Source organism: Sylvia atricapilla, chromosome Z (genome assembly GCF_009819655.1).
Source record: "Sylvia atricapilla isolate bSylAtr1 chromosome Z, bSylAtr1.pri, whole genome shotgun sequence".
Taxonomy (NCBI): domain Eukaryota; kingdom Metazoa; phylum Chordata; class Aves; order Passeriformes; family Sylviidae; genus Sylvia; species Sylvia atricapilla.
In genome coordinates this window covers 45026033-45086594 of record NC_089174.1, presented here as the reverse complement: position 1 = coordinate 45086594, position 60562 = coordinate 45026033, and the positions used below count along the sequence as shown (strand labels likewise).

General features: G+C 40.4%; 1 protein-coding gene across 1 annotated transcript; it reads left to right on the top strand.

Annotated features, from left to right (window-relative positions):
- Positions 1-3996: 3996 nt before the first annotated feature.
- Positions 3997-60169, top strand: SHB (SH2 domain containing adaptor protein B). Its single transcript, XM_066339868.1, has 6 exons — positions 3997-4844; positions 16131-16248; positions 38204-38419; positions 44599-44770; positions 48991-49110; positions 57440-60169. The coding sequence occupies exons 1-6, from the start codon at positions 4260-4262 to the stop codon at positions 57621-57623; spliced, it is 1395 nt and encodes a 464-aa protein (XP_066195965.1). The 5' UTR covers positions 3997-4259; the 3' UTR covers positions 57624-60169.
- Positions 60170-60562: the final 393 nt, after the last annotated feature.

The following is a 60562-nucleotide window of genomic DNA, read 5'->3' as shown; positions in this document are numbered from 1 at the left end:
CAAATTGATCTCTAATGATTACCTGGGTATGATTTGTGTGATGGAACATACACAAATAGGAGGAATCCAAATGTGCTGTGGATGCTACACACCCTTTCTGAACTATCTGACTAGTCACCAAGAAAGAAATGCCTCAAGAAAGAGAACATTTCTGTTTTGTGGTAGCTGTTCTTAAGACGGTGAATAGCATTTGATTTTTTTTCCTAGCCTAAAGCCATATTAACCAGAAAGATTATCTCCTTTTTATTTTTCTTGTGGATATCTCAGTGGGAAGGGTTGATCAATACAAAAATTTGTGGACTTGTTTTCCTGTAAGATAATTGTAAATTTAGACTTGGCAGAACTGCTTGAGTGTTTATTAATACAGAAAGTACTTTTCTCTGCATGTTGCTTGCTACTTTTTCTCCTTTATCCAATTTGAAATGCACTGCATGTACTGCAACCCTTATTACACATGGAAATCAGAAATATGAGAGGGAACAAGACCTTATAAATTCCAGAATAGATGCTATTAACTTCATTATTTAATTAAACTAATATGATTAGGAGTGTGAACACTTAGTATTCACACAAGCACAAATTAGTGACTTGTGTGCAATTATATGCCTGTATCAAAAGGTAAGAGTCTCTTTTTTACTAATTCCCTAAGCTGAAATAAACTGTAAATTATTTCTACTTCAGGAGATGCAGATCTGAGAAGTAGATGTTCTCTTCAGATCATAACATTTTAGGATTCGTTATTTCACAGAAAAAGTTAACTTTCACCATCACCTCTTTATCTTTTTGTTTGGTAAAAAAATATGCTGGAAGTCTGCCAACCAGAACTCAAAACTGTGGTTAAAATTCTGAAAAATACAAAGTGTGTTTCCTTCAAAAATCTATATGAAAATGACTCAGAGCAGGGACTAGGAGTCCTGTGCAGATGTACCCTGCATGAGCAGACTGAGATTGGAAAGCATCTTGTGCACATGCAAAAGTGTTGTGGGCCTCACAGACTTATATTGGAACAATCTCTGAGATTAGAGAGACAATGGAATTCTTGATTTTACTTCTCTGCTTTGCCTGTTTTACAGATTATTCTGTCCTCATTCGTAGGTATTTATCTAGGTTGGGTTTTCCTAGGGTTATCCAGTACACCCATAGTTCCTATCCTCTCACACTGCCAAGAGGCACCTTAAGAGAAATTCTGATGTATTAGTGAAGCTTCCCTCCATCGATGTGCTTTTGCTCACTGGTCACCTCACAAGTTGCCTGCCAATGCAAGGAAGAGAACGTGGTTCCTCACTGAGCCACAAGGGACAGTATCAGGTTGAGTTTGGAGCTCTCCTAGGGCATTCTTTCCTCTCCCATGACTGGCAGAACAGAAATTAGGGAGCTGCTAGACTTCTGGGTAATGAGATCCTTTGAGTTTTAAAGAAATTGAGACTCATCTTGCTTCAGAGCAAAAAAAATCGCTCTCATAAAAAGGGCCTAGAATATACCATTCCTGAATCAGCAACTACTGGGAGTCTTGCAACCCCCTGAGAGACCCAGGTACTAGCCAGTCAAGAAACAGAGCACTGCTCAGACTCAGGCTGAGAAATTGCTCTGAGAAAAAACCAAAAAAAACTATAGTTGGACAGGATGAATATGCTGAGCAGAGACAGGAGACCAGCACTAAGGACATAAAAAGAAAAGTTTGCTGATGACAGTAAAGGGAGTATGCGACCCTCCTTTCCGCATAAACTGATGAAAATGGAAGGAATTACAACTGAAGCCTACGCTCACAAGGGAGGAAGTTTGTTCTCAGGAGCTCACTATAACATACAGACATGCTTATGTTGAGCAAACTGCAAGGGTAGTGCCCAAACACAGACAGAATGAGTCTTCTTACAGAGAATGTGTAGCCAAGAGCAAGGTTAAAAGGGTCCATAAAACAAGATAAAAACTCCGTATGTAAATCCAGTCCATCTTTATTTCATGAAGGTAATTAACTCATTAATATAACTGAATTCATTTTGCCCTCATAATTCATGGCTGGTGGTTGGTGTGTAAATACACAACAGGTATGTGTCTGATATTGGGCTTCAACAATGCCAACAAGGAGCTACATAGATATTTGTCAAAATGCAACAGGGCAATACACAGATAACTTGTAGTGATAAGTAGATAAGGTTTCCTCTTCCCTCCACTATTCTGATTATAGTTAAAAGAGCTTCAACTCCCAAATTATTAAAAACAATGGTGAAAAACATGACTGTGCCTGATATCTTCACACCCTTCCCCAAACAGTGCATGACATTGCCTTTCTCATCTTCAAAACAGGGTTCCATCTCAAGTCTACTTTTGGGCCACCCTTCTGAGCAGAAAGCATGTTAGGGAAGACAGACATTAGCACTCTGAACATCCCCCATTTCCTTCTTCTCCCCCCAGTTTTATATGCTGAGCATGATGCCATATGATATGGAATATCTGTCTAGTTAGTTGAGGTCAGCTGTGCTGGCTTGTGCCATCCCAAGCTTTTGCGCACCCCCAGTCTGCTCACTGCTGGGGCAGTGTGAGAAGACAAGGCCTTGACTCTGTGAAAGCACAGCTCATCAGTAACAAACCCCCCTGTATTACTAATGCTGTTTTCAGCACAAATAGCCCTGTAATAGCTATTGTGAAGAAAATTAACTGCACCCAAGCCAAAGCCAGCACATCGTATTAGGAACATGGCCACAGCTCCTAGTGAAACTGCAAAGTTCTTGTGCAGATTTTTTTAACTAAATGGAAAGGGTTCCCCTTCTTACTCATCTCTCTGCATTGATGGACTTGATAAAGCAACAATCAAATGATGCTTCACATGAAGGTATTAGCTCTGGAAAACTCTGTAACAGATTTGCATTGGGGGAATAAAAAACTCTTTATTTCTTTTCTTGATAGGTCTGAATTCTGATTAGTGAAGATTTCTGAAAATGCTGTTGTGAGGCATTGCTCTAACTCTTCATTTATACTGTATTCCACTATGCAGTGTAAACAGAACAAAACTGCAATGAATCTCTCCTCGCACTGATCATAATGCACAACTGGAGTGCCACAGGTCAAGCTATCATATGAGTAGTTCTTCTGTTTGCTTAACTTTTTGGTTTTGGCAGAGGCCAGAGATGGGCCTGGAGAGACCAGCCTGCAGGTATTCTTATCCTCACTTGAACATCCATTCAATGCCTCCAGCATTCCCTAAAACCAGACCACTGGGATAAGGATTAAAGATACAGGTGAGACTATCACAGCTGGGCAGAGAGAACCTGGGAAAAGCTGCTGTAGTATATGTTTACCTTTGGGCAGATGGAGGAAGATTAAAAGAGCAGTACTAGGTGTTTGGGACTGTGGTGGCCAGGATGACAAATCCTTCTGGCAACACACAAGCTGAGCAGCATGATTCACACAAGTATCACCTTTGCATTTGATTTACTGTAGCCGTCACCTAGGACCACACACGGGAAAGGTACCTACCAAAAAAATATGCAACATCCTGTTTGTTTAGCATCAGCCCTGGCCAAAAACAGGGCTTGGTTCCTTTTCAGGCGCCAGCTGGAACCCTCCCACCCCACCACGGATGGGAAGGGGGACACACAGGTAGTGGTAGTAGAGCATTCAGAGTTCAAACTGTGCAGGTGGTGGCTGGAGGTATCACGGCCACTCCGGACGAGAGGCGGAGGCATCTAGGAAAGAAACGCGAAGGCACCTCCGTCCTCCTCACGGCGGCAGCTCCGCTCCCCAGGCCGTTCCAGGGCGCAGCGGGGAAGCCCCGACGGATCCCGCGGCGCCGGAACGCGGCTACACCTGCGGCTACACCGGCCCCGGCACCGCCCGGCGCAGGGCCGGCCCTCCGCGCCGCGCCGCCGGCACCTGGCGCGGCCCCGCCCGGCCGCGGCGGTGGGCGGGCCCCGCATGCAGATGCGTCCCCCGCCTCTCCGGTGCGTGCTGAGGTCAGGCTGGGCTGCGCTGCCAGCGCGGAGCAGCGGGGCTGAGGTCGCGGCAGACCCGGAGCCGCGGGGGCGGACGCGGAGCTACGGCGAGCGCCTGGCTCGGGCCGGGAGCGGCTCCCTCCCTCCGGGAAGCCGGGGGGCTCGGCGGGGCCTTTCCAGCCGCTGGCAGCGGGAGAGCGGCGAGTGCACGGAGCGGGGCGCCCGGCCCGCCCCGCCGACCCGCTCCTCCATGCGGGCGGCGAGCGGGGCTGGGGCGCGGGGCGCCTGGGGCAGCACGCAGCGGTGCTGAGGCCGCGACCGGGAGAGACGATGGCCAAATGGCTGAACAAGTACTTCAGCCTGGGCAATAGCAAGACCAAGAGCCCGCCGCAGCCCCCGCGGCCCGACTACCGGGAGAAGCGCAACGGTGCCGGCAGCGCGCCCCGCCCCGAGGGGCCGCCGCACCTCCACCTCCACCACCACACCTCGCCCGGCTTTTCGCGCCGCCGTCTGCGCGACGACACCAGCGACCTTCTCCGCGCCTACCGGGCCCAGAAGGACCGCGACTTCGAGGACCCCTACAGCGGGCCCGGCTCGTCCCTACGCAAGCTGCGAGCCATGTGTCGCCCGGACTACTCGGCGCCCGAGGACCTGGGCGAGGCAGCCCTCAAGGCTTCCTCCTCCTCCTCCTCCTCGTCGTGCTGCGCCACGCCTCCCACCACCGGCTCCCCGCACCTCTTCCGCAGCCACAGCGAGCGCCGCCCGGCGACGCCACCCGACGTGAAGTACGTATCCCCCAAGCACCGGCTGATCAAGGTGGAGAGCGGCGGTGGAGGCAGCGACGGCGCGGGCAAGAAGCTCCGCAAGGGCTCCATGCAGCCGACGGTTAGTGTCCCCTCTGCCGTAAAAGATAAAGTAAGTGTTGTGCTCCTGCTCCCTCCTCTGTAGGTCAGGTAGTAGAGCTGGGGCTACGTCAGCCCCTGGAGGGACTTTTGCCGAGCGGACCAGCTGCGGTACATCTGGAGTTGCCGCTGTTCTCAGCCATCCTTCATTAGGTGGCCTGTCCCTTTTTCATATTGCAGGGCATGTGCAGGAGTAGCACGTAAAGTGATGGTGCGCTGTCTTTTTGGCTTTCAAGCTCACCTTTCTTCTGATGGGGCGGGTTCATAGGTGTGTCTAGCCCTGCTTTGAGGCACAGTTCACTGCCGGCCTCATGATGGGTACCAAGGCTCTTGGTATACCCCTGCAGAGCAGGATTTAAGTCCTTCGGGGGATGCTTGGGGACCGCTAGAGGCCCTTGAAAAGCTTTGTGCCTGTGACCCTAAGCTGAAGCCTCAGCCACACTACATGTGGCATGGTGCGGTCACGTACTAAAAAAAAAAAAAAAAAACAAAACAAAAAAAAAACCAAAAAAACCCACCAAAAACCACCACAAAAAACCCCCACCCAAAACAACAACAACAAAAAAACCCCACCACCTGTTTTTATGCAGACGGTTTGTCATCTGTTTATTCATAAACTTTTTGCCTCCGAGTTCCGTGTGAAAGGTAAGGCGGTTCAAAGTCCTGTATTACAGTGCCATGGCAACTTAGATGATACTGTGTTTCCAGCTGGCATGTTGGAGGCAAACTCCATAGATACTTGCCCAGTTCCAAATGTTTCCCTGTCTTTTACTGGTCATTCTATTCGAATTTTAACAAAATGTTCCAGATGCAAATGCTGGGCTTGGGAACTCAAGCTATAGAGGGAATAGCACAGCACATCCTTCCACCTGTGTTAGTCTTGTGACTATAGTTCAGTTTTTCTCATGTATTGGAAATAAGTGTTTCTCTATTTTGTTAATTGGCATTTTCAACTCCAGGATAACAGCCACAGGAATTTCAAGTATGTGCTGAAAGTTATCAGTGTAAGTGATCTATGTGTACATGTTTAAATAGGTAACATTATTGCATGGCAATGCTTCCATGACAGCTTGATAAATTATATCTGTCCAGGTGGAATTCCAAAGAAATCTGCTAGTGACAGTGATGATGTAGGGTGAAAAGTCTAGGATTTATTGTATTGTTTTAGTAGGTGTCCCTGACTGGAAGCAACTTCTTTTGCGGAAGTGTTTGATTAAAAGTTAGTATCTCCCTATGTTTTACAGTATATGTTACAGTCTATTCAGTGTTCTTAAAATTTCCTACATTGATACTTATTATCTTATTTTAGAAAACATCTCTCAGCATAAACAACTGCTTGGGGCAAAATGTATCTTTCTTTTTCTTTTTTTAAAAAATCATTGTTCAATTTTAGACCCTACTGAAGCAATTTTCAAATCAGAAAATACATATTTGTTGCTAGGTAACCTGCTGCTTTGTAATGGTCATAAATCTGTGTGCTTCTCCCAGGCTCTTGTTGCAGGTTCTGAAACTTGTAGGCAAAAATTCTCAGTCATATTTGGGTTTTTTTCCAGTTATTGAGAGGGAGAACTATATGTGACAAGCAGAAAAGCTGAATATATCTGAGAAATAATATTGTCCCTGTGCCTCAAAAAGCCAACTGTGCCTGCCTCCAACAGCATTTGTGTATGACAGGCAGCATAGCTTGTGTTTTGTTCAGTTCTGTTATTTCATCCAAGCAATGAATGTGAAATTTTTCTTATTTCACATCCCTGTAGATTATTACAGGAGAACGGGGTCAGAGTGGGCTGGCAGGGAACTGCTTATCTTCTATACCTGTGGTTCACTGAGGAAGAAGAATAAGGAATTTAGTTAACCAGGTGTCTGTAGTTCAATAGCAAACAAAGCAAGTGAAAATAAACTTCTCTAAGAAGGATATAATAAGGAAGGCAGTAAAGGTTAAATAAAGCCCCCCAAAGCTAGATGTCTGCTGTTCAGAAGAATTCAGAGACATGCTAAGAACATTTAAAAGTATCTATGTGCAACATAGCATAAGCTAGTAAACACTTCAGGAGGGAAAAAAAAACCCTAAGTGCCATATATTTCTGTCTTGATAGAAGTATGTTAGTGTTTAGTGATCCAATAATGCCTGTTAAATGTTTATGTTTCATTCCAGCATTACTGTTTCAGTGTTTTGATTTTTTCTGATTTTTATTTACAAAGATAGGGTGCTCTTTTCCTTTTTGTGTTGATGGAGAAGAAGTAGGGATTTCAAGAAATCCAGTGAGCAATTTTATATCTTCTGTGTTTTATCATCAATAAAGAGTTGGCTGAAAAGCTCAATTGAGTGTCATACTTCAAAGAGTTACTGGAATGGAGAGATATTCAGGAAGGTGCTTGTTTGGTGTGGTTACTTGTAAAGGGCAAATGGCAAAGTACGCATAGTGGCAGATTGGTCAGCTGAAATTCTCAGAGGAAAAGAAAAATTGTAAACTAGCTGATTCAGGGAATAAAGGGGGTGGAGATTTAGAACAGTGGCAAACATGGTTATATTTTGCAAGATTTTAGACAGAGGCTGTAAAAGTAACTGCAGAGATGTAATGTGTCTGGGATTCAGGAGTTTTCATGTGTAGCTGTAGAAATACCAACGAAAGATGAAGCAGACAACTCCAAATTTCCATGCACCGTTTTTAGTAGTGAGGTGACTAACCTCTACAACAGATGCCCAGTGAGAGTCATCATTTCCAGATATCTTTGAATTCAGATTGTTGGGTGAATCATTTTTATTTAGTTAATACAATTAGGTGGGTTTGGGGACTTTATTGTGATGTTAACCTTCAGATAAGGGAGAGCAGGGAGTAGAGTGTGTTAGAATTCATGGCTGAAGCAGTTCAGGTCCTCCAGTATGGTGGATAAAGAAATTGTCTTCCATCTTTAGTGCTGGCTTGTGAGAGCTTAACTTATTTGCTTGCCACAGAGAAGCTAGGGAGTGTGGGCAAGTTGAAACAACATGTGGTCGCATTCTGGATCAATCTGGCATCTCCTGTGTTTGTGTAAGAATAAACATGAGATTTGGTTTGAGACCAGTTCAGTGGGGATCAAATGAAATAAGCTGAAGTCTTCCTAAGTGTCCTCTGTCTGGCATTGTGGTGTGTGTAAATCCATGAAATAATAAATGAGTGGGAAGTGTTTGTGTGAAAGGATACTTCAGATATGTTATCACTTTTTACATATTTGAACCTAACCCTTTATCTGCCAAGTTTTGCAGCTGAAGAACCTGGGATGCTTCCCAAAACCAAGCTATATGATACTACATCACAGGAAGTTCTTAAGATTCATAGCATATTGTGCTTTAAGTTGTTTAAATTGTCCTAAAGACATTTATTTCATAATGAGCTGCATTTTGCACTGTCTGTGTTCAGCAGAGATGGAACAGTGCAACAGTCCTGTATATCAAATGCAAAGACACTGCAAGTTGCAAGATCCATTTCCACAGGTGTTCAAGAAATTTTTGAAATTAATCTCTTCTTCTCCATTAGATAGGTTTGTTGGCACAGGTCACTTAGGGTATCTGTTAGTGGTTCAAAACAGGGATTCTGAACAAATAAATCACTAGGCAGTTATACACTTACAATCCAAACCCCGTATCCCTCGCATGACAGTCTGGACAAACTGCAACATTGGTGGCATCTTCTTACTTCTGATTCGTTTTGTTACCAATTGCTTGCTGTGTGCTTAGTCTTATATCTCTCTGGTCTACACATCTGCTGTCTGATCTCAAACTGTTGCTACAATAGTCTACAAGTTTATTTAAGTGAATTTCAAGTTTTTTGTTACAAATGTTGAAATTATTTGTAAAGTTCTGAAATCTACATTATATGTGTGTACAAACATGTACATAGACAAAACATAATAAATACATAGTATATAGTTACCTTGGTATACATAAATGTATGTATTGCTGAGAAAGAAGTTGCGGACATTGTCTTTGGAGACTTTCTAAACTGTTGCGGGCAAGATCCTGGACTTGGTCTACCTTTGGTATTACCCCTGTTTTGAGCAGAAGAGTGGTTTAATTCACAAAACCACAGAAAATGCTGAGCTGGGAGGGATCACTGAGCCCATCTCCTACCACTGTACAGCACCATCTCCAAGAGTCACACCATGTGCCTGAGAAAGAACTGTGTGTTTTTGCAAGATTCTTCATCCCTCACTGACAATAGGATAGGAGAGATGTTTGTATCTCTAAACACCTTTGTATGTGTCCTTGCTTTTGCTGACCACTGTCTGGTGGCAAAGAATATGATTTGACTTTTCACTCCTTTGCCCTGTTTCAGTGTGGTTGTGTCCTTAACTAACAGTATCCTAGGCACTGTTTGGAAGTGGAGGAAATGATACGAGACTGAGCAGTTGAAACAGCATAATGGTGGATTCTAAAATAAGATAGGAAAGGACTGTGGTGCAGATCTTCCTGGACAGGGCATAGTTTGTGTGAATGTTACTGTTAAACAGTCTGTTTACAAGGAAACAGACATAAGGTGTGATTTTGGAGTTATGCATTGTACAGGAAATGTGGAAAATTGTTTTACAAAATATATTCTGCTAATGACATTTCATGGGATACAATTTTTTAAGCTTTTTTTTAAACTTTGTTTTCTAAAGGGAACAATACCTGTTAATCATTTTGCCTGTCCTTCCTTCAATAACTCTTAGATCTACTGAAAAATCCTTGAAGGTGTATTTTCAAATTTAAAATACTGGAGCGGATGGGTCAAGGAAGCACCTGTGTCATTCTGAGTGGAAAGCAAGTACAACTGCATTTTTAAACTTTGAGCAGGAGTTGGAAGTTGCATTGCCCGCTGTGTGAAGAGTGAACTGCATTGCCCTGTGTGAGGCAGTGACACATGTGGGACAGGAGGGGACTTGAGTTACTACCTGGGAACAGAGGATAGAAATGGAGGGGCAAGAAAGCCGGAAGTGTTGTTTGTATCAGCTTGTTAGCAGCTCAGTTCTGTCCCTGTGAGTGTGTGGAGTTGTAAAAACTGAAGAGCAATTCACCTTCACTGAGCACTAAACCTTGTGTGGGGGAGCAGCTCCTGAAATCCTGTTATTAAATACTGGCTTTTTTCCCCTCCAGCACCTCACTATCAGTTCACAACTCTCTGAGAAATTTAGGCGCTGAATTTCCCAATTTGTGTTTAAATTACCTTTTAGATGAGATGTGTCAGTCTCTGGAAGTCACTGCTACAAATGAGGTCTGTGATTTCTTCCAGGGGTAGAGCTAGTGCTGATCTTTCCAATACTCAAATTTAGGACTAGGAGAAAAGGCTCTAAACACACTTTATCTGTAGGGTAGACCTCTAGAATCATACCCTAAATTTCTGACTTTTTAACAAGATGGTAAAGGTCCTTGATTTATTTTTCCTGATACTTTCAGGAATTTGACCATATACAAATCATTCTGTTAGCAAGTTTTCCAAGGCTGTGAAATTTATTTTGAATAAAGAGTGGTACTTAGGCTACAGGGAGGATTGATTATCTGACAGGTTTCAGAATTCAGTGCTTGAAGAAAACCTAGGTGGAAGTCTTTATTAATGTGGAAAACAAATCAAGACCAGATTTCAGTCTTGCTCTATGCAGGCTGAGCTTTGTCCAGGCTTCAACATCAGAGATGTTTCTGATGTGTAGTTGCCTGAAGATTACATGAAAATAAAACTTTTTAGGAAATATCTGCTTAAGGCATGTTTGAGTAGTGAGACCTGGAGGTTGCTTAGCGTCAAGGAGAGAAATTTGGCATCAAAAATATCATGTTGTAAAAAAAACCCTAATATACCCACACAAAAAAACCTGACCAATGCAACGCAACAGCAACCAAACAAAATAACAACACAACTCCCTCCATGTAATATTGTTAACTGTTGTTGGCCACGATGATGATTGGATGGATAGAGCACCTCTCTATGAGGAAAGGCTGAGGGAACTGGAATTGTACAGGCTGGAGAAAAGAGAAGGCTTTGCGGGGCACCTAAATGGAACCTTCCACTATCTGAAGGGAGCCAATGAGAAATCTGGAGAGGAGAGGGGCTTTTTACAAGGGCATGTAATGACAGGGCAAGGGAGAATGGCTTTGAAATGAGAGTAGATTTACATTACATTTTAGGAGTATGTCCTTTAACTGTAAAGGTGGTGAGGCATGGGTTGCCTAGAGAAGTAATGCCTCATCCCTGGAAGTTCACAAGGCCAGGCTGGATGGGATACTAAACTACCTGGTCTATCCAAAGGTGTCCCTGTCCATAGCAAAGGGGTTAGGATGAGATGATCTTTAAGGTCCTTTCCAAACCAGGCCTATCTGTGACAATATACAGTAGCTAGGGACTGGTCTATTGTGAATACAAAATCTCAGAGGATGAAGAATTTTCATTACATTGTGTTAAACTGTGAGAACTGTGATGTTCTCAGAGACATATTTGCAGTTTTTAAGTGCCCTTGTCTTCTGGATCTTTGCTGACAGACACATGCTCTCATCTGTGATATTAGTGGACTTAATTGCAGCTCACAAAAGTTGAAAGAGGAATATATGGTCTGCCTTTATACGGTTTAAGTATGTCCCTGCCCATGGCAAGGATGTTGGAACTAGAGGATCTTGAAGGTGTCTTCCAACCCAAACCATTCTATCATATAAATATTGATAATATAATAATATACATTATTTATTAAAAATAAATCTTTAAAATAAATCTCCCCATGTCAATTCCCCAAAGGCCTGTTGAGTAGGAGAAGTCTCTTAGATTTTTGCTACGTGTTGTTGTAATTCCTCTTGTATTCTTCTAGACTAGTGTGTCCTTAATCACAATAGCTACTAAATTAGTGAAGTAGCTAAGAGCTCTGTGCTGATATTGGTGTTTCAGAGACAGCTTGATCTTCTGCATTTCCTTTCAATTAAAAAAAAGGGATCATGTCTATTTTTTCAGTGTGGTGAGTTGTCATTTGTTTCCTTCTTTTTCATTCTGTTTAAAATGTTTAGTCAGATAGAGATGCCTGTGAAATTATGCGTTAGGTGTGTTCTTTGGTTTCTTCCTGTGGCTGCATATGCAAATCATGCTTTTGTATATGCAAATACCCATTTAAACTTGTGTTTAATATGATAATATTTGTCAGACTTTTTTAAAAACTGTAGAAGAACAAAGACCATGCATCAACAGTGAAGCTCGCAAGTTAGTTAATATATAATAGAGGGATAAACCTACCATAATCTCAGCTTGTATTTAATTATCTGGGGGATGGAGTTATTACTGTGTTTTTGATCTTGTATCTGCTGATTAACTTTTTAGTTAGTGCTATGCTTTTTAATTTGTCAACTTGTCTGGTAACTGGGCTGTACTCTTTTTCTGTCTTCTGACTTTTAACTAGCAACCTGCTAGGAAGAGCCACTGAGAGTGTTCTCTAAATGGTTACTGACTTCTTTTGATGACTGCACTTCTATTTATGTGTTAAAGTTCCTTCTGCTTGAAATCATTGATGTCTCAAAGTACTACTACATGTACAAAAATAGAAAATCCTATCATGTGTGTATGGGATGCCATAGAACAGGCTTGAAAAGAGCAGGAAACAGTAGTAGCAGGAGCTCACTCTCCACACTCAGAATGTAGATTTTGCATTCTGTCGAGAGATAAGCTACAGGTCTTTGGCAATAACCCTGACAAATGCAGGTGATTTAGACATTAATTTGGAATCTAAATAACTACCTTCTGGGGATTCCTGATAGCTGTGTTTTCATTTTGACAGATAGGATCTATGAGGAAAGTGGCTGGATTTGGCAGAGCAGGGAGTCAAACTAAATGTGTCCTGCTCCAAAGGTCAACCTCTGTGTATGAAAGCTGTCTTTAGCCATACTTTCAAAATTTCAGCACATTCCTCTTATTGTGCCCAGGGGTAGATGTGGCAAGTACAGCATTAGATCCTGGATAATCTGACTAGCTGAGATGTCTAGGAGGGATGCATTGGTAGATACTGACTGCTGTCCATTATCCGCTACTTCCTGTCCAGTGTTTGTCAGTCAGTAGCATGGCAGATCAGTTTGGAGACCAGTTGAACGAGTTTAGCCATTTGCCTTGAAAGTGCACTAAATCACAGCTGTGGAAGGGGCACTGTGTGCAGGCCCTAACCTGGGATCTCCTGTGCTGCCCTTGGCCTCTGGGCTGTAGAAGACAAATGCCTGACGGAGACCAGTTTGCTGGGCGGTGGTTGAAAGGTTGTTGGGAGCAATATAAGGAAACAAAATGCACAGCAAATACCTCTTTCTGGAAAGACAATGAGCTCAGGTGAACACAGGGGCACATTGGTTATCATTGGAAAGACCTGCTCCTGCATGCCTATGGGGAAGAGGTGACAGCATGGTGTTCTCTCAGTGGGAGTTCTCCGTGTGGTGTGGAGGTGATCAGGATCTGCAGAATTCCCACTGCACATGCAAGGCACGTACCTGTGATATTTGTGAAGAGAACTTGTGTGTAGCTTTGGCAAACTTTTTCTTTCTGAACATAGCATGCAAGGGGTATGAGTGTATTAATACCATCTGTCATGAAGCAAGTATTTTGTTTATTGTGTACATGACTAGGAAATTATGTACTCAGAACCTCCTATTTCATCAAAGTTTTTGTCTGTATTTTGTCTAGCCAAGCACAGGGGCTTGGAAGGTGAGCTCATTAAGGTAAAAGTAGCTTATGTGGAGATGGCAAAAAGACTTGCAGAGTAGAAACTCTTTTTTGGTAGAGATCTCTGAAAGCAGGAAAAATAATCCTCTGAAACAGGATTGTCAAAAGGAGTTCAGAAATTTACAATAAGTATGTTATGATAGAACCAACAATCATATGAGGTTTTCAAGCACTGGGGTTTCTTATTTTTGAAAAAAGTAGAAATACTTAAGACTTCCTAGAAGTGGAGAATTTATAGCTGTTTGCAAATCAGATTTTGGCACTGGCCAGCTGCTCATCCACGCGGAGAATGACTGAATTTTAGTATATATGGAAACAGTAACAGTCAGCTGGGGAGTCCTCCGAGAGCTCAGCATGGTAAATCTACTTGCAATAAGATACACAGTTCCAGGAAAGGTGAAGCAGGCTGCTCTTTCTGCCTGACTGAGTGCTGACAAGTGGGTTTAGGATTTGCTGTGGGAGTGTTGTTTAGGTTGGAGTTTTTTGTGTGGCTTTTTTTGGTGGAGATCTTGTTTGACAGCATCTTTTATGTATAATTTTCATCCTTGTATATTTTGGGCAAATGGAGAAGAAGAAATGTCAAAGAGCTGTGCTAAGTCCACTTTCTGTTTCACGTTCTAGTGCAGTTATGCAAATGATTGGTGAGTGTTACGCATCAACATTTGCAAAGGAGAGCAGCACAGAGCTCAGGCCACCACCTGAGCAGCCGTTGACAGGGTCAGAGCAGAAGACAGCACGGATGGCATTTCAACTGCATCACTTTTGGAAATAAAACTGCCCTTGTGACTAGGAGGAATTGCTACTGCCTGATACACATTGTTGTCTTTGTCTCAAGTGTGTGCAGCTGCTGTCACTTGATTTGCTGCTTGGGCATATGTTGCCAGATGGGGGGAGGGGACTTTTTCCCTTTCTGTTAACTGTTTTTCAAAATAATGATGGAGTAATTTTGGACACTAAGTGAAAGAAAGAACTGTATTCCCCTCTCTTTATGATCTGTGTCAGTCTGGTGGTTTCTGGTAAAAAAAAAAAAATCTTCCAGTCATTTAAATTCTGAGTGGAGGAAAACACACACAAAAAATATAATTAAAACGTCAGTCTTGGTAGTAAAATAAGCAAAATAAGTAGTATAAAATTGCAGTGTGCCAGTGTTACAGGGCTTGAGTAGTGACTCTGAAGTGTGTTAGATGTCTCGTTTCCTAATCTGAAAGGAGATCTCTGAATTTCCTAATAGAGTGTTCATTTATTCCATGGCACTTGTGCAGGTGTTTGATCTGTGAATACTTGTGTGTCCTGTTTTTCTTCTCTGACTGCTGGGGTATGCTGGCAGCAGGAGACAGAAGCAGATGCAGCTTCAGTCTCTTAGCTGGCAGTATACTCCTGGTTCTTTGTTGAAAAGATTGAAACTGTTGGAATGGCACTGTGCTGTAAGTCTTACTAGTGCTGATCTTAAAAATATAAAGTAACTCAGTTTAAAAATCTCTTGTAAATAAAGTAAGCCTTCAGGGCAGAACGCTTTAGGCTTGCCCTGCTTTAAGTGATGAGTTGAACAGGGTGATCTCTTGAGGTTCTTTACCACCTGAATAATCTTAAAATTTCATAGGATTCTGGTGTTGAAGCCTGCCTCTGCCTGCTTTGTTTGCTTCACTCTTTTGCCTGCTGTAGATTACATCTCTGTGCTCTGCAGTAATTCTCATATGAGGATTTCTGCCTTTGCCCCAGTCCCCTTGTCACATCTCAGAAACAAAGATTAGCTTTACCATCTCAATTATAGGGCGGGATGATTCCTATGACTTTAATTGGCTGATGAAAAAACCTATATGTGGGACCTACACAACATACAATGATTTTGCAGCAGTCTGGAAAGCATAGTAATGTAAGGTCAATTGTGAGATTTTCTAACTTCAGATTTTTTTAGTCTCCTGGTGGAGGAAGAAAACATGTTCTGACAGATAATTTCTTTTTGCTGTCTTTTGTCTCAGTTCACAAAATATAAGTGAAAATAGTGTTCCTTTGAGAGAAAAAATGGCATAGATGGGTTTGAGGATTTAAGATTAGCCAAGAAGTTTGCTTTCTTTATACTTTTTTTAGGTGAGATTAAAATTAAAAGGCTTCTTATTAGTGCAGCAAAAAGAGTAGCCCTAGAATATTTATTTTAAAAGTTTCTGGCAATATTTTCAGTTGTAGCTCATAAAACTTAAAAACAGAGGAGTTGAAGTATGTGCAAGATAAACAGTTGGGGTTTTTTTTGCCTGAATATTAGCAGACTTCTCTGATAAGATTTGCACTGGGTTGAATTTGCTGACTGATTGGCTCTTTCTGATTTGTCCGTCCCAATTATTCCATTGCTTGTGCTAGTCAGAAATGTTTTTGCTATGGAGTCTGCCTTTTTGAGGTTTCCGATATGAATAGGAGCACACTTCTATTTCAGTACCATTAGTAACTGATCTATGGCAATTGTGTTATTTATCCTCTGAACCAAGACTCTATTTTGAAGATGGCTTAGGATGCAGCCATGTGAAGCTGTTTTTATTTGTTGATGGGATGTCATTGCCTTCTGCTTTGCACATCTAACTGGAGACTTCAGTAACATTTACCTTCCTGTCTTTCAGGTATTGATAGCTGATGACTACTCAGACCCGTTTGATGCCAAAAGTGAGTTGAACAGAATGGGGAAAGGGGAGAACACTGGCTATATGGAGCCATATGAAGCCCAGAGAATAATGGCTGGTAAGAAAAGACAGTTGCACCTGTGAGCTCCAGTTGCATGGCAGTTCACACATATATTATAGCTGCTATGAAACAGAAATGTCCTTGGCATGGAAAACTATGTTTTTGAAGATGCTTAGGTAGGCAGCAGCAAATGCCATGGAAGCATTGAGTTTTCCTGCATGTGCCTTTATACCTAAAAATACTGCTCTGTACCTCGCTTTTAAACACAGAAGTTTTGTACTGTCATGGGATAAGATGAAAAAATAAGAGCAGTGGGAGTTGAAGTGTCTATTGCTCCTCTTGGCAATGTGAAGGCTGTCATCTCTCAATGTGGTTGAGATGGCCAAAGCATGACATTGTGTTATTCCACTGAAAAACAGTTAATAAGTTTGTTTATGGACTTTTTTCATCAATCAGATTCAAACTTCTTGGTGTCAGAGGAGGGCTGCAGAGATACATCTTTCTGTAGCTTCCTTCTTTCCCTCCTTGCTTCTCTGATTTTTTTTACCAGTGGTCAAAATGAGACACTATAGGATGCCTGTGAGCCTTTAACTGCTCTTCTTGGTGATGTCCTTCCTTTTCTGTCACGTAGGGAAGTGGTTAGTGGTGATGTTGTTGTTCGCCGTTGGACTGTTTGAACCCCTTGTTACTAGCATTATGCAACTCTATTTTCTATGTATTTTCTTTATTAGGATCAATATCCTACTTGTTGTCTGTGCAGTCTGTAAAATGTTCTGAGGTATGGGGCCATATGTTTTTAATTTGTGACGACTTAACCAGTCAACACATATCTTTGTGCAGATCAAATGCACATTTCTTGGATTTGTGCAGCAGGTCCTTTTTTTCTCATTTTGTGGTGAAAGTCACTCTTGTGCCCGGTTAAGTTGATTGTATGCTTTCCTTTTCTATTGGCAGCTCCTGTTTTGGGCCCTCAGGAAAGATTAATCAGTGGGGGAAGATGAGGCTGTTGGATGCAAACATCCTTTTTTCATGCAAGTGTTCTTATTTTTCTTTTCTTAAAGCATTTCTGAACAGAGACACAGGAAGTGACATGGAAAGAGTTCTTTGGAAGTTTTCAGTACCTTATAGAAGGGACTGGAGCTGTTATTTCTCATTAGTGTAAATATATTCGTTATAAGTTGAGAGATTTCTCAGAAAATCAAATTAGTCCAAATAATTTCTTGCTCTTTGTACAGCAGTGATGATCATTTGTAATTTAAACTATTAAGTTTACAGTGCTCTGGCTTGTTTCTTCCTGCATTTAGGACTGGAGTTTGTTCTCTCTTCTTTTCCAGATTAGCCGTAACAAGTGAGATATTTAGTGGACAATACTGGATGGCTTAGCTGCAGTAAGAGACAGTAGGTTTGTGAGCCATTGGAATTAGAAGACATCTTTTCACCTAGTTGGTGCTTGGTGCAACTGGTTAGCTGTTGTATCAGCTCCATGTTATTATAAAGGAAGCATGAGGAGCTCTCAAAGATGCTAAAGGCACTTTTGAAAATAGGATTTAATTGATTGTAATGATAGAGCAAGTGTTGTGAATATTCATGTGACTGAGCTAGTAGAAGATGACTGATATACCTGTGAAGATGTTTAGTGTTTTGAGATCTGGGTGTTTAGTTTCCAGTCATCTTGTCCTAATGTGGGTAGAGAAGGTCCCCCCATAAACCTCCATGGCATTAAGTTGTGTTGACTGTATTCAAGCACATAGTTTTATGTGTAGGGATTTTTATTTATTGCTCAGGTGTTGCCTTTGCACTTTACTTGATAAATAAAAATGCAAAGACATCTTGTTGGAGAGTTTTTAAAGATTCTGTTTATATTTACTGAGTGAGCTCTATTATGTATCTGCTGTTTCTGATGTTTGGCTTGCCTCAAAATATTTACTGCTTTATTATGTTTGTTAGTTTTGTTGTCTCATGAATAGAAGAACATCAGATGGCTATCTGTTTAGCCTTCTGATTTTATTTAACGTGGCTTAATCCTAGAGAGAAGGAATTTACATAACCCAGTGGAATGCATTGTGAGAGAGACAGAAAATAAAACAGCTTCTTATCAGCTATTCCATGTTTACTGGTGTGCCCTAACTCTTGAACTCTGGGAACCCAGTGTAAGGGTAGTTGAAATACGTCCCTAAAACTTTTGTGCATGCTATGTGCTCCAAAAGTTAGCAGAGGATTAGGCAAAAGCAGATGTCCATATGAAGTAAGACCCTATGATTTCAATATGAGAAAATAAGCTTACATCTGAATAGAAATGCATGAACTCTGAAGTAACTAATATTTTTATTCAGAGCTTATCCTTTCTTCCTAAAAGTTCTGTCATCTCACAGTTGTCAGGCAGTTTGTTCTGAGATGATGTTTAATTTAAAAGAAAAGGCAGTCTCTGAGTTGATTTATTTCAATTAATTATTGAATGGTCTATCTGATCTCATGCTGTCTGTGGTTAGAATTGGATTCAACCGGGCTTGAAGTTTCTTCTGCTAATAGTGCCCCCCAAAAATACTATCTCCTCAGATTTGTGGTTGTGATGACTGGAAAAAAATCTTTATGGCAAGGTTTGGAAAGACTTCTTAAAGAAAGATTTGACCTGAGGCTAAGGCAGAGTGTGTTGATGATGAATAGTGCGTGTTGATAAGAAGCCATCATCTCTTGTCAGCCAAACACATCTGCTGTGGTATTGATGTTCATAAGTGTCTGTCCTGTCTTCAGGAAATCCATGCCAAAGCTTCAGAGAGAATCTCCGGCAATTCAGTTTCTGAAGTGCTGTGTGGTGGGAGTCTGAGCTTGGCTGGGTGTGCACCCAGAGACACAGCTACGGTTGCTGCATCTTTGCCTTGCCCACAACCTGTTTGGAGATTTGATGTCCCAGAGGAACTACATGAGCATAAGTTCTCTGTGGTATATGATGTGAAGTATCTTGGACTATGCATGGAGTGAGATTCTGGACTGGCTGCTGTCAAGCATGCATGGCAGCAATAGAGAGAGCTACGAGGCTGATTTCTAAGGATCCTGACTACTAGGTCGACCTTACTTCTCCCCTGTTGTCAGTCTGTAGCTGCTGCAGTGACATGTGGCCTGTCACAGAAATAAGCCTGTGCTGCTTTACCTACACTATAACCAAGCATCACTGCTTGTATCAGATGTAAGATGTGCTTTGTGCTTGAAAGAGTGGTCTGCAAAAAAGCAGTGGCTACAGATGCTGCATTTGAACAGAAGTCAATAGCTGAGACACTGTCCGGTCGGAGTGCTGTTGAGCATAACATCCAGGCTTCTCTGTCATCCATTCCTCTCAGGGAGTGCTAGGGGAAGGCAAGTTAGGTTCCACTTGAGTATGTACTCCCACCAGCCTGCACTGAATGTCACATCCTGGAGAGGAGTCTGTTTGTTTTCTGTGGTAATCCCTTACCTGAGAGGAGAAAAGGTTTCCTCAGTTCATGGATATGACTGTGGCTACAGTTGGGGAAAATGTGTACATTCTTTTGCCTTTAAAAATCCCCTGAAAATCATAAGGTCCTATTCTAGCTATAGCCTTACAGGCATGCCTTTCCTCTCTCTCCTGTACATGTTGACATAGCTCTTCCAGGCATCCCTGCCTTTCATAAGGAGTTAACACCAGTCCTCAGATTGCATGAAATATTTGCAATCAAATGCCAGATCAGGGCTGTCTATATCACAGCCTTCTATGTGCTGCATCACAGAGTGCATCTAAAACTTGCCTTAGGAGAAGGATCCAATTTTGGATCATCATTCTGATGGAGATATGCTGATAGGCAAGTTGTTGCACAAAGAGCTGTGTCATTTTAAGGTATGATAAGGAGTACTGGCTACAAGAATGAGTTAATGAACTGCATCTGTTTTCCTACTTGGTGCTTGGATTTGAAGAGGGCATCTTGCTTCCAAAAGGAGATGTTTTATGTCTTGAGTAACCTCTAAAAGTTACCCTGATCAGAACAGCTTATGATGTCTTGAGTATGAAGCACCTAGCATGATACATGCTATATTATAAAATTCAGCGTACTTAAACAGCAGCAAAATTAAGGTCATTTTATGTTTCAAAATAATTTGGGACCACATAATGAAAAATGCCGAGTAAAGGGTGGGGCTGTTTGGTGAGAGAGGAAGTAGAAAGCATTATCAGGATGTGATGCCTACATTGAAAAATGCCTTTTAGCAAAATCACTTCTGTTTTTTCTGAATCAGGTATTGTATCTTCTGGTCTGTGGAATGGTCAGGGAAAGAGAGATAGGCGAGGCTAAGCTCTTGAGTTAGGACAACGATTTGAAAGGTGAGTTAAACATGTGCTACGTCAGTGCCTTGATTTCTTAGAGATCCAGGAATGCCTCAGGTCGGTGCCCTGAGAGTCTTGGTGTACATCATGTTTTTTCTTTGCTTTTATAGGTATGACCTAGGACTGTGCCAGAGACATTAGCCTCTTTGTGGGATTCTGGAGTCTAGTTCATGCATTTGCCTCAGAGAGAAAACCCTCTTCTTATGTCTCAGGATTCTGAAAACCGAAATGGGTAGCATTTCTGCAAACAGTTGCTTTCCCTGAGATGTAACATACTGTGTGGTAGTTCTCCATGGAGCAAATGCTGTGTTGTGTGCAGACCTAAGAAGGCTGTCATAGCACTATTTATAAAATATACACTGTGCCTCTGTTCTGATCAGGGTAACTGTAGAGGTTCCTTAGGGCATAAAATAATCTTGTTTTGGACAGCCTAAGTAGGTTTTACAGGAGAAAGGAATTCAGTTTGTTATTGATGCATTCCTCACAAGAGTCTAGTCAACACATTTGTCCTGGGGACTCTGCATGTTAGATCTTGTAGGTGGGGTGTGCTAACCCATGAGATCAGGGAAAGTGCTCAGTGTGCATTTGGCAAGTCCCAAATCCACACAAAACCATGCTGCCACTACTCCCTGAACACTGGAAAATCTAACTAAGCCACAAAAAGGCTTCTGGCGATAAATGGAAAGCTGAATTCAAGTTTCAAACTGAATAGATGAGCTTGTGTACGTGCTCGAGGGCTAGGTGAGTAATATGGCAGAAGGATCTGTGTACTGGATCTGAAGAGCTGGGATCTGTTCCTAGGGATGCTCTAGAGCATTAGGATAATGGTACAGAGATATCTGTTTTCTTGCCTATGTTGTTCAATGCATTCATCCACCTGAGTAATTATGTATTTGTACTACTAGCAAAAGTGAGCCTAAACTAAGGGAAGTGTGTGACGAGGAAGGGCAGGGGTTTAATCTGGAGGAGTTTTAATGAATGTGAGCATTTTGTCAACAGGAGCTGTTTTAAAATTAAATGGGATATTAGAGAAAATTCCAAAAGAAAAATCACAGCTTTCTTCATAGGCTCCCGACATTGCAATCCTCTTATTTTCTTCTTTTTGTATGTATTTTTCATCCTGTTTCTATATGCATCATCCTAGGCTGTGCAGTAGAACACCAGTGAGCAAGTCTAATTAGCTCATACTTAGAGATTTTGTGCTTGGCCTTCTTTCCATGAGGATGCAGAAAGCTGAGACCACTCTCTAGGTGCGGACAGGGCTAGAAGGGTAAATGCCTTCCTGCACTTTACTGCTTCTTTATAGGGACTGAGGTAAAAGTCCTTGGCTGCATCACAATGGAATCTCTAATGCATGACAGGCAGCCTAGCAAAAGCAGTACACCTGTTTTAACTGGGAGCTTCCCATGGACATGCTGGGAGAAGCAGTTCAGTCTTCATGCAAGCTATCACAGAAATGCTGGGAGTATGGAGAAAACAGCATTCCCATGAACCTGCACCTACTTTAAAAGGTCTTGAGTGTCATTTCCCTTGTAACTAGAAAGGCTGTTTTTTTGTTCAGACATGTAACTTCATCTGAATAGTCACTACAGCACATTGGTGGTGAGTCAGGTCTTGTAAAATTCTTTACCACGTGGCCTCTGGCATGTTGCTTGTTGGCACTGAGTTTACAACTGCAAATAATATAAGAAGAGCAATGATAACTACTTTGATAAATGCTTTGATTAGGATGCCTAGATTAGCACATACAGCATGGAAAGTTTAGGAATAATGTTGGCCTATTGAAAAATCCCTGAGCCTAGCAATCTAACCAGATCTTTTAAGCAGTGTAGTTGCTCTGTGTGCTGTCTGTCTGTACTTGAGCATGGTGGACAGCTGTAGCCAACATAGAAGAGTCAGTGTGTTTGTCCACTAAACTCAACAGCTGGCATAATTTCAAAAAACTTTAAGCTCCTTCTCTTGTTCCTACATTTGTGTGTTTCAATTCTAATTCTCTTTGAGAGTCTAGCAATAGGCTAACCATGACTGGAAATCCACCCCAAATGGGAATCGATCCATTGTCAATGCGCCTCATTTGGTCCTATGAATTCCTCACTAGCACTATTATTGTCCTGTTTTCCAGGTGATGTGAATAGACCACATGCTGGTCATTCTAGTAGAAAAGCTTTAAGATTTTTTTTCCTTTTAAAGTGTGGAAAAGTGCAAGGTAACTCTTCACTCTTGAAATTTGATCTGTATGTGCTCTTATCTCAACATTTGCAATGTGGAGAGCCACTGGGTAGGATTCTAAGAAGATCTGCACACAGAGGAAAGTTTGTGACTGGTAAGAAGATGGTTTTATTTACTTGCTGGGATTTTCCTATAGAGCAGCACTGGAAATCTTGGGGAGCTCTTCCTTGAAGTGACAAAGGAGGGATGCCTGATGTGTTCTGAGCATTCCTATCATTTGGTGCATAGTGCTAGTGTTACTGTCACCTGCTGCTATCCTGTAGAGCAAAATTCCTTGCAGCTCATGAGAAGTGAAGGCATATGCTCTGAACAGCTGTGCTTCTTCTTTAAAGTATGCTAGATGTAATGTTAATTAGAAACCTCCTGGGCTTCAGCATCTATTTCAAGTTGTTTCTTAATTTGGAATTTGGACAGGCATTACATTGGGCAATGATTTAAAGAAAAGAAATTGTCTAGGAACAATTGCAGAAGAGAACTTCTTCCTTGGCATTAGGTCTAATGTGCATGAAATTGAGAGATTCAGTTTGAAATAGTGCTGGACCTGCTTCAATACAAGTACTTACGTTTTCTGAGCAAAGCAATAGATCTCACATGTGCTATGAAACCTACCCGTTTAGAAGCATGTCCAGTTGCCAGGATCATCAATACTTCTCTTCCTGTCTTCATGTGCGCTTTGTACCCCATCAGTGACTGTGAGAAGATAAAGCCAGAAAGGATAGAGCATAGTTTCTCATGTCATGAGAGACTGCAATGTGTTGTGGTTGCTGTAACTAAGTGCATTACTGGGCTGGAAACCAGCTGTGTGTAAAATTAATACAATTTCTTTTGGTTTAAAGGTGTCTCCTCCCCTAGAAAGATTTAAGGTGTTCTCTCTAATGTTTAATACTACATGTTTAATTTAATGTTGGTTTTGCTTGTGGGTTTTTTTCCCTGTTTCAACACCTTCATTTTGGTCTTTTGATTTGATACAGTCTGGAAATGGACTAAATGTGAAACTTGAATAACAAGCCCGAATAAAAATTGACTTTATCACTGTTTCTTGACTTGTTCTCATGAAGACAAAGTTTATGCTCCAAAGAATGGAAACAAGATGTCCAGAACTTTGGAAAAGTACATCGGAATTATAGTAGACTACTTGAGAGTGCATGTTGAAGGATAACAACTTCATTCATTCACTTTACTTGCTCACTGTCTGATAAATCTGGCCTATGTACTTGCATAAAAAGCTGAGTGAAGGAATGGATACTTGGCTGTTTGGGAAAAAGAAACCAGTGAGCTCAAAATGCTGTTTAACCCTTGCCTGCAGTCTGGATGACTTGTGTTGGAAAAGAAGCAGTAGGTTCAAGCCACTTTTGATCAGGATGGTTAATTTGACAAAATCTACTTTCCTAATACAAGGAACATGTGTAATGTATGCAGGCGCTTTTTCCTTGGTGCCTACATGTGCTTTGTATGCAGCATTGCCTGTGACCTAGGGAGTTAATTTGTGTTTCTTACTATGCTGCTTTGATTCTATGTCTGTTTTCACCTGCCAGTTACCACAGGTCTTCCCTCTACTCTGTCCTTTTCATCCCCAGATAAGTTGAAGATTTTGGACTGCTTTTCTTAAGAACAATGGTGCTCTTCATATAGGATGTGAATTGCCTGTCCCTTCAAGACAGCGATGCTTCTGGCAGCAGTTTGAGTAGCACTGAGGTCTGTGTGGTCCAGGAGGATCTGTAATTTTAGAACTCCAGCAGCTGTCTCTTGAGAAATATGAAAAAGAGAGCTATGACCCTAGAGTGAAAAGAAAAAGTATTCATTGGAATATTGGTATTATTTTGGTTACAAAGGTAAAAAAAGCTACTGTGTTCTCATTTTGTGTCCTACTGACTGGTTCAAGTCCTTTTAATCTCCCTCCCATCACACTTCTACCTTCCTCCCCCCAGTCCCTACCCTCTAGTATGTTGAATTTGAAGGTGTCTCACTTCTCTGGTAAACTAGAGGGATAGAAAAGATGTACTTCATCTTGGGGCAAAGGATTCTCTTAGGTAGAACATACGTGAATGTAAATGGCTGGGGATCCTCTGCCTGTCCTGTAGAGATTGGTGTGAGTTGTATAAACTCTAAATTGGATAAACTAAATAAAAAATGAAACTTTTTTGCATTTTCGCTTGTTATCAGACCTCTGTAGACTGTGATTAATTCTGATTTAATCAGTGTTCCATCTGTTCTTTCCATGCCTGAAAAGGCTTAGAGGCCGTGAACACAAACTGAAATAAGAGGTTCATTGAATACAGGGCAGGGAGGGGGGGAATCTCACTATGAAGACAGTCAAATTGTGGAGAAGGTGGCCTAGTGAGATTACATAGTCTCCATCTTTGGGAATTTTCAAGACTGGACTGAGAAATCTTGTCTGACTCTGTAGCTAAAACCTGCTTTGAGTAAGACATTGAACAAGATGACTTCCACTTCCTGAGATCTTGTTTAAGCTGGCTTGTTTTATGATCCTGCAACTGATTTGTGAAAGTGAGAAGTGTCTGTGAGAGTCAGCATATCCTAGACTAGATTGCTGGAAGCCATATTTGTTTAGTCTCAGTTGATTTCCAGCGTCACCACCATGACATATGTTCCCAATACTGAACCTTTTCAGCTTTGTCCCTGGGAAGACCAAACAGGTGACTATGAGGCATAAGGAAACAGTCTGCTGAAATGCATCTTGAGCAGAGGCTTATCCACAAATATTCCAGTTTTGTGGAGGTAACCCTAGATGGACAGAATCCATGCTGAAAGCATGCTGTTGCAGCAAGGGAGTATGATTCTTGACAGCTGTTCACTATCACTTTGTGGGAGGAAGGAGCAGAGGCTGAACAGATGGGCTTCCAGACTGCACTCAGCCTATATGTGCACTTCTGGGCTCTCTTGGCAGGAATTCTGGGTGCTTTCCAGGTGGAGGTATGATGAAAGCATAGGTGACTGATATTATTGTGGTCTGCCACAGCAGAGGAAACAAACACTGTAAACTCATACTTGGGTCTGACTGGAAGGAGTGTAATTGTATTAGGCAGGGGACATCTTGCTAGCTTACCAGTTCAGCTCTCAGTTTTCTCAAACCGGTGCCAGCTCTATTTCTTCTTGCAACATTGCTCAAAAGCAAAATGTGGAGAATTTGTTATATGAAGAATCAGCAGTGTATGGGAGATGTAGACTGTCACCGATGAGTTTTACATGGAATTGTTATATGGAGCTGTAATAGTGATACTAAAAGAAAAAATGAGATATGCACCTAGGACAAAAAGTGGTACAAAAATTTCTTGTCATACTTGTATGTATCTTCAATTATGCTTTGTTTTCCTTTTCTCTTTCCTCTTATTCTTTTGCAAAGAGGCTTTTAGCTAAAGGAAATGTTTAAGAACAGTGTGTTAATAAACAAGCTAGTGTCAGGATGATGGCCCTGGGAATTGGTATTTCTAGCCTAACTAGGATTTATTGTTTTTTAATGTAAACTAGTGGACATTACATATGCTGTCAAGTCAGAAGGAATTTCTATCATTTCCACAGCTAGCTGTGCTCAACTCAAAGGTCCTGATTGGGGGTCTTTTTTTCCCCCTCCTAAACTAGTGAGAATTTTTTCTCAGAAGGATTTTCTCAAGCATTCTTTCATATTATATTCTCACTCACTCAAATCACTTTGAATTTTTTTTTTATCTGCACCGTACAGAAGAGTTAAGTAAGCTCAAAAGAGCTGGTTAAAAATGAGGTAAACAGAATAGTTCTTTGAATGACCAAAATACCCTTTCAACTCTGGTATTTTGTCATCTTTGTTGTGCTTAGCTTGCTAGTAAATGAATAAAATTTTTGCCTGCTGGTTTTGCATCCAGACTCTGGAAATCCCTAGTGGCAAAATATGAGTGAAACCTTCGGTAAATGAAGCCTGTTTCTGACATCAGCTGTAGTGTAGTAGCTAACAGTTAGGGACCCCAAGCCAGATGAGTGCTTTCATGTCCTTAAAAGTAAATGAGAGTTGAAGATTCTGCCAGTTAGTTCTGTGTCTACTTTTGCCACAGAGACTGTACATCAGGTTACCAACAGTTTAATGTGGCTTCACAGCACTGTCATAGAATGAACTTAAAACTTCAGGGAAAAGTAGTGAGAAACACAATTTTTGTGCTCTTTGCATTTTATGTAGAGTGGCAAAAACATACAGCTTCTCTCCTTCTCTGATTTCTGGCTACGAGGAACTCTGCTGGAAAATGCTCTTTTGGGGGAGCTCAAACATCTATGCAAACACAGCTGTTCATTACCATTCTGGATACTAAATTAGAGGCAATTGTCTGCAGGCGTTCTTTCTGGCTGAGGTTAGGTAAGACTCATCTGGTTTTGGTGTGTTGGTGTGCTGATACGTGCATTAATCTTTATTATCCCTACTCAAGTAAAGACCTAGGAAGCCTTCAGTGTGTTTCTGCTTGCTGATGGACTGTGTTGTCCTCTTGTGACTAAATTTGTTGAATAATACCAATATGCAGATAGAAGATGGAAATATTCAGTCTTCATCTGAACAAGGCTGTGCATTGTTCAGTTTCATGTGTTGGTGCCTTGAAATGGGAGAGTCCACATACATTGTGGTTTTATGAAGCAAGGTGTAGGCATGCAAAACTGATGCTATTGCAGGTTACGCTGACAATTGAAGAGCAACACAGGTAAACCTGGTGGAAATTAGGTTTGCCTGAAGGAACTTGGCTCGCTTTCAGTTCTGCATTCGTTTTTTGTGGAGTGGATAATTAGAAAATGGCTATGATGAAGCAGTGCTGTTCTGGCTCTTGTCTCTGTACAGTCAAACGACAGTTGCACTTGTCTGGGTTGGGCTGCAAGACAGAAGAGTGTGAGCTTTTTCTAAGCAAGTCCTGCAGCAGCAGTTATAGCTCTAATGCAGCCTGAGATTATCTGTGCTGCTGCTTCAGTTGAAATAGAAAGAGAAGAGTGAGATGAAGTTAAAAAAAAAAGGTGATATCTTTCATATATATCCCCCTGATTTTGTATTTTATTTTTGCTGAGTAGCACATACTATTGTCCTTTCCTTTGGCTGTGATATGCACCATCACTAAGATCCTGGCATCATGGTAGGATACAGAGCGTAACAAAAGACAGCCTCTCCAGAATATTTTTTAAATTGTTTTCTTATCTGTCTCTTAAAACAAATAACAAAAAAAAACGCAGCAAAAAACACAGCTTTCCACAATTGTCTCTGTGGGGGTGGTGTTGTGCATTGCAACCGTTTGCATGTACACTGGTTGATGGTTTAGAGATACATATTGGAAAGTAAAAGCATAACTGGAAAATTTACCAGAAAGTGTTGACTCAGTTTTGTGCATCAGGATCATGATTACAGTGAATTTTTATAACATGACTTTTTCTGACTTGACCTAATTGGAAAATATTAAATATTGCACTTCTGAATTTTTGATACTTCCATTGCAAGAAGTGAAGAAAAGTACTGATTTATGATGTTTGCTCATAACTGTCATTTGCTTTCTTAAAGCACTTGTTCTTAATGATCCTGTGCTGACTGCTAACCAGATTTGTTTGCATTTATGTATCAGTGTAAGCACAAATGCTCTTGAGTGATGATGTGATACACTGTATATTGCATACATTTAAACACTGCTGCATGTTCTGTACTGTTGTAAAAGTCTTGTCCAAGGGGAAAACTCAACACCGTGTAACTGACAGATTACTCTGCAAGTTGGCTTTTCACTAGGAATGGACATCCAGTCAGGGTTTACCTGAGTCATATGATAACTAAAGAGAAATCTGCAAGCAAGGGCAAGGTACTGAATATTAGTAGCTGCACAGCTCAGTGCTGAGTACTTGAAATCCTACAAATGCTAGATACAAGTTTCTCCTTCCTTCAATCCCTTGCTGACTTACTTGACACAATGAGTAAAGAGATCATAAGTCAAAGAGGATGAGTTGAAACATTTTCCCGGTAATTTCAGTGTTCATATCCCTGTCACTTTTTCTGTGCTGTCAGCTCTCATTTAATGCATGCAAGGTGTTGGATTGTGAAAAGTAAAATCTATGGTTGCGTATAATGACAACTGAGCAGCTTTCTTCATCTAATCATGAGAAGGTAGAATTCTAAATTAAGCCATTTTTTTCTTCAGGGCTGAACAGCAGATGCAGACCATTTTTTATGTCTGCATTAATGATCCTTATGGTATGCATGTCCAGGACAGTGCTGGACTTTAAATTTACATTGGAAATGTATCTGAAAGCTTGTATGTTCAAGAGGTGGTGATTCATGTCGATTACGTGTTTAGTTGCTGATTAGAATTCCTAGATTATCCCTGTAACTCAGCTTGAATGACAGAACAGAAAGATTGCAACTAGGACAATACTTTCCTTGGGGAAAGCATGTAAAAGTGGGGAAAATTGCAAATAACCACGGTGGCTGATCTCTGCTGCTTGCAATTTGCCATTTGGAAAATTGCAAATTATCACTGTGGCAAATAATCACTATGGCTGTTCCTTGCAGTGAACAGGAGAAAAACCAGATGGTTTAGCATGTGTGGCTTTTAAGTCCTGCCAAAGGAGGAAACGGTACTAATAGTTCCTGCTCTTCCTGGAATGCTGGTTGGGGGAAAAGAGAAGGAAAGAGCTCTTGCAAATGCATCAGATATTGCTTCCAAAGCTTTGACTTTGTTTTCTTAGCATTTTTCTTTAAAAAAGTTACTAATAAAGATAAAATAATGGGTATTAATCAGTGAAGTTTCAGGCTGTTTTGAGCTGGGAGTTGGGGGGTTTTGATGGTTTTTTTGGTTGATTTGTTTTTGGTTTTTTAAATCATGGTGACACAATCATTCACAGGCTGGATGAAAGCAATGCACAAATATCATTTCTGTGTTCTCTTAATGATGTAGCCACCAGGTCTATGCAATAAATCTATTCTAGGAATTACTAAGTAGCAGTTCTTCTCCCTGCCTTCTACTCTCCATGGCAAATGCTAGCAGGTGGCTAAAAGAAGATAACATGTCTCATCTGGCTGAGAATATGTCTCATCTGAGTATGTTAAATCAGATACGGCATTTCTTCTGGCTACGAAAGTCTACTGCCTTACTGTGCCATGTAAGCTGTACCTGTGGGGAACTTCTTCCCACTTGTTGTATGACAGAGCATACTGGGCATGAAGTCTGGAGGGGTGCTTCTGTCTAATTATCCTTCTCTGCCCTCTCCCACATCCCTAGGAGGCTGTGGTGAAAGTCAGTTACATGCAGAAAAAATAACTCCCTTCTGCATAATTCTCATAGAATTAAAGCTCCAGCTCTCAGAAAACAGTTGCCTATTTTGTCTTGGTCATATAAACTCCCTTTTGCTCACATCTGGTTATTGCTTGCTAGTGCAAGCATTCATATCTGACTATATAAATATATATATTTATATTCTTTTTTTTTTTTTTTTATCGGCGCTTATCTCATTTGATTCTTTTGAGTAGGCCTTCAGCAAACAGAGACTTTCACAGGCAGACATGATGCAAGTATCTTCCTTCTCTGTGAGTGTTGAAAAGCATTTAAATGATGACTGGTTTCTTCTTCCACTCCTCTCCTCTCTCAAGGTGATTCCTGTGAAGGTGAAAAACTGTGTTCATGAAGAGCACTGGCAAGGAAATGGGGGCCATCAGTAGGAGTCATGAGCAGCAGGACTGATCTCACTGCAGGAAACAGTCATATTCACTACAAACTTCTCTGTTCTGACCATGGGACAGTTTTAGCTTGTTTGAAATTGGCATTTTAGACCTTGATGTTAGGATGGCTTTCAAGGAAAATTTATTCTGTTTGTGCTAATCTTGAAGCAAATCTTTTGGGACACTGTAGTTTGTGTCTTGGGCTTGTATTAGCTGGTGTACTTGGAAATCCGAGCATAGCACTGTTTCCTAGAGGGCTTCTGTTTCCTCTTACCACAAGAAATGAATGTTCTTTTACACAGCTTAGCAGTTTTGAAGTATGGAATGAGGATCTTGAATTTTTTGGTTTGCATTGTTGCCACTTGGATTGCTCTGTTTAGGCCATGAAACGGTGATCCTTGAATCCCAAAGGTCAGTACTCCAGACAAGTCAAGAAAACCTACAGACAAACCAGGAATATAGTGCTGTGATGTAACTGGCTGCAGCAGCATCTGGAGTTGGCTCTTAGTCAAGCAGCAGTAAACATACAGACTTGCAGAGTTTTTTGGGCTCTTGTCCCCTCATCTAAATAAAAAGGGCATCCCTACTCCTCTTCTGTGTCTTACTGAAAAATGTGCAAGAGTTAATAGGTCAGCAGCATCAAAGCACCTCCAAAGAGGCAAAATCTGCAGAAATCAAGAATTTTAAACTGACAGTTAGGGAGTTGAATCGCTGCTTACTTATCAGAAAATATGGTGTTGAGGGGGAAGGCTTTATAGAATAAATTTCTGCTTCTAGGGAACTGAAGAAATTTATTTTTTTACATCTTTACTTCTGCCAAAAGAGTAATACATCTCTAAGGATAATTTTCATGTCCTTTAGAAACAGTACTGCTGTCCTTCCAGGCCACCAGGATTTACATTTTCTTCCCGTGTATTTTATTTTTTAATCAGCATCCTTTGACTCCACCAACAGCCACCCTCGTCTTCCTCACCCATTCCACCCTCAAAGACTAACATGTGCTTACTATCTTCTTGGCCAGGGTAGTGCTTTAATTCAATACATACCTTCCATGGAAAATGTTAATGGGTTTTTTTGCCATTTTATTGATGCTTATCATAAACGGCCTTCTCCCTGCCTGCCTCTGCTCTCACTGGCCTAACAGCTTTCCTTTTTATCAGGACTGTTGGATTGTAAGGTTGCTCTGAATGCTTCTTCCTGGGATAATGAGTCATACTTGGACTTTAGTAGTATTTCCGGCATGATGCAGGCAATGTGAAAATGTTGATTTTCACATCATGCAGTTATGCCAAGCCCTCATAGGGGAACAAATGCCTGTTCATTCTTGGAAAGTGGCTCACTTCTGAGTCACTTGGCTTCTGTTCAGAAGAAAAGATGAGGGAAGGAAGATCTTCTCATATCCAGCTTTTCCCGCAGGAAAATCTGCAATAATTACCATTGGGCGGCAGTTGCTGCAGTCTCAAAGGAAAACAGCCTTCCCTGCCACTGGAATATAATTGCTGTTCCCTTGTGTCCCAGCAGTCAGAGGCATCCAGCTGGATCTGGAAGCAGAGGAAAAAGCAGTTTGATTTCTGGTGACCTGAGGCGAAATTTGAACAGAAGTAAAACTTAGCTTCACTAGTGAATAGGCTTTGCAGTAACAAAATGAGACTGCTGCTTCACGAGTCCTGAAATACTTTCAGACTGTCTTTCCGAAATGGATGTGAAAAGAAACATTAATGGTGGAGCTTGGATAAGTAAACAATTGGTTGAGTATTTTGACCTGTTTATCTGGGAATTAATTCAATAGAAGCAAATGTTCATATCAGGGTGATCTTTGCATTAATCTGTCTTATGCCTCTGGCAAACTAGCAAGTTACTGGTTGATGTATTGCCTACCCATACACCTGGAGCAAACAGCTCAGTGCCCTTCAAGGTGATTACTTGCCAGTTCAGTGATTTTCCATTAGAAGCCTCAAGAGCAGAACTTGTGTAAAGCAGAGGTTTGGGCCATTTCAGAAAAACTTATGCCTTGAACTCTGAGCAGGAACTCTGCAGATGGCTCTTTGTTGTATGTGATCAGATCTGGCCCTGCTATGACTTTTACCTTTAGAGATTGCCAGGCTGTCAGGGTAATGTTGAGGGAAGTGCATCAGATACTCACCAGTACCTCTCAGTGTGAACCCGAGCATTTTCAAATTTCTTTCTCCTTCCACTGATAACTTCCAATTTTCAGTGACAGGTCAGAATACAAGGAATGCAATTGGCTGTTGTCCACAAACAGGCCTTGTTCCTGGTTATGTTCTCATGTACTTCTTGTCTTTTTTTAATACGGTATTTTGTTTTTCCCAGATTTAGTCACAGAAAGCCAGTGTGCTTATAGCAAGTCCTCCAAGCACTTTGTGGACTGCCCTTTTAGGGCTTTTGAATATAAAATGTTTGAATCCACATTCCAGAAGTTCTGCTGTTCATAAGTCTGCTCTGACTATCGTAGTTGAGGACAGGTTAGCATGTTCTTTTGTTGCAGAAGCACTCTCTCTCCGCATGGGGAATTCTGTGTATCAAGGAGGAAAAAATGAAGGAAGTGGACTCTGTTCAGGGTATAGTTGTTTGCTTGCTTGTTTTAATCAAATACCTGTATCTTTCTGATGATAAATATTTGGTCTGTGTGTCTTGAAAAGTCTTGTGCTGATTTTCAGATAAAGTCGCTTCAGTGTTGAGATCCTTGTAACTGGAATTATCTGGTAGATTTGAGTGACACAAATGCACTCAGCGAGAATAGCAGCACAGTATTTGGTGTTCACTGAAGGCTGGTTAGTTTTGTGTGTAATTAATAGCAGGTAGTGTTTTTTGTTTGGTTAGTGGGAAACTAAATTCAGGTCAGTAGGATTAAAGTTGTTTAAAAGCTGACTTCTGGAAAGAGAGCAGAAAAGCAGCAACCACCTGGAGGAGACTTGGAGTCTGAATTCAGAGGTAGGAGGACAGAAATTCTTCTAGCTGACAGCTTGACAGCTGTCCTCTGTACAACCTTATTCCTGCATTGTGTTTACATGTTAATGTGTGTTAAATGAATGAATGAAAAAAATCTACTGGGCTTCCAGCAAATAACTATGTATTTGAACAAATGTAACTGCATGCAAAAATGACCTTGAAAATCATTGCACTTACATTCAGGGCTTCTAGCAACAGCTGCTTGTTGGAGTTAGGAGTATTTTCAAGTATTTTGTTTCATGCTTTCTGAAATAGAATGTAGCTTTATTAGGCAATGTGACCAGATACACTCTGTGAATTCTGTACTAAGAACTACATTCTGTTGAATGGAGCTGAGTGCAGCTAAATGTCCCGTGTAAAATCCCTTCAAGTTGAATTCTGTTCTCTGAGTATTGCTCTTAGGCTTGTCAGATACAAAGAGTGTTGATTATCCTTGTACTTTGCTTAAAAGTCAGTTTTGGTGCTAGCTTTTCAAAAGCTGACCTTGCATCTCAGTACTGTTTCCAGCATGAGACCTTCATAGTCAGATTTTGGCTAGAGAAAGCAGCTGAGGAACTGTAGGACTATCATTTTAATTTGGCACCAGTTTTGAAAGCTGTAACTGAGATGGAGAGGCATCTGGTTTATCACTTTCATACCTGATATATGTGGGCCAGTGCATTTTGAAATCTGACGTACTAGCAGCTTTATTGTGCTGCTGTTGATCAATCTGTAAGTTAATGTGACTGTATCCAATTGCACTGTGCTTCAGTGGAGCATGCATAAATTACAGATTGCTGTCAAACTGATAAAGAAACACCTATGTCTGTCTTACCACTGATGCTGTGATTTCTTGCATGTAATTTGTTTAAAAGGTTTCTCAGTAGAATGGTGGAGGTTGAAAAAATCTGGGAATTGATATAACTTAGTGATTTTGTCTCTTGCAGGTTAAGATTCTTCCTGTATATTAGATGTACATGAGCAAGATATGCTGTTACTGTGATGCAGGAACCTGTTTTTGCATCCCAGCCTACCCAGTCATTGTTCATTGTCTTTCACCACAACAGAACAAAAACTCTTGCAGTCCCTTAACTCAGGGAATCTCTCTATGACTGACATTGTCTGCATGATTGTGGCAGTGAGACTCCTGCATTTTGCTTGTCTAATGTCTCATCAAAAGAAATGTTAAAAAAAGGGGCTATAAAATGGCATTGAGTTTATTACTGCCTGGTGACGTTTACAGATGTGCCTGATTTGGGAAAATGGGCTTTTATATTATCAGAACTTTTTAAAATAGTGCAGCTACATTGTCTGACCTCTTGTTAGTGCGTGCTTGAGTTTGAGATGACGGAAGTATCTATTGATATCTGGCCGTTATAGAATGATCTGGTTGTTTTTCAGTCTGTTGCATCCTTTTGGAAGGCAAGCTGTAGAAGTTCACCTGTTGGGTTCTGTAAGCAAGTAGTAATGTTTTCAACCTTCTGTTGGCTTTGTAGCTGTTCTACTTCTCTGATTATATATCCCCTAATTCTCTCCAAACTATTTTCAGGAATACAGTGCATCTGTGTGTAGTCCTGTAGAATTATTTAGGGCTGTTAAGGTGTTTGGTGTGGCTGCTTGTCCAGAGTTCCAGCTCTGTTCTGTATGTGAGCATCAGAATTGTTCATCGAGTGAGAAGAGCGAGGTCAAGTCGAGTCTTCTATCTCATAGTGTTGCCTCAGTTTCTCTACCTCTCTTGGCTGGGTTCTTGGTTTTACACAGGAGCCCAGACTTCGAGAGCCTGATTCTGTAATAAACGCTGATCCGTGAGAACAAGAATTATTTGTAGGACTCTTCCAGGCTGCTAGAAAAATTAGTGCTTTTAAAACTTCAATTGTTACTACTTCTGTTGGCTATTAACTTAATGCTGAATTGTATACAAATGTACTTTTAATCAGCAATAAGAATTCAAATTATATAGTCAATAAAAGTGAATTTCTAAAGAAAAAGTTAAATTAACATAGTTTCTGACTTTGTAATCATTCTAAAGATTACTTTAGCCCTTAGAGCTGTTACTGTTAGAGGCTGTAAAATTACCATGAGAAGTGCTTCATCACAAATATTCTCTTGTCTTCTACTATCTGATTCTTGAATATCAAGTTTGCAGTGAGCTATCAGTGTGTATAGTACTAATAGTGCTTTATGGTACGGATTCAGCTGTGCTGTTGTTTATTGAAGGGAACTTTTTCTGATATAGCTTTTAGTAAAATTGCTTTTATTTACAAATATTGTCAAAGCTGAATTTTCAAGCGTATTTATACAAAGCTTTACAAAAGAGATTTATGTGTGTATAAGTGTATGTACATGCATATGTTTTTATATATCACAGAATGTGCTGAGTTGGAAGGGATCCACAAGAATCGTTAAGTCCAACTCCTGGCCCTGCACATCCCTCCCTCTAGGTTGTATCTTTTCCTAGGAAAACTTTTCTGCTTTAGAGTCAAATATTCTTGGTTTTTCTCATTATGCTTCCTGAACATGAACAGCCTTCTATTTACTGGTAAACTCTTCTGTATGGTCTGATGCTTTGGTCTTCTGGGTAAAAGAAAAATGTCAGACAAGAGTTCGTGTATTGAAATATGCTCACACACAAAGAGTCAATTGCATAGCTGTATTTGGCACACAAATTTGTGTTTGGCACTTAAAACTGATTTGGGTGAATCCTAGCTTCTGTTCCTCAGAAATGCACATTTCGTTCCTCAGAAATGCACATTTCTTGGTATAGCATTGACTGGATCCACAGTACTGAAAGGCAAAAAGATACATACCACTTTTCTGACTTCAGAAGAAACAAAATGTTTATCTTTTTGATCCAGAGTACTCAAGAGAGCTGTGTATTCTTTCTATTACATTTTTTCTCAGCATTTTTTCTTGATGTGGTTGTTCATAACTAGAAATTAACAGGATGTATCTTGCTTGCATTTACACGTTCATTAATTTTGGTATATATTTCTTCAAATTTACCATATTTTAATGTATAAATTAAGAATTTTTTTCAAGGAGTAAGGGCACTGTCATTTTGCAGACTTTTCACTGTGCTTTGTAGTCATTTGGAGAAATTACATGATTATAATATTCTTGTTGATATATTAATTGATTGATAACGTCTGTTATAGTGACAGAGAGAACTGCTCTAGATCTTTGCTTCATTTGTAGCTTAAAAAGTTCTCTCACTGAGTCTTTTTGTGCTTTGCAATTTGCAACATTATTGGTGTTCTTATTTTGTCATTGCAGTGGTCAGTATAATCACACAACATCTGAAGTTGGAAGGTGCCTCTCGATATCATTTAATAAAAAATCCTTTTCAAGAAGGATCAGCAAGAATAGGTTGCCCATAACTGTGTCCAGTCAGATCTTGAATATTTTCAAGGATGGATACTTCAGAGCCTCTCCAGGCAGCCTATTTTGTGTTTGATCACTATCATGGTCAAAACGCGTTTTCATGTGTTCGGATGGAATTGCATATATTTTAACTTGTGCCTGTTAAATCTTGTCCTGTCACTGGGCACTGTCAATAAAAGTCTGTCTCCATGTTCTCTCTCTTCCATCAGGTATTTATATACATTGATAATGTCCCCACTAAACCTTATTTTCTCCTGGCTAGCAAGTCTCAAACTCTTTCAGCCTCTCCTCATGTGAAGAGTGCTTCAGTCCCATTATTGAATTTCACAGCCTTTTGCCGAAACTTCCAGCAGTATTCTATGTCTTTCTTCTGCTGGGCAGGTGGTAACTGGACCCAGCAGTCCAGATGTGGCCTCACCAGTGCTGAGTAGAGGAGAAGAATCACATCTGTGTTCAGCACTCCTGATGCACCCCAGGTTGGGTTGTCTCTCATTACTGTGAGGGTGCATTGCTGGCTCATGTTTAACTTGCTGAAATACAGGACTCCAAAGTCCTTCCCTGCTGAGCAGCTTTCTAGCCTGTTGGCCTGCCATTTTCCAACATCTCTGGGTCCCTTTGAATGGTAGCACAGCCACCTGGTCTATCACTCACTCCACCCAGTTTTGTATCAGTAGATGGAGGGGCCTGTGGCTTTACCTAACCAAGGCTCTGTAAACTCCAAAGAATAGAGACACCTACCATGGCCTGCCTTGTAACCTGTCCCAGGGCTGCACCACACACCAGGAGAGGAAGGTACCCACAATGTACCACTTGAATCTCCTGAGCTGCCTCTTATGTCTGTTACTTCTTAGTGCTGCTTCTTATTCTGCTCAAGAAGGTTTGGTTCTGACTGCTTTTCAGGCAGCTGAAAGCTGCTGTTACAACCCCCTTCATGTGAGACAAGCTCTAATGCATTTGTTCAGTTTTCTTACTTTAGTCCTAGCTCATTTTTGGCTGATATTTTGTAGGTGTAAATGTAAACAATTTTTTTATCAGTTTATACAGTTGTACTGTGGGATTTGGTTTTTTATGTTCTTTGTATCTTTAAGTTTCGCTTCAGAACCATCTCCTACTGAAGAGCTAACTATAGCAAATTTCAGTGTTATTGGGAATTTATGTACAGTTACTTGTGAGTGTGCTTTATGCCAGCAGACAGGGATTCTGTGCTTCCTGCAGTCTGGCTCTCTACAAGCTGGGAAATGTTGGTGGAAGCATGAAGCTGTGGTTGTTAACTGGAGCAAACATTTGCTTCCAGCCAGTTACCAGTGTAGAGGTAGAATTTAGAAGTCTTGTACAAGCTTGTCATCTCTATAATTATGTGGCTATTAAGAAATGGGTGGAAGTTGAATGCTCTAAAATTATAGACTGTAATGATAAGACATGGTTAGTAGTGATTCTGATGCAATTTTCCTCCTTGCCAACAGAGTTTCAACAGCAGGAAGGCGTAAAGTCCCATCAGAAAAACATGCAGCTCTATGACACACCCTATGAACCAGAAGGCAGTGGTGTGGAATCCGATTCTGAAAGTGTGGTGAGTCGCCGTTTACGAGAAAGCAAATTGCCACAGGATGATGACAGGCCTGCAGATGAGTATGATCAGCCGTGGGAGTGGAACAAAGTCACCATCCCAGCTTTGGCAGGTATGATTCCTAGATCCCAGCCTCAAAATTCTCTCTGACAGTTATAGCATATATACTTGCCTTTGGGGTAAATCAAATGCTTATGCTCTTTTGATGTGTGTGTGTGAAGAAATGTCTGAAAAGTGAATGTGGGCCATCTCAAATCCTTCTATATTCTTATATTTACAGAATATAGACTATTTTATAGAATATATTCTAGTATTTCTGTATTCTATATTCTAATATTTCTGCTGCAGAAATATAGAACACTCCCCTTTTTGTTTGGTACTTCAGCCAACCTGTTGTGCCTCATCTTAGCACGTGTTTCATATAACTAAAACTTCTCATTCTCCCAATCCTTGGCCTTACCGTCATTTTAATAGATAGGATGTAGATAGTGTTTATTGTTGAGTGTCTCTGTGATGAGGAAGTTGCTTTGAAGGGTCCTGAAATTGTGGAGCAATTCTCAAAGGGGCAGTGTGATGAAGTGTTGGAGGTGGGAAGAAAAGACCTGTGGTTCTGGGAGTGAGCATGGAAGAAGCCTGAGAGCTGTGATTACTGAGTAGTTAGTGTGCATTTACCCTACGTAAATCCTGCTTGACAAACCTGTTTGCTTTCTGTGTTAAAACTACTAGATCTCTTAATGGAAAAAGAGCAGTATGTGTCATCTGTGTTGACTTTAGCTTTCAGCACGTTGTGCTGTGGCATCAGCTGTGTTTGGAATGTTGTAGCCTGGATGGGTGGACTAGTAAATCTGCAAAAACCTATCATTGACCTCAAAGGGTAGTGCTAGTGGTTCATACCCTTCCTGGAATCTGGTTATAAATGTGATTTCTCCAAGGATATGTTCTGGAACCCTTCCTGTTTAGCGTGCCTACTAGTAACTGAGAGCAGAAGGAGAGGGAATGCCCCTTATCAAGCTTGGAATAACAGCCAAAGGAGCGGAGGGTGTGTGCAAAGCTGCCACTCTGAGGAACCTGAACAGACTGGAGAAATGGACTGACAACAAGGTTACAAAACCTAATGAGAACAGACCCAAAGACTTGCATCTGGAGCAAACTAACCCCCTGCAATGATATGGACCTAGATCTGGTTGACTTGCTGGGATACAGCTTTGCTAGAAGGGGCTGAAAGAGTCCTGGGGGAAAGTGGACTAAACGCAACTAGCAGTGCTCCTCACAATGATGAAGACTAGCAGCATGCTAGCCTGTGTGAATAGGAGCAAGCCAGTGGATGAAGCAAAGTGACTGTTCCTCTTCATACTTCTTGAACTATGCAAAATGCTGTGGCAGGGTTCCTTTAAAAGAGGGACGTTGATAAACATTTTTGTTAGCACAGAGCCAACAAAATACAAGGAACTGCAGCACATGTGAAGAGATGCTGAGAGAACTGGGCTTGCTTAGCCTGGAGAAGAGAACTTGGGGTGGGACATAAGAACAATCTAATGCCTATGAGGAGATCCTCAATAAGATGGAGCCAGTTTCTTCACAAATGAGCAGGTGTGTGATGGGAAGATGAGATATAAGATGAATCAGAATATGTTCTGACTCAAGTTGGTTTCTTCTTTGCAAGAACAGTTAAGCATTGGAAGCAAGTATTCAAGGAGCTCTTGCAGTCTCCATTTTCAGGATTTTTTTCAACCTGTGGGAAGAAATGGCTGGATAAACAACCTGATCTGATCACATAACTTCCCACACAAGGTCGGTGATTGTGTGCTACTCAGAAGTAATTTTTTGTTCAAAACACAGCAGCTTCATTGCTTAATGATGGTGAGATACAAGCTGTGAGGCTAGTATACGTCTGTTTCCAGTGAGATCATATTTCACAAATTTTTCAAATACTAATGCAGCAGCTACAGAGACTGGATTATTAGTTTCAGAAGTTAAATCTTAAGAGTGATACGTGTGCATATGTAAATCATAGGCATTATTTTTCATGTGGTGGTCGTATTATATGAAATTGATGAGTTTTAATTCATTTGAATCTTGTCTTAAGCTCTGTTCATCTTTATGTCCACTTTTTTGGTCTTTATCAAGTAGATTCTGAAATAGGGTTTTTCTGAGGTTTTTAAAGAATGTTAGTTTTGTGATTTTTTTTCTTTATATCTCTTCATTTTTTACATGTAACTGTAAATTAACAGGCTCAGTCCAATACAAGATTTTATGATTGGCTTATGTGTAAATATTCTTTCAAGTACTATGCAGTTATGAAAGCACACAGAGCAAAATATTGCTTTATAGAATTAATAGATGGAAGAGAGGTTTAATTAAATGGCATTATGATATGTTTGGATTACTTGCAGGTTCAACATGGAGAATACTTACTTAGAATAAGAAGAATAAACACTCTCTGAGATTAATTAGATTTCTCTCATTACATCTGCCATTCATTATAGATTACTTTGTTTTAGGTACAAGGTTATTTGTTACAAAGAAATATCTAAGGATTGTCTGCAAGCACGGTTGCAAACTGCTATTTCATCAAGTGTCTCTAGAATTCATCTTCATCCTAGGAGGAAATGCTTAAAGTAAGGAAAGATAAGGTCCAGCTTTGAAATTTGAAATGGTAGAAAGTTTTCAATGGGGAAGTGTTAATCCTCTGCTGAGCTGTATGAAGTGCTTTTCTGACTTATGTGGTGGCTCCATAGTGTAGCCCAGGAAGGGTTCTTTTAAGTTCTTGGCTGAGGTGGATTTTTCTGAAAAGTGCAGTATTGATCTATTAAAAATTCTAGCAGTGGGCAAGTCCAACTTTACAGGCCCACAATTACCATCTCCCAATTACTGGAACTGTGGAGATCCTGGAGAGACCCTCTGCTGAAACTTAAGTATTTTAAGAAGTTCATTTGGAGGGAACAACAGACATTGGTGATGAGAATTGCAGACACAGAGACTTATGCAGCAAATGGTTTTGGTTTGTCAGGTGATAGACCATAGAAACAAACCAAAATGGCAAGCAACACTAGAATTATCATGAACCTAATTACTTATGCAAGTCTTTGAAGGCAAAAAATGTTCTTCTGCCATGATTTCAAGATTTGTTACTGAACCATAGCTGAAACTTGTTTATCTCCAACCTGGACTTTGAGATTTGTCAGAATGAAAGTGTGCACAAGCTATGAAATGTGCTGAGGCTCAGGGGAGTTTGTCTGTGCTCTGACTCCTGAGGATGGGGCTGGTGTCATACTGGCATTGTGGATGGGGCAAGCTGTACATAGGCTATGGATTTTGCTGTGCTAAAAGATAATTTGCTAAAATTTTGTGCCTCTGTGGAGCAGAACTGGAATGCAGTATTTTGACTGTCTGCAGCTGGAGTTCTTTCACAAACCAGTTTGGTGTTGTTATCCTGGAGGCTATACAGCTGAAGCTAAAATGTATTTTTGATGGCTTTTGTGGTAAGCAAGCAGGTCTTGTTAGAACTCCTGCTCAGCTGGGCAGACTGGTTTGCCCAGAAGAGTCGAGGTTGGCAAAGTAACAGGAGCAAAGTAGCTTCCAGGTACACAAGTCTGGCTAGAAAAGGAGATAACACCTGGGAGAGGCCACTGGTTGCATGAGCATAGGAGAGCCTGTTCAAGAGTGTCATGCTGACATGGCCATCGACTTAGTTTGAGAAATCTGTCCTCTTCAAACTGTCATGTGGGCACAGAAAACCTTTGGGTCAAGGAAATGTCTGTGAAGTCTGTAAAGCAGTCTTAGTATTGCTTTATGAAATACGGGGCCTTCTGTTATAAAGAGGTTCTCAGTGGTCAAGAAGGCCATTTGGTAGTAGTTTCTAGCACTAATCAAGGGCTCCTGGAAGGAGGACTTGTAAGTGCCAGACTTTTTCTGGCTGCTGTTGCATGGAACGATGTTGCCTAGGATGCTGAGGGATGTCTGGAAGAGGGAAGAGCAAGGGAGTTCTGGTATGCCACTGTCACAGGAATTACAGGGCAGTGGAAGAGAGGTCACATTGCAGTCAGTTCCATAACAGCAGTAGCTGAATATACTTAATTTTGTTAAAGAGACGATTCATAGCAGCCAAAACTCAGACCTGATTACAACATGGGGTGGGCAGGTACCTGACTGGGTATCACACTTGTCAGTATAATCTGCATGGATGTCGCTTCAAGGCTGCTTCTTCCTGACAAATTAATTCACATGTGGGGGAGCAAAAAAAAAAAAAAAGTCCAGAGACATGTCTGAACCTTTCAAACAGAGGAAAAAGCCCCAACATTCAAAAGCATGTGAAATTTAACTTTGTCCTGTTTTTGGAGAATAGTTCCTACCTCTTATCATCATGTTAGTGACTTTTTTGCACAGGCATATAGAGATAAAAAAAGAGGCAATGTTTTTAAACTAAAAGAGGGGAGATTTAAATTAGATGTTAGGAAGAAATTGTGTAGTCAAAGCTGGTGAAGCCCTGGAAGAGGTTGCCCTGTGTGACATTGTGGATGGCCCTTCCCTGGAAGTGTTCAAAGCCAGGTTGGATGGGGCTCTGAATAATGTGGTTTAGTGGATAAAATCAGTGCCTGTGGTGGCATCTCACTGCTCTTAGAGGGTTGCAAGTGGATAATCATTAATGTCACTTCCAACTCAAGCAATTCTGTGTGACACTGTGTTGTGAAGATAATAGCTGTTAACAGTCAGAACTGAGTCTGCTTTGTGCACTGAATTTTTTGGTGTCTGAAAGATGTTCCTTGTTCAGAAGGTGACAATAAGCTCACTGGTTTTCAGAGAGTACCCACGTTACATCTGTGTGTTCTTCTTGGAGTTAAAATAATAATACTGCTCATTGTATGTCATGGGCAAGTATCCGCATGCAATGTTTCTCCTTGTTATACTAATCAGCTTTCATTATCCAGTAATGAGGTTAAATCTGAGTTTATGTTAATAAAGAATCAGCATATTTAGGAATGTGATTGAATACGTTTGCCCAAATTCTGCAATAATAAAAAAAATTGCCTACTTTCTCTGTGTTGAGGGGGGATTTGGAAGTGTCCTAAGCTTCATGATGAAAGCATAAATAAATTTTTGAAAAACAGCTCCAGAACATTTTTCTCATCCAGCATGTCTCTGTGCATTATCTTTTTGAACTTCAACATTGCATCTTTCTGCTTTAAAAGACTGCTTTAAAATACCTAATACTATCACCCACAAGCCTACTTGGCTGTGTGTTACAGTAAGTTCACTTTTAAGTGCATAAGGCCAGTTAGTTTTGTGGGGAGTCCCTTCAGTTTTCCTTGGAACATTTTTTCCCCAGTATTGCTGTTGAAACTCACATAGGGGCTGATTGAGCTGTTGTGCCTGTAAGCACTGTGATTTTTACCTCCTGACAGAGTGAAGGTTCTCTGCCTGGTCTAGATGATCTTAAATTACAATCATTTGCAGCTGGGAGTGCTAGTTTTTGGTGAAGCAGCAAATTATAGAAGGCAATGAGAGTCAAGAATATGGTGTGGGTAGGTTCTTTCACTGTTCCTGTCAACATTCTGTCCTTTAATTTATTTTTTTTCAAATTGTAGCTATGTGGAATCTCTAAGTGTAGAATGGAGATGCTGACGTCATTAGTATGTGCTTGGCTATGGGTGTTGTAGTGCTCTAACAAGTTACAGATTTGCAAAATAAGCAATAAGTTGTATTGATATTCTTGGAATAGTGTAGTTAGTGAAATTATCAAAGGGTATTTTTAAAAAATCTCTGAATCTCTGTTTCCTAAACTTTAAAGGCAAAAGCTTTGTGCCGGCAGCGTGTGAGTGGATGCACTGTAAACTCTTTGCTGCTTGACAATATTTCTGATATAGATAGATGGATGTTAGCTGCCAGATTTTCCCCCAAATCACTGCTAGGATGATACCACATTACCTGAGGCAAACGGGTGTTCTCATTTACTTGCTTTTAGAATTATGGCAGGTGACTGAAGGCTTGTTGCTGTTACTTGTTTAACAGCATCATCTCTGGAGGATCAAAGTATCAAATGTCAAGATAAACTAGTTATTGTAACAAGGTTTAGAAGCGTGTGAATTTTATTACTGGAAAAGCAAGAGAATTTTAGGACTGTACTCTGCATAGTAAGAAACACTACGTGATACATGTAACTTTGTAGATAAAGGATCTTAATGCTAGTGGTTAAATGTTTATTCTCTTTATTGTGAAAACCTCTCTGAGTGCTGCAACTCCTTTGGTCCTTGCTAACCTTGCCTGGAGGGGTAATTGTTGTGTATCTTGCAGCCCAGTTTAATGGAAGTGGGAAACGGCAAGCATCTCCTTGTCCCTCAAATGACCAACACAGGCAATTAAGAGCACCTGGAGGAGGCTTTAAACCCAGCAAATATGGCAGTCCAGAATTTTGTGGGATCCTGGGAGAGAGAATAGATCCAACAATTCAACTGGAAAAGCAGATGTAAGTAAGCTCAGTAATTGCACTCTAGCTCTTTGCCTCCCCACTTACAGGAGCAGCAAGTGCCCAGATCCTGCTGCCCAGCTTCCTTCCTCAGTATTCCCAAAGCCCTGAAGACCTACTCTTATTAATTAATCCTGTGAAGCGTAAGTAATTTTTGTGGGGGAACAAAATAGTATTAAACAGGAAACTCATCTCAGCAAGAGTGAATTTTATATGTCAAATATGTACAGTTATTCCATTTTCAACCTTTATATACTACATTAGGGAAAAAAAAGTTGTAGATCACATATAACCAAATTCTTTTTAAGGGTGGATGAATCCCATGAATCTGTGGCTGCAGAGCGTGTTTCTAATACCTTTTCTAATACCTCAGATTTGCTTTGCATCTGGCTGTGATTCTCCTCCAGGGAGAGAATGATAAGACTACTTAAACAGCTTTCAGAAAAGAGATTATTATTTCTATCCTTGTACTGTCAAAATTGAGAGTGGTATTTATTTGCACTTTTATCAGTTCCAAATTCAAGTTCTGGGTGAACTCCTTGTAGTCAATGTCTGGTATCCACAAGAGTGGCCCCTGTCCTGCCTCATTGTTGCCCTTCCTTGAACAGTTTGGACAGACGGCATTGTGTGATGGAATGACCTGCTGTCCTGTGTCACACCAGAGGTGCAGCCTCAGAGAAGACGCTAGAATTCCTGCTACACAGACTAAAATCTTCATGTGGAGCAATTTACAAAAGTTAAACTGAGCATTACTGGGCACTGAGAAGCCAGTGGATTCATGCAGTAAAGAAGCTGTGTCTTGAATCCCTGAAGGCAGTCCACTCCAGAAACTGTCATTCTGGGTTAGAGGCAGAATTTATTTGCAGTGGAGAGGGAGGGAATGATTTAGCATGGATGTGAGTATGCACTTTTGTTCCTTAATGCTAGTGGTATTAGGAGGATTAACAATCCTTTCACACCTTGAATCCTCAGCAGGAGGGAATCGTCTCCTAGTATTTGAGAGGGGGTAGTTCCAGAAATTGCTTTTCCTTTGACATTCTATTTTTCAGGCAGTATTTGGAAGCTTAAGTTTGAAACAGATCATAATGTTGTCGTGTTCCATCTAATCAACCTCAGCCTTTGAACCATCTGCCCATTGACTAGATTGTATGCTTATCTCCAGTAGAGGAAGTAGCAACTGTTATTGTGAAATCAGTCACTGATATTGTTAGGTAAATAACTAAAAGGCTGTAAATTTCACTGTAAATTTGTTCCTCCAAGTTGGGTGGTTACAGCTCACGAAAGTCACTCGCCCAGTCCCAAATATATTTAAAATAACTGCAGGAAGGTGAGTTTCTGTTACCTAATTTTGACTCATAAATATATTGTGGTGTCATTCTGTCTTTTAGTGCAACCACAGTTAAATGTTACAGCTGAAAACCACAGGTTTTCCTTCTTAACTATTCAAATGCCAGTGACATGAGGTTATTTTTGATTCTTCACTATGATGGATCAAACAAAATGAATGCACAGTTAACCATGATGTGTCAGAAAGTGCAAGAGTTCACATTTATTTTACCGTAGATTATTCCTAATTATTCAAATTACTCAGGTTTTAGTAGTGTGTGACATCTTCACAGCACATGCCAAACCCTTCCTTCTTTTTCTGCTAAAGTGGAATCTGGTTTTGCAGAAAGGAATACAAGATCTAAAAGAAAGGAGGTACACAAGTTGGCAAGTGGATGGGTAGGATAGGATATTCCTCAAACAGGCAAAAATGCCAACGTATGTTAGTATATTAAGAAAATATTTTTAGTTACTTGTGACTGAGGAATCTGTAACTATGAACTTATTAACTCATGGGCCCAGGGGAATCAAAGTAATTTGTTCTATTTCCTCAATAACAGCGTAAAGAAAAGGTGTGTTCTGTTGTTTCTATTGTCTCATTGAAAGTGAATCCCTCCTAGCCTTATAATCAAGATCTGGTGGTTTCCTGTTTTGCTGTAACTCAGAAACAGAGTAGTGTTGTGCATTATATAGGCTGTAATAACTTACTATACTTACTATATAATTGATGCTGCTCTCTTGTCTTAATTGGAGTTATGGCCCCTTGGTGGCCAAAACGTGACCATTGACAAAGTAAGGGACATCAGGAAGAGCATTCTGTAAACCACAGTCAGGGTACTTACAAACTTGGCAGTAGATCCTGTTAGGGGTCAAAGTGTGTGATTATGATAGAAATTTTTGCTTTCAGGTTTGTATTTTGTGCCTCTGTTTTACAGGATATCTTAGAAGACATTCAGGTTATTCTGTACTTTTGCACTGGTGTCTTTCACAAGCTGTCATTGCACTTTTTTAAGACCCCACATCACTGACGTTTGTATCTTTGACCTTTCTTCACAAATGCTTATATGTTGGCATTTTAAAAAATGAGCACACCCAGGACAAACAGACCCAATACAGTTGAACAGCAAATCACTCAGGAACTTAAATCTGATTATCACACTTTGCTTATCGCACTAGGTAGCTAGAACAGGAGCAGAGTGTCCCAATTACATGGGCCTATGACTCATAAGCAATTACACTTCTGGATACCTGCTGTTTACTGTCAAGTGTAGCCAAAACAGCTTCCAGACTCACATCTGAATCAGATGTTATCTCATCAACTGTTTTACTTTCAACTCTAAAAGCAGGTTTTTCTTCCTCAAATCAGTCTTGTGTTCTTTGTCTGTTTCTCTCTGAATATCAGAGTCCAGTATCTCCCTTATTTTGGTAAGGTAATATTTCACTTTTGTTTTATTTGGTCCTTTGGGGAGAAAAGAAAATAAAGATAATTGTAGCTAATAGGAAAAGTTTTAAATTATCCCAAGACCACCTCTTGATTCAGACGTCTGTTAATATTATTTCCTCCCACTCAGAAGGCAATCTAGTCTTTAAATTGCTTGTTAAGAAATATCCTTCACCAGTAAATATCTAATGGAAGATGAGGAGGAGACTCCCTGAAATCATTTGCGTCTGTGTCTCCATCTTATTTGTGAAGTGAGGAAGCTGTGAGGGCCTCCCTTTCTAGTCTGTCTTGACTATAAAAAAGTATAACTTCTTTTTAATTCCCTGTAATGCAGAATTTGGTTTTAATCAAGCACACAATGGGTTTTTAATTTGGGCACCAACTTTTTTTTTTAGCACATTCATCAGATTTGACAATGGAGACACCAGCACAAGGTAGCTAAGAGCATGATTTCTGTCAAAGATTTATCTAGTTGTTATTCATCTATTCTTTTAGTTGGAGCATCTTTCTTAGAGTAAGAACAAATGAAATAAAACTCTTCTGCACAAAGCAAACAGTTCTGGTAAGAATGGACAGAGAGCACTTCTGATGTGTTCATTGTCTTGCTTGGGCAGATGTGGTAGTGTCCCATAGTGTTTCAAAGTGCACCTGGCAATTGCAGGGAGGGAGAAATCATCATCAGAGACACATTGGACACAGTACAGGGCCAGACACATTTTACATTGCTCTGGAAACTTAGGCAAAGGTGAAAGTGCTTACTCATGGAGTCTGAGATGTTGAAAGCTGGTACAGAGCAGCATGCCCTGAGACGTTTCTTTGTTTGCACTGGCTAGTTCAATGAAAGTCCCACCTCTCCTCTCCCAATTTCCTTTCTTCCCTGGATTGTTCACATCCACTCCACAGATCCACCAGAGGTTTGTATAAAGCTCTCAGAGTTGCCACAGCTTTCTTTAGAATGTGTCTTTTTCATAGATCTTCACACTTTATCACTCTTCTCCTTTTTCCAAGACTAATTTTAGCAAATCTTTTCCGCTGTTAACTTGGTCATATTCTCCACCTGTAATCTTCTGTTTCTTTGCTTTTGTTGTTTATTTTGCATATTAGCTTAAAAATTGATATATCCAAGGGGTGAAATAGAGAAAATGTGTATATCATGGATCCTTTTGCAAGATGGACTATGATTTATAAGCAACTGAGAGTGTTGCTTTAAATGGGAATTTCTTATATAAACATGTACACCAATCTTACGGCATGGTTTCCTGGTCTGAGTTTTTCCCCTCAGCAAGCCTCCACAATTTGTAATAACGTCATCTAGCACTTTTTATCCACAATGTATTCGATTTTAAATGCATCCATGTACTATTGATAACAGTTCATACCTTAAAGAATTGAGTATGAAAGCAGTATGAGTGGGAATATTTGTGTGTGTATTAATGTCTTTGCTTTTTTCTAGATGGTATCATGGAGCAATCAGTCGGACAGATGCAGAAAACCTGTTACGTTTATGTAAGGAGTGTAGCTACCTTGTAAGAAATAGTCAAACAAGCAAGCATGACTATTCTCTTTCACTGAAGTAAGTACTTGTCAGTAAAACATAGTAAATGTATTTATAAGCCCTAACTTCTCTGGTGCTATACAAGAAAATTATCCAGCTTGTTGCCATGCTGTTTTAGCTCTGAAGGACTCCAGAGTGTTTGGGACTGCATAATGTATAGTTACAGTCACTGAATTAGTACCTTCTTGTTTACAGTCACTGAATTAGTACCTTGCCAGGAATGTTAAAAGATTTTTAGTCTTCATTTGGTGTCCAGTTAACTAAATAAACTTGGAGCAGTTTTTTTTCTGGTTCTAATTTGAAATGCTCCTTCTGTTTTAGGCTGAATAAGGAACTTATTTGGGGGGGATTTTATTCCTTTTGTTTTGTGTGCTTTACTGGAGTAAAGCTGTTCAGCATTGCTACAGTTCTTCAAAGTAAAAATCCCGGGATTGAGGATGAAAGATCTACAGAATTAGGAAATGAGCAGTATTCCAGTCTTAGTACTGCTCTGAATTTGCCTTACTTTTAGGCTGAGCAGAGTACAATACAGATATTGTATACCATATCAACATACCATAAAATGGATTAATAGAACAGTTGGGGGTGGAAGGGAGGATTAAAGATCATCTAGCCCAGCTCTCCCACACATGACAGGATAATGAGTTCACTTCATTTTCTAACTGAGGAAGAATGTCAAGGTTTTCATTGCAGGAGAAAAAGAAGCCCCTTGACCTTGATATAGACTGTACAGGTGCAAAGAGGAATGTTTCTTTTCTTTCCTTCATGCAAGATAGGGCCTGATATGGAACCTAATCTTCCAAGTAGGTCTAGGGTACAGGTCAACTTGTTCTTTTCACTAGCACTGCTCCTGCCAGTTTGACTTTTATGCCATTTCTTCACAGGTCTGTTCTGAAAATACATTTTACTGCTAGGATGATGGTGATACCTGGTTGTAACAAACCAAATAGCACCAAAGCTGATCCTTTTTTTCATGTTTAAAATTCCATTCTAGGACTTGAGAAGATAATTATTTTGTAGGAGTGTATTTTAAATTATTATTCTTCTGCTGTTGTTTTTGGGATCTCTCTGTAATGCAGAGGTTTGCCTTGAGCAGGAATGCATCTACTTTAGAATTGTGGCTCAGTTCCTGTTATCTCTTTTGTAATTTGATCTGTGTATTCTCCAGTATAGGTGTCCTTTAGATATTTTCAACCACTGAAGCATTAATGGCACAAACTTTGGAATAAATTTTCCTTCAGGCCTAAATTTTCCCTTAAATTCAAAGTCTTGGAATATGACCTTTTAAAAAAGTATTTCACTTATTTCTTGCATCAGCCCAGTGATTTTTGTTACTCAGCCAGTGCACAACTTCCAGAGGAAAAGCTGACAGTTAAAATTACATTTTGCTGTTTTGGACAGCTGAGTTCATATCAGCCTTTAATATCCTTTTGTAGTCTCTTTGCACAGAACTACAATGTTCCCATTGTCTCTTAGGTGTGTTTATGCTTCTCAGGGACCTTTACTGTCATGTGTGAGTCAGCATTTTTTTGGTTAAATATTTCATTTATGGTTCTGGGAAAAAATAAGACTCACACCCTGATTTTAAGAGTTTAAGTACAGAGTTTAAGTAACAGTGATAAAATCTATTCTTCTGCTTTATGTGACAAGCTTTTTCTAAAAACTAAACTGAAAGTAAAAACCAAGGCCAAACTACTTCACTCTAGTTTTTGAGGGTTTTTTTCTCTAGTGACAAAAGATTGTTTCCCAAAACACAGCAATGAGAATCTACCCAAATACTACCTGTATTTAAAAAGTGAAAAGATGATAGAACTTGCTCATTTTCATTTAATATAACTGAGTATTGCATAATTGAGACCTGTCTGAAGATGATTTCTTCCAATAGCAGGAAAATGTTTTGTGTTCTGTAGACTTTGAGAGGATCAGACAAGCTTAACTTGTATGGGGAATATTTGTGAGATAATTGGCTAATTCAATTCCAAAAATTATCATTCCAAATATAATGAAATGAGCATGAAAATAGCTTTATTTATTGCTAAATTAAAATGTATCTGTGTATAAAACAGTCATTGAGGTAGTTTAAGTTGGTCATGTCAATGTCTGACACTTTGAGATGGTGTAGTTTACCCAGTGAAATTTAATTGCACATGTTTTAGGTATCTCTGGGGGCATCAGAGAAGGTCTTATTGAAGTACACCTTTACGTTGCTCATCTCGGTTAGAAACAAGGAATTGGTATTGTTGGTGAAAAGTATTTGAAGCAACAAGCATCTTCCTATGGGTTGGGATCTGAAGAGCTAAGCCTCTTTATCAGCATTGTTTACATCCTGCACAGCAGAAGAGGGAAAGAACATGATCCACCTTCCCAGCACAAAATGATCCCAAAGGCCCTGAGGGGCAGCTATACATTCTCTTGAATCTCCTCTGTGGGCCCTGGATTGTTCCCTGTGTTTCTTCTCTATATTCCTGAAGGGTTCCTGAAGGGTTCGTTTTGGCTCACTCATACCCACATACTCTTTCCTTAAGCACAATTAAAATTGTGGAAGGCTGGGTAAAAATTGGAGACCCAAACTCATGGTAATTGTGCTGTGACCAGAAATTCCTGTCTGCTTTTGAAATTCCTGGTTTCAAATTCCTTGTCTGAGACCTATTCTTTACTAACAAGCAGACTAGTGAAAAAGGTAGATGTGCAAATGAAAGAGGGAGAGCCATTTCTTACTTTTAAATGTTTTAGGTGTTCTGAAATTACTGAAGTAATTCAAGCTCACAGGAGTGCCTTCCTGATGTACCAATAGAACAGGATCTCAGGATGGGTTTAGCATGTTTCAGTCTTTCTTTGTGAAGACCAGGCATCAGCTGGGCTTTACTAGCTAATCCTTTCAGACAGGATTTCCCCCTCCCAAGGCTCTTGCAGCAAGTGTGCACTGTGCCCACACCGCTTCATTTCCTGACTCATGTTTCAGTTTTGGGAAATGTGACTATTCTTGATTATAGATAAGGATTATCTCACAAGTTAACTAAAGATGCAGTCTGTGAGCAAAAACAGTAACAGGTATTGCTTTCTGTCAGGTATCTGTTCTGTCAGATAATTCCTGCACAATCATAGCCACTGGAAGTACAGAGCTGAATTCAGAGAGGGTGGTGCCTTTTGACATCCTGATCCTGTGGACTCATAAACAGGCATGTGGTTTCCCTGAATAGTGAAGGAAACTGCAAGCTATGTTTTGTCATTACAGTCTGTAGAAGTGGTCCTTATTTCCAAACTTGAGTACGTAAACTTTAGGTAGTTCTGGATTCTGAATTAATTCTGGACTTGCACCTTTCTGTTGATTTTGTTCTTGGAAGTAGCTTCTGTAATATTGTAAAAATCGTAAGTTTCTTCCTGACAGTATAATTTATAAAGAGGTCATGGGATTTTTGATATGTCCCTAAATTAGCAATTGAACAAAAATATTTAGAAGTTTATTATTAGTCTATTATTATGGTCTGCTCTGTACCATAATGATAGAGTCCTGGCTGTTAGCAGAAAGCATGGATTCTGTCAGTTCTTTGGAAAATACAACAAGCTAAAGATTCTCACTGCCTTCAAAGCTGCAGATGGGAACTGATTATAGAGAATGGAGCTTGGGTTCAGTAGTCATCTTCACCCATTGGGTGCAAATGAGCACTTCTACACCTTGTTTGTAGGGGAGGAGACATTGTTTATTTTATCATGGAGACAGTGTCCATTGGGTGTAGAATGACAGCATTGTGTATAACGTGCTTGAAAAAGCAAAGCTGGAACAGGAAAACCAGTTTACAGACCAGTCTCTTAATGTCTCCAGTAAACAATTTTTCAATTATTTTTTTTTGTCTAGGGTTAAGTACTGAGTCTTTATTTTTCAGAGGAAGTTTTATTTTATTTTCTTATTCCTGTAAATGGACATGAAACATTATAGGCTTTGAACAAAGTAACAGCATGTAATAGAAGTTAAAATTATGAAAAGGAAAATAATTTCAGAATGGAAGAATAACACAACATATATTTCCTACATTACTTGATTTTTTTTTTATGATGCTGTTGCAAAGTCGTTGCTTTTTTCTTTGTGCAAGTGATGTTTCATCAAAATGAATGCAGAAAATCTGTTCTGACAAAATAATGCTTTCTTTGGCAAAAATAGGGTTCAGAATACTTGGTCAAACATTCTGTTTGTGATCACTGAATCATGTTCCAAAGCCATTAATATTTCCTGGGAAAAAAATACTAGGTTTATTACCTAATTAATATTTATTAAACCTGCTTTTATCACACTTCATGCATAAGATCAAAAAAGCATTATTCTGATTAACTGTCTGCCCAATTCCTTCCCATCCTCACTGGGTTTTGAAAACTGAAAGAGGATGGGGGGAGGTGGGGAGGTTGCAATTCAAAGTCTCTTGGTGTTATGGTTGTGTTGCCAAACATTTTAAACAAGGTGTGCCTGACTATTACTCATGTATCAAGTTTGTGTCTTTGTAAACATCTGTGCTTGCCAGTTCCAGAGAAATTTGAAGCAGGGATCAGCAATTAGCAATTTTCTTCTGTATTTGAAACTCACGGGAATGGTTGCAAAAAGGAAAGAAAGGATAGAATATTGTCCCTAACAGCACTGTTTTTTCTCAATTGAAGGAAAATGTGAAGAGTTATTGCAACATTTGAAAAACAATGACATTCAGAATTCACAGAGTAAGAATATCACATGCCTTAGTTCAGGTCCCAGCACCTTCTTTTGCAAAATGTGTATTTCTTGTCTCTTCAAGGCACTGGCTGTCATCAGTGTTCCCATATGTGAATTTGGGATTGCTATTTAGATTATTTTCTTTGAAAACCTTGGAAGTTCCGAATAATTATTGCTGAGCTGAAAAATAGACATTCCAAAACCAGGACTACACAGTCAGACACGTGTTCAGGTAGACTCCAATACTGCTTCAAAAACCAAAGCAGAAAGTTATTTACAATTACTTCAAACATGAAGCATTTTTCCTCTTCATTACCTAAAATTTCAGTAATCTCTTTGTGTAGTAAAATCAGAGCTTCAATTGAAAGTGTTTGGAGGAGAGGAAGAGGGAGTATGACTTCCAGATTCCTTTTTGACATGGTACCTGTAATTCTAGTCACTGGTCTAGCAGCATTGGTGCTCTTAATCAAATGCAAATGCGTTTTGCACTTACCTGTTACTAAAGGCACTGATTGTCTGAGTCCAGGCATACCAGAAGAGGGGTATGCCTGTGAGACAGATTTTAAGGACAAATAGAGAAGGTGAAACAGCACAGAAGGATCCTTAGTGTAGATGTGAATAGTTTCACAGAACAGTTTACAGTTGAAGGTGTTAAATTCAAGGGCATGATTTCAAGGTGCTAATTTGACTTCCTCCAACTTAATTTATTCTATATTACAGAGGATGGGAATTATCTGTTTTGATATGTCTACTTGCAACCAGTGACAGTTCATTTGAAACAAGGAGGGCAGATAGCGCAGTCACAGTGTAATTTTTGGAAACTAAGAGGGTGGAAAGGGAGTGAAGGAGGAAAATATTTGAAAACATAATCTTTGCTTTCATCCACCAGTAAGCCTGAAATAATGTTCAGTTTGAAGAGTCCTGGACATCCAGAAAGGTAGCCAGGATAGAAACCAAGTCAATCACTAACAATGTGGTACTGGCTGCAAACACTAGCAGTAGGCAAAACCAGTTCATTGACTGAGTGTTCTTCTCCTTTATGAACAGAAAATCTGTGTGTGAGACACTGCAAAGCTTTGAAGTCAGTTTCACATACCTTCTAGTTTCCTAGAGAGATCTAGTTGGGAATGGACGTCTGGAGATACCTAATCCAGTCTCCTGCTCCAAGCAGTACGTGCTTATCAGGTTGCTGAGTGCCTTGTGAAACTTGTGAGGATGAAACCCTTCTGACCTGCCTCATCCTGGTTCCAGGGCTCTAGGACTCTTACAAGGAAGAAGTCCCTGTGTCCAGTGGAAACTCCCTTGCAGCTTGTGCTTGTTGACTGAGAAACTTCTGTTTTCTCTGTGACTCTCCATTTTAGGCAGTGGGTGATTGCAACCCAACACCCTCCGTTTCACCTTTACTTCTCCTGGAGACTAAACAAGCACAGTTCCCTCAGGCCTATCCTCGTAAATCAAGTATTCCCACCCCCAGATCACATTTAGTGGTCCCGCTCTGGATATGTTCCAGTATTGGCATCTCTTTTATTATGGGACACCATTCTCACCAGTTGCTGGTGCAGCCTCACAAGTACTCTTTCCAGCAGCTGGCTGCACTTTGCTATGGAGCTCCGGGTTGCAGTAGGCCTTCATGGGCAGACCATTCAATCATTCTCTTTCCCACTGTGTGTCCTCCTTATCACAGTTCCTTTTCTATGGGGCCCATTGTGCCCCAGCTTGTATTGCATCTTGGGTTTGTTCCATCCCAAGGGCAGAAGCTATAGATTTGCCTTGTCTACATTCCATTAGCCTGATACTCGTAACTTTCAGCTCGCATTCTTTTTTCCTCACAAACAGTGTGGCCTTCCAGAAGGCTCACCTGTCAAGATCCATAGCAGAGATTCTTTTTGTGGAAGCTCAATGACTATGAGCTACACAAACCTGAATATATACATAGCTCCTTCTTGGGGAAGCAACAGCTGTCTGTCATCAATATGTGGCTTGTAGCAATTTGTTCATACCATGTGCATTGTCTTCCTCTTCAAAAAAGGCTTGTGCCTTTTCTTTTTCTGCACTAAAGTGCACTTAAAAGATTGTTCTCCAATCCTTACCATACTTCTGAAATTAGCATGTGCCTGTGATTCCATTAATGTGTCTGCGCCCTCTTAAGTCATTTTGTAGCAAAGCAGATTCATAGTGAACTGAAGAAAAAGAGTAACACATCTATCCTCATAATAAGTATTTAAAGATATTGCTCTTATTTAAGGGAAATAATTTAGAGATAACTTGAAAGATATATTTTCCCACTAAGAAATTGATATTTAAAACAAGATTTTAAGAGTGTAGAGCCATAATTACAGTGCCTGCAGTAGTTTCTGCACAGCAAAAAGGTTCTCTTCATCACAGCATTGTTGATTACATCTGAAAGATATGAGCTTGGTAATGACATAGGCACTTACAAACGCTGCACCTGCTAACTGGAATATGGCAGATTTTCGAGAAGCTGGTTTTAACATAATTTGTTTCCTGTTGCAGCTTTCTGTGTCAACTTGAATTGGTTTTCTTTGCTGACACAGACAGACTCTGGTTTTAACACTATTGTCTCTGCTCCTGGACACACCTTGAAGAGACAATGGCTTGAAGCCAGGAGGTTAGAGATTGGGACATCAAACAAGCTGTAAAAAACAAGCCTCATTTAACATCATGACATGTAGGAGCTGCTCCTTGCACTTGTGTTGCCCGGGCTGAACTCTACACTCCTAAAGTAGCCTATATGTTATGTTAAGACAGCAGACACTGAAGGGTCACTTCTGGGAAGAGCTGAGGCCAGCTTTACCCTGGTGCCGTATGGCAGTGTGGGTGCTACCCATCAGAGTGGAATTATGTTGGATGGGTTGCTTTGCCAAGAGCAGGCAAGACGGTTCCATAAATTCCATGACCCTCTTCTCCTACCTGTGTAATCATGAGCCTTCCATCAAAGAGTGCCCTGACCACAGGGACAGCATCCCTTGCTCTGTACAGTGTTCAGTCTAGTGCAGTATTATGCTCTGAACCTTGGGAATGTGCTCACCTGGAGTAGTTTTCCCACCTGAAGCCAGCAGATTACACACAGAGATGTCTTCTGGACAGTTACTGCCAGGGTGGAGTGGGTAAGGTCTGCCCTAAGACATACACAGGGTAGAACAGGATAGGTCTTTTCTTGCCTAGCTGAGCAAGGTTCATGGCCTGCTTGTGCCTGTGAAGGGACCCTCAGGCCTCTGACAGGCCAACAACACAGATATTTGGGACCAAAAGTAATGACTGGGTATAGTGAAAGTAAGTGTTCATAGGAAAATATTGAAGGGGCTGGAGAGAGGGGCCGTGGGGAGGGAATGGATGGTCTTCTGGCACACCTCTGGATCACTTTCTGTGTGAGACAGCCTTGCATGAGAATCTAAGCAGCACAGGTGCTGAAAACTAAACACTACCTTAGGCTGCCTTTGTGGTGAACTGCCCATGGGGATTTGCAACTAGCAGTTGGAAACTGTCAGTCTGGCTACTGTTATGGCCTGTCACCCATCAACTACTTGCATTTTGTTCTCCTACTTTCCCCTCCATAAGGAGAGCCTGTTGTGGTGCTGCACCCCTCTTCCCTATGCACAAGGACAAACTTACACTTTGCTTTCTTTGCAGGAGCAGTCAAGGTTTTATGCATATGAAGCTGACAAAAACCAAAGAGAAATACATCCTGGGTCAGAACAGCCCTCCCTTCGACAGTGTTCCTGAAGTCATCCACTACTACACTACAAAAAAGCTGCCTATCAAAGGAGCAGAACACTTGTCCTTGCTCTACCCTGTGGCTGTACGGACTCTCTAATAACCTAGTCTCACCCCTTCCTGTGGATGGGAGGTGAGAGATAAGCTGGGTTGCACATAATTCATTGCCAGAATTTAGAGCTTGTGTCTATAATGGAGAGAGGCAGCCTTTAGTCTTGTGAATGTGGGCTCTCAGCAGAGTTGTCTGTGGGACTTGTGGCAGAGTTGTGTGTGTGATACACTTGTGCTGCAGCATGCCTCTAAAACTGTATTGCTGCATAAGAGAAAGAATGACTTACTTTAGCGCAAGGAGAGGAGATAACCTTCCCAAGACCTTCTATGTGAATGAAAGTGCTTCCCAACAAAAGTTCTTCCTTCATGTCTTGAGAAGAATCAACAAGTTCTTCTTATCAGTAAAAACACAACTTTTATTATCTTGCTACCCTGAGAAACTTCTCCATGAGAAAGAGTAACCTTACTCTGAGGGACCCTAGGATGTTCTTGATGGACCTGAGAAGGAGCTGCTTAGCAGGCAAGTCTCTGGTCACATAACTTGATGGGTTTGGGATTTTTTTAATGCAGTTTCTTGGGGTAGTCAAATACTGAACTTCTATTAGACACACAATCTTAAAATAATTTTGTGAGAGTGAATCATGGTCAAATACTTATGAATAGGGGATGTAATTAAACAGTAGTTTATTATATATTTTTATCCTTTTTGGTACAATAATCTCTTAATGTTTACTGTCTTCATTTGCAGGTTTCATTTGTAGGTACAGGCAGCTAATTCTGTTTGGGGCAGTTACACCATAATGTTTTAATTATTTAGGATAAGTAATTTTGATGTGTGGGTTAGTATTTATGCATGAGGGTGGTCAAAGGCTTTTATAAAGCTTTAGTAGGCAAAATCTTCACTTGCTCATTCATCTGGATCTACAGTTGTCCTACCCCAAGGTAGCAGGCTAACGTGCATCACACGGCCTTTCCACAAGATGGCTTTTGCAGCTGTGAGAACTGCAGTATGTAGCAGAGCAGAATTTGTTTTTCTGGTCTGCCAAGGCATTCTTAGGGCACAGCCCCATTGGTGCATACCTTCTGGCCAATGCTCTTTTTCACCATGAGCAGAAGCCTGCCTTGTGCTTTCAGTCACTATGATCCAGAAGCACTGTGGAAGCTGCTCTTTATCTTAGTCCTGCCAGCTCATTGCCTGTCCACTTGGGACATATGTTCTACATGCTCTGTGTGCTCATTCAGTGAGATAAGTGAAAAATTATAATTGTACACAAGCTGGAACTAGGGAATCTATAGCCTTGTAGTCCTCATGCTGTGCCATCTCCCACATACATCTAGAATGTTGTGCATTAACCCATCAGCTGTTATAGTAGCAAACTGGTTATATGCAGGTTATGTATTTTACAGACAGCAATAGGACTGTGAAATTGTCTGCTATTTAATTCAGCTTTCTTAGCTACTACTATTTTTTTATGTATGCTTAGAAAGAAGTGCAAATCTGAAAATTGTGATGGAATAACCACTTACTGCCTGTAAAAGTAGTGCTTCATGGTATTGTCTAAGCTGGTAAGAACCTCAAGGATGACCCATATACTGTCACTGGTGCTAAATATTCTGTTTCCTTTTAAGCCTGCCTTATTCTTCATATGGCATCCAATGCAGATTGAACAGGAATTGATGATATGTATGTGAAGAGCCCAGTGTCATTCTCTGCAGCAATGGTAGTGGGTCAAACTGTCTGTCTCACCCAGAATCGGAAGCTGCATTCATGAAGGTTTTCCAGTTTTCCGAGGAGGGTGGCACAATGGAGGACAAAGAGACAACATTCCTCTCCAAGTGAAAACAAACATCCCCTTTTCATGTACACACCTACCCGCTATTTTTATTTCCTTAAAGTCTTTACTCTCTTAACATCACCCAACTGACAAGAGCATACGGGCACTTTTAAGTTAGTATATTCTCTCACCAGAGTAGGAGTTTATGAAGGTGGCAGAGTTCACACAGATTAGGAAGCAGGTGACATCTGCTCTGAGTCTTCCCCTTTCTGGGCTCGAGTAAAACTGTCACGCCCTTTGGGACAGAAATATGTCATACTTCTTCTTTTGTGTGTTGAATATGACATGATTGCTGTTCCATGGTCTGTTTTTCTTCTTTAAAGGGAAAAAAAAAGTATGCCCCTACTCTGTCTAACAGCAATTACCAGCAGAAACTGATGGCATCAGTAACTAAAGCCTTGTCTGGCTTCCTTAAGCACTTTGTCTTTAATTCATGGGGATAACTATTGTACCAGACCTTTCTTGCCATGGGTCTGATCAAAAGTCAGATGAAGCCAGCAAGTGCCATTTAATTGTTGTCTGCAAATTTTGGGTTGGGATCCATTGCTTCATACAAATCATGTGAATATACATAATATAAATGAGTGTACTGCTTATTACAACTTCAAGGATCAGATCAAGGTTCTTGGTTCAGCAAGAGGAAATCATCTCAGAACGTATTGGTTGTCCATGGGAAGGTTTTTTTATTTTTCTAAAAGACTTTTAGAAAGTACTCAGTAATTGCAGAATAAATAAAAACAGTATTTTATTTGCACTGTAATGTTGTCTTTGTTTATTTAAGTGATTGTATGATATTTTTCCAGTGAAGGAATATTCTTCCCAGATTTTTTAATGTACAGTGAAAATGCAATGTGTTAACAGTGTGTAGTATTGCATATAGGTGGAAGATCTTGTAGTGATCATGCCTATATAGCACATTAAAAGTTTATTTAAAAAATATATAAACCTCTCCCTTTTCTTCCTCTGATTGTCATTGTGTACTCAGATTGTCATGAATAGTTAGTAACTGAAGCGGCCTTTTAGAACAACTTGTGTTTATATGTCTTAACTGTGTTATGAAAGTAATCATTAGGTTGTAATTTGTAGTCTGGAAAATCATATGTCTCAGTTCTAACCTGACTAATTCTGCTGATAATGTGCAGCTTTACAAGGG

Bases quoted from the DNA above. Each gene is read 5' to 3' on its own strand.
- SHB (XM_066339868.1), top strand. From the start codon at position 4,260: ATGGCCAAATGGCTGAACAAGTACTTCAGCCTGGGCAATAGCAAGACC. The intron at 16,249-38,203 runs GTAAGAAAAGAC...CCTTGCCAACAG, and splicing joins AGCCCAGAGAATAATGGCTG to AGTTTCAACAGCAGGAAGGC. The intron at 38,420-44,598 runs GTATGATTCCTA...TGTATCTTGCAG, and splicing joins CACCATCCCAGCTTTGGCAG to CCCAGTTTAATGGAAGTGGG.